This window comes from Armigeres subalbatus, chromosome 2 (assembly GCF_024139115.2).
Source record: "Armigeres subalbatus isolate Guangzhou_Male chromosome 2, GZ_Asu_2, whole genome shotgun sequence".
In the NCBI taxonomy this organism is placed as follows: Eukaryota; Metazoa; Arthropoda; class Insecta; order Diptera; family Culicidae; genus Armigeres; species Armigeres subalbatus.
The window spans coordinates 374,588,343-374,660,431 of NC_085140.1; the positions used below are offsets into that span (position 1 = coordinate 374,588,343).

Here is a 72,089-nt window from a genome sequence, read left to right on the forward strand (position 1 = left end):
GCTAAGACTTGGGTGAGAAAGTGGTGTGAACTAGGCGTACCCAGCAGGGGGCGTTGCTGTTCGAGCTAAAGAGAGATCCCGTAACGTAAGAGTTCTAACGCAGGAAGCAGTGGTCGAGTGCAGAGACCTGGACGACATCACGACGGAAGACGAACTGAGGGATGCATTGGTCTCACAATGCAAGCTGGGGGAAGTGCAAATGACGATTCGACTGAGGAGAGCGTACGGTGGTACACAAGTAGCAGCGATACGACTACCGGTAGACGCTGCCAACAAAATGGTGGAGGTGGGCAAGGTGAAAGTCGGATGGTCTATGTGTCCGTTGAGATTTGCCCCACGAGTCACCAAACAGATGGAATGCATGGCGTTTGGCCACCAGGCGCAAAACTGTAAAGGCCCGGACAGATCCGGTCTATGTAGGAAATGTGTCGAAGAACGACACGTTGCTAGGCACTGCACGAAGCAACCAAGATGCCTGCTCTGCAAACCGGAGGATGGAAACGACCATATGACGTGTGGCTTCCAATGCCGTGCCTACAAGAAGACGATGGCGGGTTTAGATTAATGGAGATCATCCAGTTAAATCTCAATCATTGCGACACCGCACAGCAGCTGTTGTGGCAGTCGACAACAGAAGCAATGTGCGACGTGGCAATTATTGCTGAGCCGTTCCGGATTCCTTCTGATGCTACGGGGATGGCGGCTATTCAAGTGATGGGTAGATTCCCTATCCAAGAGGTGGTAGACAGTTCAAGCGAGGGTTTCGTAATCGCCAAAATTAATGGGATCTTTGTGTGTAGCTGTTACGCACCCCCAAGGTGGACTTTGGAGCAGTATAACCGGGTGCTGGACTCACTCACGGAGAAGCTGATCGATGATCATCGGAGGCGATTTCAATGCTTGGGCAGTGGATTGGGGAAGCAGAAATTGGAGCCAACGAATAGCCGGCGGCCAAGTTACTGGTGGAACGAAAATCTTGCCAACCTTCGCGCTGCCTGCCTCAGAGCTAGGAGACACTTTCAGAGGGCACGGTATGAAATGGTCAGAGAGGAGCGAAAGATAGTTTTCCGTGAAGCTAGAGCGGCTTTCAAACGGGCGATCCAAATCAGCAAGTCCAACTGCTTCAAGGAGTTGTGCCGGGAAGCTGACGCTTATCGAGTCGTGACAAAAAAGATCAGGGGTCCTGCGACGCCAGCCGAAATGTGTCCGGCCAAGCTGAAGATCATCGTGGACGGCCTTTTCCCGCAGCATGGTTCTACGACGTGGCCGCGTACGCCGTACGAAGATGAAGACCGAGTAACCGCTGCAGGTATGCAAGTTTCCAATGACGAGCTATTATCAGTGGCGAAAGGTTTGAAGATGAAGAAAGCTCCGGGTCCGGATGGAATTCCAAATGTGGCTCTAAAATCCGCGATTTTGGCGTTCCCGGACCTGTTCAGGATGGTGCTGCAGAAGTGTTTAGTAGATGGTAATTTTCCGGATACGTGGAAGATCCAGAAACTGGTGCTGCTGCCGAAACCAGGAAAACCGCCGGGGAATCCAGCATCGTATAGGCCCATATGTCTGCTGGATACACTGGGGAAGCTTCTGGAAAGGATTATCCTTAATAGGCTTACACAGTTCACGGAGGGGGAGACTGGCTTATCGAAAAAAAAACAGTTCGGATTCCATAAAGGCAGATCGACTGTGGATGCAATCAGGACAGTCATTGAAGATGCAGAGAAGGCGAGGAAGAAGAAGATGAGCGGCAATAGGTTCTGCGCGGTTGTGAAGATTGACGTCAAAAACGCGTTCAATAGTGCCAGCTGGGAGGCCATCGCCTCAACGCTGCAAGGAATGCGGATCTCCGACTTCCTGTGTAAGATCCTTAAGAGCAGCTACTTCCAGAACCGAATTCTGGTTTACGGCACGAATTCGGGGCAGAAGTCAGATCAAGGTTACGGCGGGCGTTCCACAAGGGTCCATACTAGACCCAACGTTATGGAATGTGATGTACAACGAGGTGCTGACGCTGGAGTTGCCCAAAGGTGTAAAGATTTACGGATTCGCGAATGATATTGTCCTAACGATAACTGGTGAGTCGCTGGAGGCGACCGACGCAGTAGAAACCTGGATGAGAGAAGTCAAGCTGTAGCTGGCTCACTACAAAACGGAAGTGATGCTAAGTAATTCAGCGGATGGAGATAACCAGGCCGGAATTTTAGCATGAGCACGGCCTTCCGTATCGGTACACCTGGAGATCACCACTGCAGACAGAATCACAAATCGACCACGTTCTGATTGATGGACGGCACTTCTCTGACATTATCGACGTCAGGACATATCGTGGCGCTAATATCGACTCCGACCACTATCTGGTGATGGTTAATTTGCGCCCAAACTATCCGGCATCAACAATATTCGACCGCCGCGGTACGACCTAGAGCAACTGAAGCAACCTGATGTCGCCACTTCGCCACTGCATACGCGCAGCATCTCGAGGCAACGTTGCCGGAAGAGAGTGAGCTACTCTTGGGGCTCCTCTTGAGGACTGCTGGAATACAATTAAAGCAGCCATTAACGACGCAGCGGAGAACACCTTCTGAAGACTTTTGGGGCGTTTCAAAACACGTGTTTTGCTATAAGAATATCGTCTGTAACTTCTTCCATTGTCGAGTTATATCAATTTACTTGAAAAAAACATGATTTTTTTAGTAAAATTGGTAAAACTTGAGATAAAAAAATAACATATCTCCAATTTTTTGACGTAATAAAGATTATGAATTGCTCTTTCAAATGCCGTGGATAAATGTCCGGGAATTCTTTTGAAGATTCAAGGGATATTTGAAAGGAATTTGGATGAGTGAACATATCTTCTCAACCAAATAAAAAAAAATTGTGAATATTACCATCTGGCATTACGATGTCGTGGAACGTGCATATTTTTTACCGTATCGAGGTAGAATGAGAGATTAAGATGTTGAGAAATTGAGTGAAAATCGCTTATGCCGGGAATTGAATTGGAGTATGCCGGAAAAGCAATCGCTGTGACTGAAATAAGTGCATCAAATAAAAGCTTTTTCAAACGATGTATTGCAAGAATTGCTATTTTTAAGCAGCAGTGAACCCAATTGCAGTATTACACGGCCCACAAAATTCAGGAAAAGTTGCTTCCTGTCATAAATATCAACGCATGTTAGGTCGGAAATGGGGTAAGAAACCATACCTCCAGAAAAAGATGCTTTGATATTTTTGAAAATTTGATCGCCACGTGGTTGATTCTGGAGGTCAATACTTTGATAACACGTGCTATTTGTATTGCGGATAAATTTTACACATCTATGAAAGCCTTGGAAAATGATCATGTGAGTTGTCATTTTGTTGGAAGGCACAATACAGTGAGTCCAAAAAGTATTCGTCTAGATGCGTGTTTTCTAGAAAATGTCAAAGATAGAAGCTAGTAAGCTCAAAAAAATAAAACTATCGATTACATTTTGAAGCAAATTAATCAATTCATCTTTAATATTAAAAATCAAACAGAAAAACAAAATAGTAAGAAAAATAAAGGTAAAAAACATAAGAATTCATTAAATATTGGCTCAAAAAGTATTCGTCTATTCAGGTTTGGCGCACTTTTGAAACGAAAACTGGAGTTGTAGAATGGAATTCAATATTTCGTTGGATTTCCCTGTGTGTCTATGACGGCTTGTAGTTCTTGTGGAAAGGAACTGACCAAATTAGCCGTGACGGAGGACGGAATTTGCTCCCATCCTTCTTTCAACACTAATTTCAATTCATTGTTGTTGGAATTTTGACTTTTGCGAATTTTGTCGTCCAGCACCTTCCAATGGTGTTAAATTGGATTCATATATGGGCTCTGAGGAGGCGTTTTGAGTTGATTGGGGTATTATAGAGTAGCTACAGCTTAGTATTTTGGGCTGTGTGCTTGAGGTAATTACCATACTTAAAAATGTATGTTCCCTGTAAGCCTAGTTTCTCAGCACTGGCGTTCAAATTTTCTTTTGAAATGCGGATGAACATTTTGTGATACATAATTTCTTCGATAATGTGAAATTTTCCCACACCGGTTGCGCTCATGCACCTCAGAGATCATGACGGAGCCCCTGCCATGCTTTACTGCCAAAAATAGGTTCTGCGGGTGTATCTCAATATTCCTTTTCCGCCATACTATACATCGGCCATTTGATCCGAATATGCTGTACTTGCTTTCGTCAGATAACATGACTTGAATCCGGAAATCATCCTTCTTATAGCGATAGTTTTTGGTGAATTGGGCCGTTTTTGATAATTTGATGGCTCACTTGAAATTTCTTCCGCGATACTCGCCTGTTATACCCATACTTTTCACAGGAATTGCTGTTCGTATTAGTTCATATCTTAGCACTTCCTGTCTCCAAATCACTTGCCTATATGGGTGCACTCGTTTTAAGGATCTCTTTTTGACTTTTCTTAATAGGTTTCTGGGGCGCTGATCCGATCAATCACCGATTGAATGGATGAATTCTTGCTACCCTTGGTCTTGGTAAACTCATAAGTCAACTTGCTCTTATTATGTAGGCGTAGTATAAGTTTTTCTTTCATTGGAACTCATATTTTTACATATCCCACCAATGCACTACTAACAATCCACACATATTTATTGGCAAAAATCCATAGATTTAACTTATGATGTATATCAGCGTACACATAACCATTCTCAACGCGAACTACATATGAAATATATCTCCAAAAAAACTTTATGTGTGGTCTCGAATTAGCAATTATTTAATTTATGTGTGGTTCTATATCGATTATATTAGGGTGGAGCCACAGACAGTCTGTGGTGGAGCTATTGCAAAAATCTATAACGGCGACACATATATCAAGACAAAATTTTCAAAACGACTTATCTGCTTTTGTAAACAAAGATTCAAACGACGATTCGACGAATCTGATAGCTCTCCCACGCAAACCAACACCATCAACAGGTAGCGGAATCCTTCACCTACCTATTGATGGTGTTGGTTTGCGTGGGAGAGCTATCAGATTCGTCAAATCGTCGTTTGAATCTTTGTTTACAAAAGCAGATAAGTCGTTTTGAAAATTTTGTCTTGATATCTTATATAGATATTTTTGGCAGTGTGGTGCCTCTATTTTTCGCGCCAAGTTCAAACAAAACAAAAACATTATTTGATCTGTCATTGAGTGTTGACAAAAATGATGCTAGATACATCTAGAGTGTGCTAGTGTAACCACATGCGAATAAAACTATTATATTCGTGTTTTACTCGAATATTTTTGAATAGACGAATACTTTTTGAGCGAGCTAAATTCACGAAATTTAGATATTTTCCACATGCCAACAAAAATAATTGAAATTTCTATGTGTTTTTGAATAATAATCATGTACTGATAAATTTTCTACCTAATTTAGAAGAATGTTTTTTGATTTCACTTCTACCACGCTTAAGTTTTATACTTTACTAAAAAATATGAAGCTAGACGAATACTTTTTGGACCCACTGTATCTAAAAATCGAAAAAAAAAACAATTTTATGATGCGCGATATTAGGGCACATCACGGTACACGAAATTGCCAGATGTTGTAGCCTTTTCCGGCAAATTGTTGATTTTCGTGCACCGCAGCTTCTTTACAGGGCAGTAGGGTAGGATTTAACAGGAACAATAACGTTCAATGCGAACAGGTTTTTACTGATTAGGAATGAGAAAACAACTCTAGTATATAGCTATGGTCCAAGTTACTCTATACGTAAACGTTGCCTGGGTCGTAGAAAAAGTACTGGATAGGGATCACGATTGCTTAGTTTTTCAACACTTTAGCAAGAAGCTTGAAATACTCGCGATAATTTAATTACTCCACAAGAGCTAACGCTTAGGGTGATTATGTTGCATTGAAGGGGAAACTAGAAATACTACAATAAGAGATCGGCGAAGACGCTATCTTGTTTCCAATCGAACCGTCAAAAGCGGTTCCAATTCGACTTGTTTACATTTTGCATCCATAAGAAGCAAGCAAAAAGTTCAAGTGCTGCCAGTCATATTTTCACGAATTTATGCATTTTCATACGTTGCCATTTCAACAGTTTTTCACTCCGCCGGTCTCTGGAAAAGATATTTTAGTTACCGGATAAAGATTGTCGCTGTCGTCGCTGTCCGGAACATCTTTTGCTGGCAAGGATAGGGGAGCTAAATGTCAAAGAAGGAAAATCCATACGATTTGACAGCTTGGTACCCAACATGTTCCGGACAGCAGAACAAAGGGAACCGAAGCGACAATCTTTATCTAGTAACTAAAATATATTTTGTCTCTGGTTATAGGGTTGCTAGGGGAAACTAGCAATAAAATTTCTTTCCATCAACCTTACCACGAGTGTAATCATTTTTAAATGAGCTTTATTCTAAGAGTAGCAAAACGTGAGATTGCGCGAATGAAGTGAAAATAGTTGAATGCTTCCATTTGAATTCCATGGTCGATTCACGGAGAATAGCCAAAATCGATCAACCTCACGGAATTCTATTCGTAATATACGCCCAACAGTGTATTTAACCGAATTAAAATGTCTACTCTAGTTTAAATTACACAAAGCAGAACTCTTCTGCAAACAATGGCACCCGCACCCCGTGGCACATTCGTCGTACTTATCAAACCAAATTCGCATGTGCTCGGTATGTCCTCCATGGCCGCAGTGAAGGCATGCGTTGGCAGCCCCGCGCACCGGAAGTCTGCAGAGCGTACAGTAAAGCACCGGCTTCTTGCACGTGGAGCATGCTGGTTGACCGATTCGGCAGCACAGAGGACATTCCGTCACAAACCCCACGCACCGGGGCGGTTCCGCGTAGCTGGACAGATACTTCAGTATCTTCGTTCTAGTCACCAGTAAACCCCAGCGGTACAACATTTCCGCATAGGCACGTTTGAAGTTATCGTACAGATAGCGATTGCTGTCGCCCAGAAGGCTCCGGTTGATATCCCCGAGCCCGGCTATGCGACAGTCGTCCAGCGAATCCGACCATGAGTTGCTCCGCAAGTGCTTCAACTGCTGGGCCAGGTTCCAAACGTTGTTGGAGTTTGCACTATCCACTGGAAGAATTGTATGATAGGGGGATCCGCTTGGCTAATTCGGGCGAGACAACACAATACATTGCTAATTATTGCTGATAAGTGCGCTTTGGACCTGTTCACTCGTTTCCAAAAATTCTCAAATTCATAGCGGAATAATTGATTGATTGATCAAAAGTAAATAGAAACAAGTGAAGAGGTTTCTTTTTCATGCATAGTCGTCTTAAGCTTATCTTCTCATTAAGCTATCCTTGTTGTCGCATGCAAATATCCGAAAAACGTGCAACTAGTGTTTCTAGTAGCTGGTACTCAAAATGTGTAAAATGCTTTCGTTTTTAGTTCGAGGTCACCGCGCATCTAAGTCGTGTTATTTTGCCATATTGCAACCGATTTTACTTATGTGATAATGAGTGATCCGATCCGTAAAGAAATGAAATTGGGCTGTGAAATTTTCCTATACTAAAAATAAACCAATTACCTTGATTTTGCGCAGACCACTAAGAATGTGCTATAAAAATGGATGAAAAAATAAATCCAAATGTAAAAGGGAGGGAATTTCAAATTATACCAACACAACACAGACAATTTTAGTACCACGTAGAAATGTTAGCGAATGTAACATAAATATGTATCCCATGAAAACAAATAGATAGTGAAAGAAAATATTCGCCCTAATTTGTACAGCGCCATTTATGTACTAAAACATATCTATTTGCAACATTTTAAAGCAATATTTTTGTAAGGCAGCGATTGGCATGATATGCGATCACCTAATTGGACGAACCCTCAACATATTCAAACAAAATATTCTAACTTCAATATTTGGAATGATTTTACTGCTACCGTGATGTGTTCTAATTTCAATCAGGAAAAATTCAGAGGTCTGCTCATTCTCTCCATTCGTTTCAGGAGGCGTGAATATGAGATGTCGCAAATTAATCGATTACTTCGATTAATTGATTCATCGTTGTGATAATCGATTAATTTTGAAACGATTACTACCCAATACGATTAATCGATTCAATAATCGACAGGAACCGATAGTAATCGATTAGTTACAAATCGATCAATCGACATTTTGCGACATCTCTAGGAATGGAATAATGGACAGTTTCTTGGTAATTGGATTAGTGTATCGCTTTTTTTTGAAAACTACTCAAACGTATTTAAATAGCGTTACTAATTATTATTATTTATTCAGTCTAAGGCCGAAGTGGCATGTGCGGTATATAAGAGTATTCTCCATTCGGCTCGGTCCTTGGCTGCATGTCGCCAACCACGCAGTCTATGAAGGGTCCGCAAGACATCTTCCACCTGATCGATCCACCTTGCCCGCTGCGCACCTCGCCTTCTTGTGCCCGTCGGATCGTTGTTGAGAACCATTTTCACCGGGTTACTATCCGACATTCTGGCTACGTGTCCGGCTCACCGCAGTTGACCGATTTTCGTATTAATTGAATAGCAGACATGAAAGACAATCACCTTGCCGTAACCCTCTGTGCATTGCAAAGACCCTGAAACTCGAACTACGCACATCACCCGATCCATCGTCGCCTTGATCAACCGTGTCAGTTTATCCGGAAATCCGTGTTCGTCCATTAGCTGCCATAGCTGGTCCCGATCGATTGTATCATATGCGGCTTTGAAGTCGATGAATAGATGATGTGTGGGCACGTTATATTAGCGGCATTTCTGTAGTACTTGGCGAATGGCGAACACCTGGTCCGTGGTGGAGCGTTCGCCCATAAAACCCGCCTGGTACTGGCCCACAAACTCTCTTGCAATTGGTGCTAGTCGATGGCATAAAATATGGGAGAGTACCTTGTAGACGGCGTTCAGCAATGTGATGTGGTTGTGGTAGTGTGTAGTTGTGGTAGTTGCTACAATCCAGCTTATCGCCCTTTTTGTAGATGGAACACACGACACCTTCCACCCACTCCTGCGACAAAACTTCCTCCTCCCAAATCTTGGTAATGACTCTAGCCAGTCCCTCACCACCGTGATTAAATAGCTCTCCTGGTAGTTGGTCAATCCAAGGGGCTTTGTTCAGCCGGTCAATCCTCTCTTGGATTGCCTGGAGATCCGGAGCCGGTAAAATTATGTCCTGCGCGCGTTCTCCCAGGTTCATCACCATACTGCCTTCTTCGTCTGCCACATCGCCATTCAGGTGTTCTTCGTAGTTCTGCCGCCACCTTTGGATCACCTCACGCTCGTTCGTAAGGATACCTAATTGGCTACACGTCCTATGCCTGGCGTATTGTAGAGCTCCATAATCGTCGGTCTTGGGCGATGTTCCTCCAGTTTCTCCGAACGATCAGGGTCTCCAGGTCCGATTCCACCGTGTGCAGCCAGCGTGTTCGTGGCTTTCCACGAAATCGCCGGCTCCTATCTGGTTCTATATTGAATATTCTTTCACTATGTTTTCTTCCGACATTCGCACCAACTGACCACCCACGGAAGTCTACCGTAATTTATACGATTCACAATATTTTCTTCTATAATGTCAACGAGGTTGACACTTCACCTGCAATCCGAATACTTGATTTCAAGCCATCCAGCGTTGCATGTATTAGTCTAATCAGTTTCGCCGGAAAACCATATTCGGACTTTATCTGCCACAGCTTATTTCTTTTCATTTTCACTGAATCGTACGCTTTGGAATCGATGAACAGATGGTGAGTCCGCAAGTTGTACTCCCGGAATTTATCAAGGATCATCCGGAGGCTAAACATCTGATCCGTCGTTGATCGGCCCTCATGAAAACCTGCCTGGTATTCGCCGAAGAAGGACTATTCAAGTGGTCTCAGTCTGTTAAACAGGATACGCGCCAGGATTTTGTACGCCGAGTTAAATGCCCTTTCTTATAGATTGGGCATATGAGGCCATCCAACCAGCCGGCAGGCAGGATGAAATTTGTATACGTGTGGTATATACGGCGAAGGGTCTCCCGGCTGCTTGCCGGGCTTCAGTAGTGGCATCAATATCTGCCGTTTCCAACGATCTGGGAAGTTTCCTTCATCCATGCATCTTTGGAGGCAGCTCCTGAACATCTGGATTAGCAAGAATATCATGTGCAAGGACCAGGTTTGGAATATTATCCCGTTGTTCGTCTCTCCCATCGTAGTGATTCGTGCAAGAGTTCTGGGTTGAACTGAGAAGTGCGCAGTAGGGTTTTCCGATCCGCCTTGTGGTTGTGACGGGGGTATACCGGACCATAAAACGAATTTCCTGATGATCGCTGGAGGTATGCCCCTCATGAACCTTCCATTCTGGCTCCACCGTCCATTCCACGCTGCAGAACGTCACATCGATGCATGAATCACCGTTCGATCCCCTGAACGTTGGCACCTGGCCTTCATTCAGCAGGGCTACGTTAAATACCACTAGCGACTGTAGCAGGGTATGACCTCTAGCGTTGGTGAACCGGGATCTCCTGTCCACTGCCCACGCATTGAAGTCGCCTGCTACAATTAATGGTTGTAAGCCAGTTATTTTTAAGGTGTCTGTTGTCTGTACCCGGGGGACAGATCAGCCTGACAGGTGCGAGCTTGGTGGCCTTTAGCTCCACACCTACGGCATAGCTTACTGCGATCAGGTCCTTTACAGTCATAGGACTTATGACCGTTGCCAAGACACCTGCAACCTGCAATCCCGCATAGCTTTTGCGTAACCGAACCGCAGATTCCTGGATCTCGACATTGCACTGATCTCTCAGTGCGTCGACCAGGTCTCTGGCCTCGGTTACTTCATTCAGGCCTTTGCACTGGATGTTCGAGACTGGGCACAAGGCTCTTACTTGAACCCGATCACCCAGGACCTCCTCCGTCATTTTTTTGTACTCAGTCAGAACACTTCTGAGCAGCATCCTGCTTCAAGACGATAATCATCTCGCTTTTCCGCGTCCTTCGGATGCAGTTGAAATCCCCTCCTAGGCCAGAGAGTTTATCGTCAACTATCATGGTCTTTAAGTCTTCAGCGCTTTCCTTGGTCTGGCTCTCCGCCAATCGTTTTCCTTCGGCCAGGAGGCGAATCCTGGATTCAGCCTCCTCTTTGTCCTTCTCCGGCTTCCGCTCCTCCGTAAGTTTGCGGATTTCTCTCTCCGCACTCTTACTGGCCTCTAGTAGGGTCCTCCACTCGGACTTTGCCTCCACTACTAGGGCGCAGAGCGCCTGTTTGAGATCCTTGCCGTAGTTAACGCGGTTGTCCAGGAACGACATGATCACGTCAGAAACGTCCGTGATCACCTTCATCGTCTGGCCACCGCGTTCTTCGTGATTCGTCATCACAGAATTGATGACTCTGGTCAGGGTGGGACCGTCCATCTTCACTTCGACTGGCACCTCCTCAGACCCTCCACGGACTTTTCCTTCGCCTTCCCCCGATGACATTTGGGGCGACCTCTCGAAGCAACTGCGTCTGGCGAAAGGATTCTCCTTGCCGCCAGTCGCCACTCCTCCAGCGTTGATTTGGTATTTTCAGATAATTTACTTATTTACTCATTATATTGTGCCGCAAGCTACAAGGCCCGCCACGGTCTTTTGGGACGGAAGACAGCCTAACCACAGAAAAACAGACGTCTCATTTAGAACAAAATGCAATCAATATCATCGTCACGAAAACATTACCGCTCAATGCTGAATGCACTGTAGGTGGACAAGCGGCAACTAGGTGGCGGTAGTGAGCAAACGTCAAACACAAGCAAAACCGATGAAAGCGCCATCGGTGGCCGATCGACCACCTACAAAAAATTGAATCCACCGGTAAAAAGATGAACGATGGAACATTTGTAGAGTGAGACGTCTGTTTCTCTGTGGCCTGACCATTAGCCCATTCGCCGTTTCAGGTCGGTGCCAACCGGCCTTATTAAGAGAATAGAATAACCAGAATAACTACCAGCCCTCGCTGCACAATATTTCAATATTCAAAGACAAAGTCCAATAACATGCAAGCCATATACCATAATCAGTGCCGATGGCACTGTTAGGTATGCAACCGTTCAACACGTTACCATTAGTAACTATATCCAAACTAGATATGTATTACATTCTAAGTAGACTGCGTTGCTGTCATAATGAATTTTCCTCATTCGTATTCAAGTCATCTCCCAATAAAGCCGAACTTCTTTGTAGCTCTGCCTGTTTCATTAGGTTATGGGCCCAGAACGCTGACGAAGAAAAAACTTCGAGGCGCTATTTTCCTCGAAACCTTTTGCTTGTTGAAATGGGCGAAGAAAAGTTGTGGTTATTCGATGGGACCAATTTCGGCAACTGGAGGTTCCGAGTTGAGGTCTTGATGGAAGATAAAAATTTGCTGGACTGTCTGGAGAATGCCATCGAGAACGAGGAGTACGCAAGGGAACTTCCGGAAGACACAGCGGCGGTCATAGCGGAGAAGAAGAAGAAACTCGAAGAGCGCATTGCAAGAGACCGGAAATGCAGGAATTTACTCATCCATCGAATCGCAGAAGATCAACTGGACTACGTGAAGGACAAGCGGACAGCAAAAGAAGCATGGGATGCTTTGAAAAATGCCTTTGAGCGTGTTGGCATCGCTGGAAAGTTGTTTCTTAAGAAGCAGTTTCAAGAACTGCGTTTGAAAGAAGGCGAAAATGTGAAAGAGTACCTGCTCAAGTTTGAAAAACTGTTGCGAGAAATGAAGGCTGCTGGGGTAAAAATCGAAGAAGAGGATGTTGTTTGCCAGCTTTTATTGTCGCTACCGAAGTCCTACGACGCGTTAATCACAGCTTTAGAAACGATCCAGCCCGGTCAGCTAACTCTGGAGTACGTCAAGAAAAGGCTGATGGACGAGTCTGCAAAACGGGTGAATCGATCAAGCCATGAGGAAGATCACAACGGTGAGTCGGCTTTCGCGGGGAAGAAGGTCAGTTTCAAGTGCTTTCAATGCGGCCGGTACTGGCATAAACGTCTGGATTGTCCTTAGTATCGACCTACAAGCGGAAGAAATCGAGAGAAAAATGGCAATCCAAATGGAAAATCAATCAGGAAATCAAAAGAAAACGCGCACGTCACATGTGAAACGAAGATTTCGTTTAATGCTACCACGGGCAACGGTGCATTTTTAACGTCTACTGCGGTATCTAACAGAAAAATTGAATGGTTCCTGGATTCAGGTGCTACAGAACACATGATCCGAGATAAGCATTTGTTTGAAGAGTTACATCCACTAGAACGAAAAGTGTTCATTTCGGTAGCCAAGTCCGGACATGCAATTGTGGCAGAATCTGTTGGCACTATCCGTGTCGATATGATGGTAGATGGCAAGAAGTAACCCGCTGTAGTGAAGGATGTCTTGTACGTACCTGAGTTGCAATGTAACTTATTTTCTGTTCGCCGACTCGAAGACAACGGAATGACTGTTAAAATTGCTGGAGGAAAAGTGACCATCAACAAAGACAACCGTGTTGTGGGCGTAGGACGTAGAACTGGTCAACTGTATGCCCTGGACATCTACTTCCGTGGCGTTATTGGATCTGCAAGCGTAGGTGTGGCAAGAATGAAGGACGACAGTTTCGAATTGTGGCATCGTAGATACGGTCATCTAGGAGAAGCGAATCTGAAGAACCTCTGGAAACATCAGATGATCGAGACAACAGTAAATATTGAAAAGTTCCCTGATCGATGTTTGTGTGAAGTGTGCATGACAGGTAAGCAGACACGACAGCCTTTCGACGACGTTGTGGACGTTGTGGAGCGACGTTCATCTCGTCTGTTGGAACTCATACACTCCGACGTAAGTGGACCGTTCACTCCAACCACGTGGAATGGAAAGCGCTATTATGTATCGTTTATGGATGATTATAGCCACTTCACGGTGGTCTACCTACTGGCATCAAAAGACGAGGTTCAAGAAAAGTTCATGCAGTATTGTGCGCTGGTGACGTCATTCTTTGGCACAAGAGTGTCGAGGCTGCGGTGTGACAACGGTGGAGAGTTTACAAGCAAATCATTCAAGAAATATTGCAGCACGGAGGGGATTCAAATGGAGACAATCATTCCGTACAGTCCGCAGCAGAATGGGGTGTCGGAACGCTTAAACCGTACCTTGTTGGATAAGTCACGTTCTATGCTACACGTTGCTAGTCTGCCGAAATCGATGTGTGCAAGATTTTTTTATGTACAGGTTATCCGACTTGTCAATATCCCCAACTCAGCCATCTTGGATTTTTGTATGGAATTTATGCTCGTTTGTTTACGTTTTGCACTGAAAATTTATGTTTCCCCCCCGCGCTGGTTATTCCCATCTACTGACGAAGTCGGATAACCTGTAGGGTATCCAATCATGGTTTGAACCAAATGGCGAGTTTCAGATGAGCCGTCAAAACAAAGTTGATTTATTTCAATAAAGGGACATGTTAGAACTGAGATTTCTAGTTTATATGGAAGCTTAGTTCATTATCTTTCTAAAAACATCCTGGGTGCACATATTTATGCTTAGTTTCATTGAAAAAACTTAATAATTACATAACTTTGATTCGTACCATGGTTTGAACTACACTGTTTATGGTTTGAACTAAAATCGTACCATGGTTTGAACTACTGCAGCAGCCAGCAGCTCCTAAATATAATACTAATCACAAGCATGAAACGCTGAGGAAATCTATAGAAAAGCAAATTTGTTTTACTATTCATCTTCTCGCATTAGATTAGTAACTCGAAACGTGTGAAAATTGTCTACATTATCGATATGAAAATTGCGATTTTTTCATATTGGAAATGTAAACAAAACGCTCCAGCTAGGCGCATGCAGCGCTCCTAGCGGACAGCAGCAGAACATGACTGCATTTGCAAGTTCAAACCATGATACGAATTTAGTTCAAACCATGATCAGTTTTTACCTTGTGTAAATGTTACTATTTTAACTATTTAAAACTGTTTCTCAATTGTATGATGGTGTAAATCGATTACAGATAAAAATAGCGTTCTTTTGATATATTGATCTCACTCCTGTGTCATAAAATGCGTCCTTTACGAGCTTTTTGAAATTATGCCACTGGTGGGGGGGATTTAGCGCAAATTCAGGACGTTTTTAAATCGCTTTATTTTATTACTTAAACAATATGTACGAATGTTTAAATAAACTCTATCACTTTCAGTATACCTAAATATGCCATTCATACTGTTTTAGGTTCTTTTCCTGCCAATAAGATGGTAATTTCTACTGATTTCAAAATGGTTCAAACCATGATACGCTTTTCACTAGTTCAAACCATGATTGGATACCCTACATAAAAAAATCTTGTGGGACCTCGTAGCCAAACCAGCTGGAAAGCACCTTGTGGACTGCAAGTGGGTCTTCAAAGTCAAGCGCGACGAGAACGGTAATGTGGACCGCTACAAGGCGCGTCTGGTTGCGAAAGGGTATTCGCAACGGAAGGGATTCGACGAAACGTACGCGCCCGTAGCCAAAATCACCACTGTTAGAACGCTTCTATCGGTGGCTAATAAGAAGGGGTACCATGTCCATCAGATGGACGTTCGTACGGCTTTCCTCAACGGCATATTAAAGGAGGAAATATATATGCGTCAACCAGAGGGTCTGGCGAGTTCGGATTCAAATCTTGTTTGCCGGCTGAAGAAATCATTGTACGGTTTGAAACAAGCACCGAGGAGTTGGAACGAGCGATTCCATTCATTTGTGACGGAGCTCGGATTCAAGCGATCCAGTGTGGATACGTGTCTGTGTCACTTGAGATACAAGGGATCTGTCATCTATTTGTTGCTGTATGTCGACGACATTATCCTTGTCTCTGACCAAATACATCTGGTGACCAGGTTCAAAAGACGACTGTCGGAACAGTTCGAGATGTCCGATATGGGAGAGTTAAAACTCTTTCTCGGCTTGAAAGTGGATCGTAAACCAAGCGAAGGTACGATGAGGATCAGTCAACCTAAGTACATAAGCGATCTGCTCCAACGGTATGGCATGGGCGATTGCAAGCCGGTGGTGACTCCGCTGGAACCAAACTTGAAATTGGAAAACGGGAAGGAGCATGATGTGACAAAGAAACCATATAGGGAGCTTATCGGCTGTTTAACGTATCTCGCTCTTTCGTCACGACCCGACATCAGTGCGGCTGTAAACTTCTTCAGTAAATTCCAGTCCGCGCCAACCGATGTTCACTGGTGTCATCTAAAGCGGATTCTTCGATATCTGAAAGGGACCATCAATTTGGGTTTGGTCTATCATCGGGACAGAGAAGAACAACCGCTGGTAGGCTATGCGGATGCCGATTGGGGCAACGACCAAGACGATCGTAAATCTATATCTGGCAACGTGTTTCAAATTTATGGAGCTACTGTTTCGTGGATGACAACAAAGCAAGCAATGGTATCACTTTCATCAACAGAGGCGGAGTATATTTCTCTAAGTCAAGCTGCACGCGAAGGGATTTGGCTCAAAACTTTGCTCGAAGAATTAGGTGTCGTATTTCGCCATCCGATACCATTGTTTGAAGACAACCAATCCTGCATTCGAATTGCCGAGCCCAGGGAGCACAAAAGGATGAAACACATTGATATCCGGTATAATTTCATCCGAGAAAAGATTCAGGACGGTGTATTTCAAATCATCTTCAAACCGACATCAGAACAAGTTGCAGACATCTTTACGAAGGGATTGGCGCGAGGCTCGTTCGAAAAATTACGTAATAAGCTAGGTTTATTCGGTTGAGCGGAGGTGTTAGGTATGCAACCGTTCAACACGTTACCATTAGTAACTATATCCAAACTAAATATGTATTACAATCTAAGTAGACTGCGTTGCTGTCATAATGAATTTTCCTCATTCGTATGCATCTCCCAATAAAGCCGAACTTCTTTGCAGCTCTCCCTGTTCCATTAGGCACTCCCTGGGCTCGTGCTTTTTAAGCGACTAAACCCCACCACGTCCTAGGCAATTCTCCCTAACTCGCAGACCCCAGGGGAGGGGTCTTTAAGCCCTTGAGCATAGTCCCCGCTGCCCCTGATCAGCACGTGGTCTATCTGTTAGCAAGTGTCTCCACTCGGATGTTTCCAGGTGCGTTTGCGGATATTCTTACGTGCGAAGTAGGTACTGCTGATTGCCATCCCTCTAGAAGCAGTAAAGGTTACAAATCGCAGACCATGACCGTTGGTAGCGGAATGGAGGTTTTCCGAAGGCGAAAGAAACTTTCTCTTCCGATCTGCGCATTTGCATGACAATCTTTACATCGTGTGTTGGGCACTCTCCGTAGGCCTTATCAAGGCTCTCATAGAACTCATCCTTCACGGCTTATCGTTCGTTGGGGCATATATGCTGGTCAGGCTATAGTTGAAGAATTTGCCCTTCATTCTCAACACGCAAATGCGCTCGCTTATCGGCTTTCACCGGATAATCTTCCACATAATGTACATAGGTATTCACATCTGAGTTTTCAAAGCATTGATAATTAATATCCAAGTCGGATGGTTTAATACCCGGAACATAGGCAATTAAATAACTTTGATTGAACTGAAAGGATTTTTGTTTTCTGGGGAACGGTACTCTGGCAATTAATGCTTTTTGGCGTTTGATTTTCTTATGATCTTCAAAACACATCCAATAATCTCAATGATGTGCAACGGCTTTATGACCTTTTGTCTCATAAGAATGTCGTCAGTCCCTTATCAGTTCTCGATGAACCGATGAAGTAACAATTTGCATTAGAAAGAAATGAAAAATCACGCACACATCCATGCAAATTTGTCCCAAAACATTCGATAACATTTTTTGAAGAATAAAATCACGAAAATAAATGTCTATTTGTTACAGTTGTGAGATAATGTTCAGAAGATAGGCTACTACATAAAAGTGTTAATGAAAAAAGGAAGTACATATATAATAAAATCAATGTTATAAATATGGTCAGCCAGAACTAAGCTGGAATCTCATTATAAGAGTTTTAAGAAATATTAATAGGTTTGACTAAAAAAATAATAGATATGTACTGCTGTGAATCGCATACTTGTCCCATATGAATAGGAAACCCAGCAAAGATGGGACAGATATGCGATTCACGGCAGTGTAATTAGTGTAAATCGACTAAATAGAGATAGTGGAAATCCTCAAATTACATAAGCTGTGTCTAAGAATTATCTAACGAATTTAATAAACGTATAGACCATCGGATAATATGTCTGATCTATCTATCGTCTTACGTAAATTTGTGAAGGATTCCACTAGAATACATATCCAAATCCATAGGCTAACCAACCTGAAATAAACCCAAAGCAGATTCTACCGAAAGCCACTAATGTAACAACACTCTTATTATCAAAATACATTTACTACGGCACTACCACATTAAACATATAAATGCATACATACGCTTTGGTTTACGGATTTGCTGCTCGAGCTGGAACTGTGCGATAACTCGAACAGTGAAGGGCAGTGCCGCCCAAAAGCGCAGCACAGCATCGCCGCCGTCTGAATGTCGTAGATTTTGGCAAAATGACTGATCCTGTGAGGGAAAAGCAGAAACACACGGATGTGATTCCGAGCGCTAAACATGACTGCACCCTGGATACTCACAATGACTCCAGGAGACTTTTTGCGAAAGGATTCTGCGAGCACAACATGTCGTCGTCCGCGTCGAAATCGGCATTAGGCTGGGCGATCATTCCAGCCAGCGACCAACACTGGACCAGATCTGGGCGGCCGTATTTTTGAGCTACTTCTTTGTTGTGGCGACACATCTCTGGAAATTGTTTTAGATTGTGTTGGAATGTAAAGTTTTAAATTCAAATACACTAGCTAGCCATTTACCTGCCACGTTAGTTGTACTGATGATATAGTTTTCAGCAAGTTCTTTGCTGACGTACAGGATCTTAGAGATATCATAGACGTTCACGGTTGCTACGCAAACTTTCGGCTGTGCTCCACGGTTTCGAGAAGTTTTTTGCTGTATGAAAAGTTTATTTGAAAAGTGCTCATTAAATAATATGAAAATCTTTAATGCTATTGTTATAGGTACCTACTATTGCAACGGGTATTTGGCTATATTCATAAGACTACTGGTAAAATTAAATTATTTTGCAATACCCCGATTTATTTTTTTTTAATCAATGTTTTCAAACTTATGCAGTTACGTCAATTGTTCAAAAATAAAATCATTGGTCAACTAACTACTTTTAACGATTTCGTAAGGAAAGGTTGGATTTTTTCCACAACATATAATTAACATGGAAAGCTAGTAACTTACCCTGTCAGGAACATAGAACGAAGAAGCGCTGGGATCTCTATGTGCGTAAAGAATCGGTTGAGATCCCATTACGTTCCCAAGATACCCGCCACTCAAAGCGGAAAGCGCTCGCGGAGTAGTATTCTGGTGCTTCAAACTGATTCGTTTGGTATTCAGCGGTCTCGAAAAGGTCACAAGTATTCCCACCTGGCTAAATCGAGCACCGGAAGTTTTCGGGAAAGGAATACAGGCATCGTGCAAGGCACTACTAAGTGCACCTTCCAACCGAGGTGATTGCAACCGCAGGTGCTTATCTCCGTTACTGGAAGACTTTTTCAGCTGAGTTACCATCGCTCGAAGACATTGCTCCAGGCAGGTTCGACCCTTTTTCACCCGCTGGCTTGCCGTTGCACGGAGGACTCTCATAAGCGTCACCGACAAACTATCGTCAATTGATGTTCCTTGACAGTATGTGAACTCGGGACCAATTCCGTTGTTTGGATATTGAAGAGGGAAGTTCACCTGAAGCATAATCACATACCCGTTGACAGAGATCCGCACGGTGGCAGTCCTCTTTACAGGATCCAGCACTTCGATGTCTATGTGCGGAATATTGGGATTCAACAGAGAGAACTCATGCTGCAACGATACGGATGGTTGTTTCTCTCGTGTGGGACTCTTCAAATTATTTCCCGAATTGACTCTCGATAGACTGACACCCTCTTCAATTATCAATCCGTCATCTTCTTCCATCGGATAGCGTTCACAAAGCTTCCGAATTTCCTCGTCTATACGCCAAATTCGCATCGTTTGATCGCGGGACCACGTAATCAACTCCGGATCCGAACCTGTTAAACTGGTTCTTCTCCACGCGAAATCCAGAACCACATCAGTGTGACCAGTTAGTGAACAGATTGGGGCATCTTGTTTGGAATTGTTCCACATTAACAAACTGTGCTCTCCTCGTCCTTGGTGTGGAACGCTTATCGTCACCAACCCATCCGCAAACGGAGTGTAACGAGCCCTCCAAACCGGATTTGACGTCGTAATTATCTTCTCCGCTCTTCTCGGATTGTTTATATCGAAATATTTTACCGTACCGTCTTGACTGGCGGTCGACAGACTTGTTTCGTGATCATGACTCCAATTAATTCCATGGATTCTTGACAAATGTGCCGTAATGTACTGAATAGGACAGGAACCTTTACGTTGATCCCAAATCCTCAAGTCACCATCGTGAGCGGTGGCCACCAAGTTCCCCGATACTCTATTGAACCCCACCTGACTGGCACCGGACATGCATACCGCATTTAACGACAGGACAGGTTTTCTCGGATCACGCAAGTCCCACAAATGCGTAAAGGTGTCAATCGAGCAACTCGCCAGCAGGTGCGGAATTTTCGAGTGCCAATCAATATCCGTAATCATACGCGTATGTGCCCTGAGTGAGTGCTTGGTCGTAGGTCTTCCTGATTCCCAGGTCAGCACCTCAATCGTTTGACTTGTCGCAATGGCACAATATTCCTGACTGTCCTTACAGATGGCCCACTCGGCTGCCGAAACTTCGTACTTCCAAGGTCGGGGGAACTTGGTTAACCCACTCGGGCTCCCACCGTTGCTATCGTCTCTGCTCATCATTACCGGAGAATCGTGATTCTCGTAGTCCTACAAAACAGAATTTTTGAAAAGAAATGTTTGGACCATAATGGGAATGTATCTTTACTCATTCCATAACAAACTGATAATAACTTTATTTTGTACCAGATATATACCTTAATTGATTGCAATGCAAGCTGGCGTCTTCCGGCCAGCAGAATCCAGGAACCACTCCAGTCGACGGACATAACATTCGCCTGAAGATCACGGTACTCGCGGACCCAAGCACTGCGGCGAGAGAGGCTGCCAACAGAATCAAGTCCTCCGATACTCGATGCCCCCATGCTGGATGCAAAGCTTGTACCCGGGGCTCCGAAGCGGGGCCCCTCCGTAAAAGAGGATAACATATTTTTGTTTGCAATATTGTAATCACACAAAAGCAGGAGCTGTTTCACGCATTACAATTGGAATAATTTTTGTTTTTGATTTTCGATGTTGTTGACACTGATAACGTCAATCACAATACTGATAAGAGCTGATAAGGAGCGACTGATGGAGGGTGTTTACACCGTATTTACACTGAAAAAAATTCGCTAGTGGGAAAATTAATTTAAAAATATAGGCCTTTTCATGTGACACTGCCGAGACTGCACTTCTCGCTTAACTTTTCAAAAGGACCTAAGTAACATTTTTTTCATGAATTAATTTGAATACTGCACTGAGGAAAATGGACGTATGATTTTCAATCAAACGCCTTATGAAAATTTGCCACAAGGAATCGGTATGAATTTCAATATGTTGCCTTATGAATGATGATTTTCATTTAAAAAAAAGCAAAGTGCGGCAGACTGGGTTCGAACCATGGACGTCGGGGTCGGGAGGCCGGTATAAAGACCACACGTCCATCGACGCTTGAATACTCGGGAAGGTAACTGCGTATAAGAAGCACTGTTAGTGGAATAATCAGTCGAACATTCATAAGGCGCCAGTTATGAATTTCGATAGTCCAGTTCGCTGAGTGTGCAATCAATAGCTTTCATGTTGTTCTGTTGATTGTGCTATTCAAATTAAATCATGAAAAAAATGTTACTTAAGTCCTTTTGAAAAGTTAAGCGAGACTTCTTTACAACCGCTGAACAGGCCTGCAAGCCCGAAGCTGTCACCTTCATAGAAGAACTGTCAATTGACGATAAAATCAGCTGTTTTTAAACGTCTCGTGAAAAGGCCTATACGGCCGCGCCAAACGATACACCGCAATGCTATTCACCCATAATGCCACGTTATATGGGGTACACACTTGTGGTATTCATACCATGGTACAAGGCGACAAGAAAATAATTTCAAGGCTATCTTTAATGAAGACAATAATTGTTATGGCACTCATTTCAAGATTTTTGTACCATGGTACGAATACCACAAGTGTGTCCCCCATATTAGACAAGGCAAGTGAATTGAGCCGCTTGAATCGAACGCGAACTGAACGTGTAAACACCTTAATTCAATTCACTTGAACGCGTTTGAACGAAAAGAAAGTTGAACATGTTCAACTTTTGGCAAGTCAATTGAATTCAACTGAGTTGTTCAATTCACTTGCCCTGTCATTTGTCTGTCTGTCTCATTTGGAGAACTGCACGCCCGTTTCAAATCACTCAGACACTGAGTGAAATTGTATTGCCGTCTCTTTTTTTCTCATGTAAAAAGGGGAACTACTCAAAATTTAAGAAAACGAAAAATGAGTAAGATTTTCGTGAGAAAAAAAGAGACAGCAATACAGTTTCACTCAGTCTCTGATGCTGTGAACCATTCCAGTGATTCGTTTAACATTTCTCGCTTAACTTTTCAAAAGGACCTAAGTAACATTTTTTTCATGAATTAATTTGAGTACTGCAATCAAAAGCTTACACGTAAAAAAATTTAATGTTGCTTATTATTAATATTTCTAATACTTTTTTGCCAAAGCAGGCGTTTAATGACATGTATAAGAAAAAACTTATACATCGCATTAGTCACATACATTCGGAAACTTATACTTTTCATTAACTTATGAATGTTATTAGCTTTTTGATATGGGATCACTCATTAGGTGGCATAATGAAGAGTATAAGTATTTTCGAATGGTTTTTTGCCATAACATATAAGGTTATTTTTTTACGTGTACATGTTTTTCTGTTGATTGCGCTATTCAAATTAATTCATGAAAAAATGTTACTTAGGTCCTTTTGAAAAGTTAAGCGAGATTTAGTTAAAATTTGACAGTTCGTTGGTTATTTTCCCATTGTGGTTAAAATTTCACCACGAAGCCGACCCATTTGAGTTTTGACAGTTTAACTATCGAACTGTCAAATGTAACCATGTTCCGGAGCAGGGTTATTTTTAACCACAGAGAAATAACCATCGAACTGTCAAATTTTAACTAAAAGTTAGACGAATCGCTGGAATGGTTCACAGCCTGAGTTATTTGAGACGGACGGGGTCCTTAAATAAAGAATCGATATTTGATTTTCTTTCAGGGAACGATGAATTTATTGTCGGCGTAGCGCCAACTTAGAATTCGGAAGTTGGAACTTCCGAACCGAACCTTCTTCCGAAGTTTTATCTGTCAAACTAATTGATGCGATGTTAAGCATATCTTTAGGCGAATTAATCCAGTGCACTACACACTTCCGAAGTTAGGAAAGTTGCCTGCATCTGGAGAAAAATTCAACTTCGGGATAAAAAGCGTTCTAACTTTGTTCCAGATAGACAATAATGATCCTGGAACGCGTCAGTTTTTCTTCCGACTCAAAATTTGAAAAGAACATTGTTAACTGAAATTTAAAAATAGATGGAAAATGATTCCTCGACATTTTTCGGTCTTGTTTAACGTACGGAATAAGGGTCTGTTCAAATATTACGTAACGCAATAGGGGGTGGGGGGTTGTTTGATTTTTGTTACGCTTCGTTACACAAAATATAGGGGGTGGGGGTCCTTCGAAATATTGTTACGCGTAACAAGTTATTTCCAAAGGAAAAAATATTTTTAAAAATTCAAAAAATATTCATTATCTTTGAAAAAGCATGAAATATACAAAAGATAATAATTTATTGCACCGTCCTTCAAATTGTACTAAAATTAAGATCTATTTCAAAAAATCGCATTTGTTACGTGTTACGGGTGGGGGTGGTTTTGAAAATTGTTACGGATTGTTACGAGGGGGTGGGAGGTTCTTAAAAACAACATTTTTCGCGTTACGTAATATTTGAACAGGCCCTAATATTGCACATAAATCCCAAAATATAATCCAAAATATAATCATTGTTGTGTGCGTCTTGAAATTGAAGACATGTTTTCAAATTTGGCATCGCTGCTCCGAGTGCGCACTGCTTAAAAATTACACCGCAAGCAATTTTTATCGCTGGTGCTATCGGTCAAAGTGTCAGATGACAATTTTAAGGCCGAACGGGAAAGAATCTTCAAAATGGGCGCTATTGTGGCTGTTCAATATATACCGGTGGTGGCACCTGATATTATAATCAAAATAAAAGAGATGATGCTTCACAGGTTGGAAAATAGGGTATCTGATTTTGCCTGATTGTGTTGAGATTTGGAAATCGTTATAAAATTATATCAAATAATGTTCATAAACTTGAATTATTGCTTTAATCAGTCAATTATACGGTTTTGTTTTGTACCTATTTTGTTTCGTCGGTTTCACCTTAAATTAATCCCATAAAGCAAGCCGGGAATCAAAACAAAAACAAACAGTAACCGTTTTTGATTAATTTCAACGGTGTTTTTTGTTATTTTGCTTACGCTAGATCGATCATTTTAGCTTTCAGCTGATAAAAGTGATAAAACAAAATGTGAATGATGTAAAATTCAACTAGTATCAGCAAGAGTGCGATCTTCCCCCGGAGAACGATAACAATTTTTCTATCGCAAATAGTATAATAGGAAGGGGCTTCAGCAGCAGCAATGGCCCTGTCGGAGATTGCGGACTTTGTCGTGAATGTGTTCCATCTAATCAACTATCTGCTGAAAGTTAGCATCTTTATCGGTAAGGTGCTGGTGGAGATAATTCAACATGCTGCCGTCATCATCTGGACGGTGTTGCAAGCGATCGGACGATTCATGGTCGTATTCTACGAGGACTATTCTTACTTCGTGGAGGACTTCCGGATCGCACTCAGCTCTATTGCCCGGTTTGTTATCGATTGCCTGGGGGCCATTTGTGAAGGCATTATCAATGGGGTGATATCAGTACAAAAAGCAGTCGCCGCAGGATACCATGGCGTCGGGGAATTGTTATCCGGGAGATTGCTAACAGTTCCTATCTTTACGTTTGAGTTTGTGAAACAGGTGAGTATGTTTGAGCAAAGTTTTCAGGAAAAACTTTGGGCACTTCTAAACAATCAATTGCTTCATAATTGTAACTTATATATAAATATTATTTACAGGTATTAGTGCTCGTCGGAAATGGAGTATGGTTTTTGATCACCCTGCCAGCACATTTTGTAAAAAACTTCTGGGAATGTATTGATACCAGCATAGCAGTTATTGGTCAGTTTTCGAGAAACGTTGGTTCGAAGAGTTTGGAGGTTCTGTCTCGTATGGGGAACTACCTGATAAAAGATGTTCCCCTGCAGTCAGCCGTTGGAATAGCTATTCTCTTTGTGGCATATATGAACCCCAAATGTAGCAAAAGGATAGCCTTATTTTGCTTCCGTATCATTCGCTACTTCTACCGAAAATTGCTGCCGTACGGGCGTGGGATTCGTCGAAAATATGTACAGTTCAAGCAAAAGATCGTACGATCGATCGTGTACTTCCTTATGATAATTTTATCTGCATTTGAATACCTCCATGCTCGTACCGCTTACATTTATGATACGGAAGTTCGTCGCACAGCATTATTCATTCGCAACTTTTTCACCTTTTCGAATCGGCGCCGAGTGCCGATAAATCGCCACACGAGGCAGAACTTTAATCGCATCGAAAATCGACAGAACTATTCGAGCTCAGAACAATCATCGCGTTCTTCATCAGCCTCGTCGTCGGAAAGCAGATCTCAACGTCAACGTGGCGGATCACCATTTGCTCAAACTAACGAAAACAGTACAAGTCCCAGCAAAAAGAAGGACTCGAACGGATCCACGGCCGCCATCGGACTTTGCATCATTTGTGAGGACAACGAGAAGTCAGTGGTGTTGGTACCGTGTGGACATTTGTGTCTGTGCAAGCGATGCGCCGATCAGTTAGGAAACTACGACAGATACTGCCCCATCTGCCGGACCTTGATTTACCGCAAGGTGGACGTTTTTATTTAGGATAAACATATTTCAATAGCTTAAGAGCACGTGTTTGATTTTCGGAAGCAATAGAGTAATAAACGTTCATTGAGATGATATTCGCGAGAATTAGCTTTGTTCTAGGATGCAAATTACTTTTTATCCAAGTAGAGAATAAGACTTGATTTTATCATTTAATGCTGTTTGAAGCAAATTTTATAGAAGAATAAGCAGAGATTAACCCTTAAAGGCGCAAGGCGATTTTTTTGGAAATCGTTGGAAATATTTTTAACATAAATAACCATTGAAATCATTAACATTAAACGTATTTTCGGTTTGTTGTTTTAAAACAACATTGCGCATTTAAGGGTTAAGCAAATAAAGACACTGATGGTAAATCATATACACACGGTGAATTATTATTAGAATAGGTACATGATCCTCCTGGGGCCCTCCTTAGCCGTGCGGTAATGCGCGTCTTACAAAGCTACAAAGAAAGACCATGCTGAGGGTGGCTGGGTTCGATTCCCGGTGCCGGTCTAGGTAATTTTCGGATTGGAAATTTTCTCGACTACTCTGGGCATTAGGTATCATCGTGTTAGCCTCATGATATACGAATGCAAAAATGGTAACTTGGCTTAGAATCCTCGCAGTTAATAACTGTGGAAGTGCTTAATGAACACTAAGCTGCGATGCTCAGTCCCAGTGTAGGGATGTAATGCCAATAAGAAGAAGAACATGAGAATTCTTTGTGGGGAAAATCAACTAGACACATAGACAGCGCTGTTAGTGATCAATGCTGCTCAAAATAGTGACTTCGTTTCCAGTTCAAGACAGCAGTACGATCGGTTGTGCTTTTCGGTCGCGCATTTTTTCCAAGTGTTGTTTTGCTCGTTCGTTTCTCGTTTCCGGACCCATAATGGGAGGTGGCCGACTCGATCGCTGGCAAGGTGTCAAAGCGCACCACAAATAGAGGCGAGGGAAACCCCTCCAAGAATATTCTGTCGAGCAACGTATTTCCTCGTTGCCACTTGATGACGCCGGCAATCCGCCGAAGAAGTCCAAAAAGCAACAAACTCAGCTGCCGCATGTGCAAACTGAGCGGATAGAGAAGAGCCCGCCTGTTTTCGTCAAGGGCGATCCACCGGATTTGTATGTATGTATGTATCTTCAATCTAACTCCCACTGTCTGGCAGTGGTATTATGGAAGAAAGCTGTCTTTAATAAAGTCAGCTTTAGCCCGGGAGTTAGAAGGTGCTAGCTCTACTGCAGCTCCAGTGACCCATTTCAGACTGCCTGGTAACTCACGTCCAGTCCGAGGTCACTTTCACTAGCAATAAGCCCCGCCTGTTTATGCTACCATTATCAATTGGATAAATGGATCCATAAACAAACTTCCGGATTTTTTAATCCAGCGCGCATTTAATTTTGGAATCATATAAAAACATATTGAAACAATCTCACCAAATTGATCCAATCACTTCCACGAACAATTTACTTCACACATCCCCGTATACACAAACGACTTCGCGCACTCAATTAAGAAATACACTTTATTAAAGTTAAATTCTAAACTTCAAAACACTTTTCTAGTACATGCAAAATATAAACATCAGCCGAATCTGTTTCTTGCGCGAACGAACAAAAACGTGACAGCAAATTCAAAACCAACCATCCGCGCGCATGGCTTGCTGCGATCCCAAAATCAGGGCGATCCACCGGATTTGTGGCCGAAAATTCGCCAGCTTATTGCAAAGGACCTCAAATGCACGTTCCGGCTTTGCAGCGAGGGAGTCAAGGCGATGCCTGCTAATCAAGATCACAACAAATCTATCGTGGAGTTCCACAAGTATGAGTTTCACACTCATGACCTCCCCGGCACGAAGCCGCTCAAGGCTTTGCTGCGAGGGCTCCGCGATATGAAGGAGGAACTGTGTGGTGAAACAAGTGTGATGAAGTGCATCCGACAGATGAGTGCGACAAGATGGAGGTGGCCGATCCAAAGTGCGCCAACTGTGGCGAAAAACATCGGGCCACTACGAAAGGCTGCCCGAAACGCAAGGAGCTCCTGGAAATACAAAGGAAAGCATCAACCAAGGCCCATCCGAAGAGGAACCATGTACTTAAGACACGTTACAATCGTTTGTCAAAAATCATCCAGGCCAGAATGGTGGACCTCATATAGTGATTTCTCCAATAAGATCCGCGTTCTCCCAGACCGTTCTGGAAATTGACCAAAATTCTAAAATTCAAGCGTCGGCCCATTCCACCTTTGATCCCATTAGACAACAATGGCTCTAACTTACTTATTTACTTACTTATGGATCCTGTAGAATCTGTCCCTGGTTCTCGAATCCCGGAATCCGTATCTAACTTCTAATGTGCTCCGCTGGTCACATTCGCTTCCCTCCAACGCGCGTGTCTCTCCGTTGTTTTTCAGCAGTCCAACTGTCAGAACAAGAACAAGGTTTTTCCATCCCAGGTAAGGTTTTTCCATCCCAGGTAAGGATCTTCCGATAGCAATCTCATATTATCTCCCAGGTATGCTCAATACACTACAACCCCCCTTAAGAATAAAATGCAAATTGTGGTTTCTTTACTAATTCAAAGGCTTTATTCAACGTTTTTCAAACTGTTCAATATGTTACATAATCGCGATATTTTTTTTGGTTGAAGAAGAAGACTGAGGTACGGGATTACTGTTATCGTCTCCAACGCTCGCTATACCATCATCCATCTGTTCTGTGTCGTCGTTATACGAATCAGATTCATCAGCCAAACCACTAACCTTCTTAAGATGTGCACCGCTGCGCCTATACTGCTTTCCTGTCCGTTTGGATTTGATAACAGTATCGGTTCCTGACTTATGCTGAACAACATGCTCTTCATTACTGAAATCAGTATCCAGCTTGTTAGATTTACACCGATAGTTTGCTTCTGATTCGCCGGCCGAACATGATTTCTCCAGGAGATTTTCCGGTTGACGGGTGATTGGTGGAGTGGTACGTGAGCAGGTACAGTCTCAACTCTCTCCGCCAGTCCTGGCCCAACTCTTGCGCAATACGAAGCCGTTTCAGGATAGAGCGGTTTTGCCGCTCCACTTCTCCGTTACTTTGTGGCCAGTACGGAATTGTATTCATAAGGTTGATACCATTAGCATCACAGAATTCCCGAAACTCGACACAATCTGAGCTGAACTGTGGAGCATTGTCAGCCTTCAGCGAAGTTGGTATGCCATATCTGCTGTTCTTTGATGACATGAGTGGGCCGAGGAAATCGAGAGCTATGGTCTCCCACGGAGCAGAAGGCGGCTTACTTCGAACCATTGGTTCTAGTCGATCTGGTGCCGATACAACAGTGCAACCCCTGCAATTCTTCACGAATTTCTCAACCATGAAGTCCATTTTGGGCCACCACACGTTTGACCGTAGATGATTTTTCATCATAACGATCCCCGGATGACCCTCATGAGCCGTTTCTAATACCTTCGATCTCAAACAAAGCGGGATAACAATGCGGTCGCCACGTAATAGTACACCGTTAAGCTCGCATAGCTCGTTTGAAATCACTCGAAACTCTACTGGCAACTCCTGTAGAGCATCCCGTCTGACAATGTCCAATATCAGCTGAGTTTCAATGTCATTGTTCGATGCGTCTTCAATTTGCTTCCAAGATAGTGCCGTTGTGTTGGCGGCATACAAAACAACTTCGTTGACCAAAATTTCTTCTGAGGGATCGAACGGAACAGCATCTTGCATAGGTAGTCGCGACAAAGTATCCGCTATGTTGTCTTTCCCAGCCACATGAATCACTTCGTAGTCGAAAGTCTGCAGCCTCAGCACCCAACGCTCAATGCGCGCACATGGTTTTGAGCGAATGCTGAACAAGAACTTCAATGCCTTGCAGTCGCAGAATATCTGGAACTTCTTACCCAAGAGATAGTATCGAAACCGCTCGACGCTACACACAATAGCTAAAGCCTCCTTTTCGTCGTTCTGTCTCCGTTAGAGATTTAGAGGCGTAACTGATTATGCGATGGACGTTGTCCGCATCAAACTGGACGAGTATTGCCCCTAGTCCCGTAGGACTAGCATCTGCTATCACGGCAGTCCGATCGTCGACGTTGTAGAAACCCAAATAACCGATATCGCTCATTGCCGCTTTTATCTTTTTGAATGCGACCGATTGTTCATCTTTCCATTCAAATACGCTGTCCTTCAAAAGTAGTCGTCGTAGAGGTTCGTCGATCGTTGCAAGATTGGGTATAAACTTGTTTAGGTAGTTCGCCAACCCCAAAAAACTGCGAACTACCGTCTCGTTTTGTGGATTCAGAGGGTTTGATTCCTTGATTGCAAATTTGGTGCCCCAGAAAGTCTAACTCAGTTACCCTGAACTTGCATTTGTCCCAGTTCAGCTCGACGGATCTGTTTTTGAGTAGCGACAAGACCTGAAATTAATGAATCAAACACAATAGTACTCGAATCAACAAATCTTTGCTTTATTTAAAAAGAACGAATTCAAGTTAAATCCAATTGCCAAAAAAAATCAGAAATCAAAATCACGCTACCTTCTCCAGACGCTCATCGTGCTCCTTCACGTCTTTTCCCTCCACGATGACATCGTCCAAATACCAGTGGGTCCCAGGGCATCCCGCCAGGATCTCATCCATGGCCTTCTGGAATAGCTCCGGTGCCGTCACCAAGCCGAATGGAAGACGTTTAAAGCGGAAGAAACCTCAACTTGTAATGAATGTTGTGGCATCCCGCAAGCTCAACCTGCAGGAATGCTTCCCGGATGTCTAACTTGCTCCAAACTCGACCTTTTCCTAAGCGCATGATGTAATCGTCAACGACAGGCATTGGATGGTGCTCCCTTAACACGGTCTCGTTGACACGACGTAGGTCGAGGCACAAACGCGGTTCGCCATCTGCTTTGCCGACGATAACCAGCGGGGATACCCAACTAGTCGGTCCCAATTTCAGTTCAATAATGTCTCGTCGGAGTAGCTGGTCAATTTTTCGATTAACCGCTTCTTCTAGCGGCGCCGGAATCCTACGCACCGGCTGGAATACAGGAACGGCGTCCGGATCCATGTGGATATGCGCTTTTATTCCTCGTATCTTAGTGAAAGGTTCAACTGTTTCTTCCAAGCGATTTACCTGCAGCCCAACACGCAAAACGCCCACTTCCTTTGCGGTGGCATCGCCGAGCAAGCATCGCTGTCCTCCCTCAACGACTAGAAACTCGGCACGCACCTCACGATCTTCGACAGCGACGATAGCTTCAAATGATCCCAGTATCTTCAGAGGTCTGTCGCTTCCGTAAGCCTTCAAGATGCGAGACGATCCCTTCGTCGATGATAACACGGCGACGTTTTGTGCTTTCAACTCGGTCCAAGCGGCATCACTGATTAGATTTGCGTCGGACCCTGAATCGACCAGCATGTCCAATTTTACGCCGCCTACGACACACTGGATGATGTTTGCCTCATTTCCAGTGTAAAATGCGTAATACACCTTTTCATGTGCATTCGTCATATCACGTTCGTTTCTATCCTCGAACTTATCCTCGTTGTTATCGCTCGAACTTTTGTCTCGATCGGTTTCTGCACGGCATCGCTTTTTCGCTTTCGGCACATTTTCTCGAAATGGCCATAGCTTCTGCAATTTCGACATTGTTTACCACGCGCAGGACACGATGTGGCCGCTGCAATGTGCCCTTTACGTCCGCAATTGTAACAGCCTGACGCTGATCTGACCTCGGATCTGACTTCGGACTTCTTTACGTTTTTCGTATTTGACGAGAATCGCTCAACCTTGTAGATCTTCTCCGATGGCTTGGACGAAACAATTTCTTCTACCTGTTGATCAACTCCCTCTTGTGATATGCCAAGCGCCTCAATTTCTTCGAATGGAAGATCCTTCAGCAGGATTCTCCTACGAACTTCATTGGAGGTACAACCTTCGACCACGGCGTCCGTCAGGTAGATTTCGGTGAGCACCTTCGATATTTCTGGGCCGTATTTCTCGAAACCGCATTCTGCCGCCTGTTGCTTTAAACGAATGACGTAATCCGCAAACCGCTCGTTTGCCTTTTGCTTCATTTGTCGCAACTTCCTTCGCTCTGACGTGCTCATATGCCTCGGTTCGAAAAACTCATCTAACTTCTCGATGGCTGCATCAAAACCCCAATTCAGTGCTACCACCGGTACGGTGTTGTGGTCTTTGAGGTTTCTGAATACAGTTTGCAGGGCTGGCCCGCCGAAATGCAACAACTTCGCTCGCATGACTTTTTGGTCGGATATTCCGTAAGCGGCGAAGTAGCACTCAAGGGATTCCTTCCATGCTCGCCATTCCTTCGCTAATTTGCTTGTTTCGATCTGATTGCATCGAAACGGCGGTACTGGGCGCATTTCTTCCATCTGAAATGAAACAATTTGTCTCATTACTAGATTGCAATCTTCATGCTTCAGTGCATAAGCTACTTCTGCCCGAATATCAATCAACCAAATCAGAGAGTAATGCTTAGCTCAAACTGTACGACTTTTTCAGTACTGGAGAATTCTCTAATTTTCCACAACTCGCAAGATTTTTCTCGTTCGGAACAATTTATCCATTTCAAATTAACATGAGAAATCTCACATCTCAAAAGTATCATCTACCGTAACGTCTGCCCAGGGAGTCGCAATTACTTGAAATACAAGGAGAACTCAAAAATCTCGCTTTCCTGGAAAGACTCCATACAATCTTCGCCATCGCATATTAACACGGAGAAATCCAAAGAATTCTCGCGTTACCGGGTAAATACCTAATATTTACGCCAACTTCAGAGAAATCTGCACTACTCTTTGCAACACAAGGAGAACTCAGAAAATTCTCGCTTTTCTGGAAATCTTCGCCATTAACACGGATAAATCCAAAGATGTCTCGCTCTCCGGGAAAATTCTAACAATTTTCGCCAACCAGAGAAGCCTTCACCCCTCTTTGCTACTCCAAAAAAAAAATCTTGTTTATTTTCCTTCAGCTCAAAACACAACAAAAAACTGATCTGTCAGTGTTTTTGTTTACCCACTGTAAAGTTCCACTTGTCAACAAAGCTTGTAGCATAACCTCTACCGCAGTCAAAAGCATCCAAAACATCACACTTTCCTACAAGAGAAAACTGGCGCTCCGCACTTTTGCGGTACCCCACACCGAAACATTCCAATGAAAACACACTCGAAGCTTTCCCACAGAAACTTTTGCAGCTTATTACCTTCCGCGTGTGGTTCTGTCCACCTCGTCGCCAATTGTAGAATCTCTGTCTGGTTCTCGAATCCCGGAATCCGTATTTCAAACTTCTAATGTGCTCCGCTGGTCACGTTCGCTTCCCTCCAACGCGCGTGTCTCTCCGTTGTTTTTCAGCAGTCCAACTGTCAAAACAAGAACAAGGTTTTTCCATCCCAGGTAAGGATCTTCCAATAGCAATCTCATATTATCTCCCAGGTATGCTCAATACACTACAGATCCTGTACACCTCCGGTGGTGCAAAGGGCCGACTTGAAAGATCTCCATCCTGAGCGTTGCCCGGCTATCGCTTTAACCTGATGCCAGGTTAGATTTCGGTCGACTTCTTTTATTTCTTTATTGAGGCTTCGCCGCCATGACCCTCTGGCTCTGCCTCAGCTGCAATGTCCCGCTGGGTTGCAATCTAATGCTTGTTTACAGATTTCGTTTCCGCTCCTACGTAGAGTGTGGCCGACCCAGCCCCACTTCCAATCCCGAATTCCGAATGGCTCTAAGGATCGCTTGATAACTCCTGCAGGTAAGATAGGAACACCGTCAGTCCGCATGAAGCAGTCGTTAGCGATTACGCAAACATCTGACTCCCAACGACTTCTCGGAGGAGTTGGAGATCTCAGCTGGCGAATTGACGGCCTATATGAAATCGTCGAAAAACATGAAGGCCCCAGGCTTCGATGACATTCTGAATCTCGAGTTCCAACACATGAGTGCTCCGCTTTCCGAGCATATTTCGCTGATCTTTAATCAGTGTCGCCGGCTCAGCTACTTCCCATCGTCCTGGAAGTCAGCGAAAGTCATCCCCATCCGGAAGCCTGAGAAGGATCCTTCTTCCCTCAAAAGTTATCATCCCATCAACCTTCTCTCAGGGTTATCCAAGCTATTCGAAAAAGCGATTCACCACCGGTTACTTGAGTCTGCCGAACAACATAACATCTTACGCGAGGAGCAGTTTCCGACGTGGTCGATCAATCGTACACCAACTGACTCGAGTAACAAAGGCCTCAGACGGAACACACCCGAAATTTCCGCCAGCTACCTGATGAAAATGGGATTTTGAGTAAATTTCAGGGTATCAAGATTTCATTCAGATTGCCAGGAAGGGTGACTGCCGCGTTTTGCCGGGATGCTTTGACAAGACTGTAGGAAATGAAACGTCTCCCCATAAGTGATGATAAATCACTGGATGAGATCAAGATGGAAATTTCACAATTGCTTGGATTTACGCTAGTCCAAGTAGTTAAAATGAAGAAGAAATCCCACTCTGGTTCTTTTCAGAGAGGGATTTCCCAAGAATTTTATTTAGTTCACTCCAACAAAAGTGAACTAAATAATATGAATAGTTTGGAAAAGGAATGCATTATGACCCATGTCCGTGTTACATGGGAACATTTCCGCAGGCCTGGGGGAAATTTCCAAAACCCCACTCAGTGCCGTAAAGTGCCAAAAGTGGGGTCATGGAACTAAACACATTGACACATGGATGCTATTTTTGGCATTATTTGTGGTGGAATTTCTCACGCCAAGGACGACTGTCCTGTGAGAGAAGATTCTAATAAATTTAAATGTGCCAATCATGGGGGCAATCACAAGTTCAATTTCTGGGAATGCCGGATCGAAATGTGATAACCGCAGCTCTTGGTAGGTGCGTGTGCACACCATGGAGATCTGACAAGAAGAGGTCGAGTCATGGCTTGCTGCTCACTGATTGATGAGGTGTTAATATAATCACACGCTGATGGTAACTTACTCAAACCCCACAACTCCCGTTAGTTCCAAGGCCCTATGAGCTAAAGTTGACCCATTGCTCCCCCCATACAGCATTGGCCCCTTATTGCACTGTTTGATTCTTCTGAATGGCAGATGTTTGATCGTTTGATTTGAGCGACAAACACGAGCACTGGTCACTTGTAGTGATATCTGATATGTATCAGAAACGATAGAACAAGCCGTTGACAAACTCCAGTTGTCGATGGTTGCCATCCACACACGATAAAGCCCTCAGCAATGCCTTGAACTTAACCGTCAACGAACAGCTTGTCGGCTCGGCGAAAAATCACACGTTCAATGTTCATTAATTAATCAATGCCAGATGCGAAACTTAATGACATATGAATGAGATTAAGGTGCAATTGTACAAACGGTGCATCGCGCCGCGATCCTTCTTATTCTTTTTTTTTGCCTCGAACCATGCTGCTGCAACCGGGAGGTGTACTAACATGATACCTACATTAGAGCGAAGGAAAACTAAACGGAACGAGCGGCAAATATATCTACTGGGAAGACATAATCGGAACAGATCAGAGTGCGGGAAAACAGATCTCAGGTTCGAGAGAAATTAATCTTCGATAAACGCACGACATAAAGGCATTAAATCAGGATTGCAATCGTATTATGTAGAGTAGAGGTAGTTATCCCATCAAGTGAATCGGGCGGGAAAATGGTGATTGGGTTGATTCTCACACAAATTAGACCTCTAGAAATTGAGAAGCGATACAATTTAGCAGTCGTCTGTAGAAGCGATTTAGCGACATCCATGGCATGATGGGGAAGTGCTTTCTTCGTACGTTTGTAGCTTGCTGCATATATCGTCGTGTCAGGGTCCACTGAGCTATGAACAACTCATCATTTTAGCACTTGAAACTAAGAGGCTAATATTTTCATCATAAAATTTCTCTTAGTGGGTCATTGAAGAAAAGATACATTTTACTATTAAAATCGCAATATAAGAGGTGTAAAACGTTTGGATTTCTTCCTTTGTTTCTTCTTCTTCTTCTTTTTCTTCTTATTGGCATTACATCCCCACGCTGGGACAGAACCGCCTCGCAGCTTAGTGTTCATTCTTCCTTTGTTTATTGGTCTAATATTCATTTACTTTCCTGGCATACGGGTTACCGTGATCAAAATAATATTCATAAGCTAATTTTGCCGTATTAACAAAATACATATATGATGCGGCAATATAACAATACCCTTGTACAAACCCCACTTGAAATGTAACTTGAATTGAACAGGAAATACAGTTGAATGGAAGAAAGGAGCAAGTTTCTGGGGGAGAAGTCCTAAATGAGGACTTCAATACGCCAAAGGCGAAACACAGAGTTGACTGTAAAAACCGCGTATAATTTTTGTTCGTTACTAAGAAATCTAAGCCGTTTTCAAATAATAGAAACTCGGAAGTAGCGAGAGGGAGTTTGTTTGAATTTAAGATGAAATAAAACGGATAATAAAAAAAACGGACCAAAACGATCGCATTTGATGCAGTGAGATTTTCGATTCCTTTTAATCAGACACTTTTATGATGGTAAAAACCCAGATTAATCTACCTAGCGGTGATGGAGCCTTTCTCGTGTGTTATAAAGCTAGTGTTTTGGTCATAACTTTTGAGCCCATAGTCAGATATGGCCATTCAATAGGAAACAATGGGAAAGGATTCCGTGTCGAATGCAATCTGTTGCGAGCAAATCGGTTAAGAACAAATGGCGAAAAAATGAGTAAGAAATTTTTACGTGCTCATTTTTGGTATAACAAAATTTATTTTGGCCAATTTTCAATAGGAAACAATGGGACATGATTCTGCGTCGAATGCAACTTGTTGCGAGCAAATCGATTAAGGATAAGTGCCTAAAAAATGAGTGAGTTTTTTTACGTGTTTTGCGCACAGACATACACACACACAGACACACACACGTCGATTGGTATACAACACTATGGGTCTGCGGGCCTCCTATAAAAAGTTCGTTTTTGTAGCGTATACTTTGTATACGAGAAAGGCAAAAAACAAGCAAAGCCGTTAAATATTCGATGACATTTTGATATGGTGACTGGTAAAGCTTATCTAAAGACATGATGAATACGAGAACCTGCATCGAGGGATTTCAGTAATGATGGCAACTGATCTACTTCAAAGTTTCAATTTATTGGCCTAACCACGTCAACCAATGCCACCAAACTACCCACTTCAGGAATTGATATATCTTGATCCGAACCTAGAGTTGATTTTCTCTTCATTCATCTTGGTCAAATCGCTATTTCTGTCTTCTACCAATTTAAACCACCGACCAAGGTCCAATGGCAATTCCGAAGGTCATTCGATTTACTCGAAAGAGGGGTTTTTCTTGATGCGACTACGTCCGATCCACTAGTGCATGAATTCACAACAAAGAATTCTGGATTTTTTTGAAGGTTCACATGCACCATTGGATTTTTTTTATTATTTCAGAAAATTGTTAAAATTTCTAAAACAGGGATTTTTGAAACAGTGATGGTGGTGGTCTTTTTTCAATAATCCTTACTTCCTACTTATTGGAACATATGCAGATTTTAAAGGCTGAAAAAAAACTTTCGTTTATTTGGAAGGCTTATTTGCCGTTGAGCGTTAAGGTTACGGAGCCAAAAGCATGTTTTAATTACAATTTTTCGTTATTCTCATGCACTAATGTTAGTTCTGCGGAACCGAAAGACTCGCAATTTGGTTATGGAATACAATAATACAGTAAGAAAGGAAGGGAATTTAAGGTGCTTAAGTATTAACGATGCTGATGTTCACATAGTTGCCAACAGGACGAACAAACATTTTTTTGGGGGACAACATCGAGAGGATGACATATGAAAGGGAAACGACAGACATTAAAATGGAAAACAAGAGGAGATATACGTGATGGAGTATGCAGACAAGAGGATGGCCGGAGTTTGATTACATTTTTACATTGAGAGTTGCTCAAACATTTGTTAACAAGGGACATGAGATCAAGACCCGCCAACATTTCCCTAATAATAGGCTTTGGTTGTTTTCTTCGGACCCGGAGATGTTCTTTTAGCGCAGATCTGGGGCCACGATGCTCCTCGCATGCCCACTAGAGTGATTCAAATTTTGGCTTTTTTGCCCCCCGATGTTTGAACGATTGCATTTGCCATTTTAATAATCCTCCTAATTTTTTTTAGCAATTTTGGATGTAATTTGATTGTGCACACGTCATTTGAAGTTTGTATGGAAATTACTGTGAAAACTGACCCTTATGTGGAAGACCGTTCCATGAGGTTTCCCATGAACTATTTAAATATAATCAACACATTGCATACACAGAATACTTCTCAAGCTGAAAGGCAGTCGTTGTTACGAAGCGATTTCTCGTTTGGAAGCAAAGTTTTGAAGAAAACAAAATGCTCATTATTGATATTGATGTGATTCTTTTACGGGTTAAATTTAATTTGCCACGATTGGGGATTTCCCCAATAACATTTCGGGCGACCATCAAATCGTTTCTCAACAAAGACGGCCTGTTCCTTGTAAAATTTCTTATGTTGCCGATGTACTCATATATTTTTAGAGCTTAAAGGGAAGCGTTGGCGAACGGTTTTCCATGAAAGTTACTGTTTTCATAGCAATTTTCATACATACTTCAAACCGCGCGTGCTCACTCAATTTACTTCCAAATTAGCTAAAAATTTAGGTGGGTTAATAAAAAGGCAAATGCAATCGTTTAAGCATGGGGGAGCAAAAAAGTCAAAAATTGAATCACTCTAATGCCCACACGACGTGATCAATATCCTGGTAACCCTCGCCGCAAACATAGAGATTGACTTCCAAGAGCCTCACTCTGATAAGATGTGCATTTAGAGTGTAGTGATTGGACATTAGACGTCACTTGGTTCGAATGAAGTCTCGTCCTATATTAAATTTTTTGCAGGGGGAGAATGCGGAGCACTGAATCCCTACCCCGACATGTGCTGGTTCTAAAATGTAAACAACAGTGTTAATTCTCTACCACCTTTTTGTTATGGCGAGGTAATTTTTATGCACACTTTTGTTTTCGATATTTTATCAAAATTAAACACTCAATCATGCAGCAATATAACGATGTGGTATGCTTGAGATACCTGCTTGATTAAAGAGACTCGAAAAAGAATTTATTTGCAGTAACTAACCGAATATAAAAATGTTCGCATTAACGATTGCGCCCTAACAGTGGTTCTAAGCTTCGATGCAGAGTACACGAGCTTTGTTCGCTAGTGACAGGCGTATGGGGCCCTTGATTTTTGAACCATAGACGCTTCGACACCTGCGGGCGAATTGAATACAGCTACGGGCGAATTGAATAATCTACCCAACTCCCCATTTCTGATACCAGCTGATCCAGGTTTCCTGACGAACTATTAGGAATTTCCGATCATAAACATCACCTTCCATAGCGCCTACCTTATCCAAAGAGTCCGCTTCCCAGGATCGAGCTATGAGAATTAATTTCAAAAATATCTCAGTTCTTATCATGCTATTTGTTTTGAACATGCTTGAAAGTGAGGGGCGCCCAATAACGATTTCGCCAAGGGCGCTGGGAGTCCAAGCTACGGCTCTGTGTACATATATGTTTTGGAATGTATGTGGCAAATACCATGTATAAGTTTTTCTTTATCCCAAGCAACCAGAAGTTCAGATTTTACTTAAATTTACTCTTAACCGAACTAATTGGTTCACTATGGTTCACATCAAGTTCCAAGCATCCTTAACGAAACTTTAAAGTTCACTTTAAAGTTTACATAATTTTTTTACCGATCTCAACAAAATGTCAAACTTTTACCGAAAATCGCACAGCCGTGCCCCAGCAAACATGTTTTTTGCTGAGATTTCTGTCAAAATTGCTGATAATCAGCAAATAATTTGCCGAAAATCAGCTAACAAACGCTATTTTTCCCGAAATATCAGTTTTTATTTTGCTGGCGCACGGCTGTGCGGATTTTTGCCGAGCTGCAGAAATAAAAACTGAGTGTGTTCACTTAAAGTTCCGTTACATACAAAAATTACTTAAAATGAGAGCTGATTAAGCCAAAATAGCCCTTCTTATCCGAACTTCTGGTTGGTGGGATACATATCATTAAGCGCCTGCATTGACAAAAAAGTATTAGAAATCCTAATAATAAATAACATTAATTTTTAACGTGTAGTCAAAACGTGAACGGAACGAGTCGCAATGTTCACAAGACTTGCAGAGCATGCCAAAAGCTTCCGATTAGGGGATTTTTGACGTTTATATCTCTTGTTTATAAAAGGGCACAGACTGCAGTGCGCGAATGACTGAAGAATAACCCTCCTTAATTCGGCGTACAAAATTATGACCCGTATTCTGTTCAACAGATTGAGACCGCTTGAAGAGTCCTTCGTCGGCGAATACCTCCTTAGCCGTGCGGTAATAGTGCGCGGCTACAAAGCAAGACCATGCTGAGGGTGGCTGGGTTCGATTCCCGGTGCCGGTCTAGGCAATTTCCGGATTGGATATTGTCTCGACTTCCCTGGGCATAAAAGTATCATCGTGCTAGCCTCATGATATACGAATGCAAAAATGGTAAGCGAACTGTGGAAGTGCTTAATGGACACTAAGCTGCGAGGCGGCTCTGTCCCAGTGTGGGGATGTAATGCCAATAAGAAAAAGAAGTCGGCGAATACCAAGCAGGTTTTCGTGAGGGCCGATCAACGACGGATCAAATGTTTACCCTGAGACAAATCCTTGATAAATTCCGGGAGTACAACTTGCAGACACATCATCTGTTTATTGATTTCAAGGCGGCGTACGATTCAGTGAAACGGAATGAATTATGGCAAATTATGCTTGAACATGGTTTTCCGGCGAAACTGATACGGTTGATTCGTATAACGTTGGACGGAACGAAATCAAGTGTAAGGGTTGCGGATGAAATATCGACGTCATTTGTTACCTTAGATGGATTAAAGCAGGGTGATGCACTCTCGAATCTACTGTTCAATATAGCGCTCGAGGGAACGATTAGGAGAGCTGGTGTGCAAAGAAGCGACGCCATTATCACAAAATCGCATATGCTCCTGGGATTTGCGGATGATATCGATATTATCGGGATTGATCACCGTGCCGTGGAAGAGGCTTTTGTGCCTTTTAAGAAGGAGACAGCGAGGATTGGACTCACGATCAATACCAGCAAAACGAAGTATATGGTCGCTGGCAATCAACGTGGGTTCATTAGTGGTGGTGGTAGCGAAATGATGCTGGATGTTAAAAAGTTTGAAGTGGTAGAAGAGTTTGTGTATCTTGGAACATTAGTGACGTGTGATAATGATGTTACCCGTATTGCAGCTGCAAATCGGGCTTATTGCGGACTTCGTAACCAGCTTAAGTCCCGTAGTCTGCAAACGAAAACAAAACTCGCGCTGTATAGTACTCTGATTATTCCGGTGGCTTTATACGGCCATGAAACATGGACGTTAAAGGAGGCTGATCGGAGTGCTTCCGGAGTGTTTGAGCGTAAGGTGCTGAGGACAATACTCGGCGGCGTCGCATGAATCACGAACTGTACCAGGTGCATAAAGGGCTGGATATTATTAAGCTTATTCAACACGGCAGACTACGTTGGGCTGGTCACGTGGTTGTATGCCGGAAGAACGTCAAGCGAAGATAATATTTAGTAGAGAACCCGGAAGAGGCCGCAGGCTTCGTGGAAGGCCGCGTACACAATGGCTTTTTGCAGTTGAAGAGGACCTGAGGGCGCTCAATGTTCAGGGCGACTGGAAGCGATTGGCCCAGGATCGAGTCCAGTGGAGAGCCATCTCGAAGTGTTATCCTAATTAGCTGAATATTTGACTTGAGGCTTATTTTAGCATAAGCATTGTGATTCTGGGCTGACCGGTTGAATTTGTGATACTATTTGAAAACATGAAGAGGTCTAATAGATAGTGTAGCTATGTGGGACTGGTAAGGACACTGAGACCACGCGGTAATGTGTGAAGGAGAGCAAAAAGATGATCATGTCTGTTTGCTTATATGACAAAAGTAGTAAGAAAATGTTGGAATACAATATTTGCTACTTTGCGCGTCGGCCAACAGTCTGCCGGTTGCCTCACTGCGTATGCTCTCATTTACTGTTTTATTTTTCGATTCAGGGCGAAGTTATGCAGTTGATGTTCTTTTGGTTTTCGAGGACTCTAGCGAAGTGTTACGTGCGACTTGCTACCAACAAATGGGTCAGCTTTGTTTTCCTTTTGTGATGACCTTTATTTTTCTTTTATTTTCTGCTAATCCAGGGAAAGGTCAGAGCTATTATTATTAAAAATTCATTGGAAGATAAAGATATCAAGTTCGTGAAATCGTTAATTAATTGCTGATCGTATGAATAGCATATTCAAGGCAATGTGGAAGTGAAGTTACGTTCTATCTCTGTGACGAGGGTCTTTTATCTCGAAACGGAACTATTCATCAGTACTATTTAAACAAACAGATCTCTATTATTTTTATTTTTATTTATACACGTTGTGCTTTGTGTTGACATCGTGAAAGATATCTTGAAACGAGGCTTTAACTTATCGCTCATAAAATAAATTCGAATAGAACACTATACCTTTGTTAGTTTAATAAATGATGACGAATGTCGCAGTGTCATGTTTATGTATCTATTTTTGTTTTTATTGTTTATTGTCCTATACTGTTTCCGCAGAAAAAAAAAGTTGGCCCAAATTCTTTTTTTTATTTTTGTCAGTATTTTGTATTTTTAAGCAAACATTTTATATCAGAAACGGATGCGAAAATAATATAAAAATAACATTTGGTGCAGATCGCAATTTACTCACGTACTATGTTAACCGATAAAATGATCAAAAAACTAGGCTGAAGTTATAATAACGTAAGAAAATCGAAAACGTACCATTGCGTAAATGCAGTGAGAAATCAATCATATTTTTGTGCGGACTCAAAGTGAAAATCGTCCAATCTGTCACGGCCTAGATTTTTTCATCTCCAATGTACAGTCACTCTCAAAATTGAGCGTACAGCAAGGATTAGATGAATATATTCGAAAATTTCAAAGGAAATTCAATTGTTGGCTCGGTTGTTTTTAATGCATTTCAATATTCATCCCTTCCTTCAATGTATGCGCACATAAAATGGTTGAAATTTCTTCTCTAAAGTTCATTTATTTGAAAATAATCTCAAAATACGCCTATTAGATGTGACAAAATTGAGCGTACAGCGAATTTTTTTCTATAAAATTTCTTATTATAAACACGATTAATGTCATTTAATGTTATTTTTTCATGATTATATTTATAATAATGAATATCCGCTACTTAAACATTCAATGTTTTTGAATTAAACCATATTTTGGTCAAAATGGCGAACAATTAAGATGTATAAACAATGCTATTTAACAATTCAATGATAATGGGCAAAATAGATGCTTTAAGATATGGATTTCACCGGCATCGTGTCTTATATATGATAGCTAATCGAAATCGAGCGAGACATATGATAAATTTAAGCAAAATCAGTCGGTAAATGTTGAAAACAGATGTAAACATACAGAGAAAACGACAAATGTTGGGAATGGCATATTTCAAATTAAGTATAACTTTATTTAAAAGTCGATGTATAGGTAGCTTATAAGCTCAGGACACTCATTAATAATAATATTAATAAAAGAGCAGCACACGGATACATTATAAGATGTCATTTTATATTTGAAGACTCAGGAACCGTAGGGACAAATTTGGTTGAATCATTTAAATTCACCAAGATATCATTAAATAAGCTGCCGAACTCTTAAAAAAGTTTATTTTTACTCGCCACATGGAAATCATCCAATTGTATCCCTTATGGTAACAGATCGTGGAGTTTAAACCAAAATTAATTATGAAATTACAATTTTAAGCTATATTTTCAATATTCAATCAGATGCGCTCTACGGGGTTAAAAAGCTGATTTTATGTTCGGTACCTTAACAAGCACCTTGTACTTTTAGAATTCGACTGTGAATGATTGGATTCAATAATACTACTCTTAATGATAGACCTGAGACAATAATCGAGCTTTAAAACAAATTTAGGTTAAAGGCATACTAATTTTGAAATATGTCATTCCTAAAATTTGTCGTTTTCTCTGTATGTTTACATCTGTTTTCATCATTTACCGACTGAATTTTCCCAAAATAAACGTATGTCTTGCTCGATTTCGATTATCTATCATATATAAGATACGATGCCGGTGAAACATACAAATTTAAGCATCTATTTTGCCCACAGCATTGAATTGTTAAAAAGCAATGTTCTTACCTCTCACTTGTTCGCAATTTTGACCAAAACATGGTTTAATTTCAAAACATTGAATGTTTAAGTAGCGGATGTTTATTATTATAAGTATAATCATGAAAAAACAATATTAAAATGCATTAATCGTGTTTATAATAAGAAATTTTATAGAAAAAAAAACACTGTACGCTCAATTTTGTCACATCTAATAGGCGTATTTTGAAACTATTTTCAAATAAATGAACTTTAGAGAAAAAATTTCAACCATTTTATGTACGCATACATTAAAGGAAGGGATGAATATTGAAATGCATTAAAAACAACCGAGCCAACAATTAAATTTCCTTTGGAATTTTCGAATATATTCATCTAATCCTTGTGTACGCTCAATTTTGAGAGTGACTGTATCTCGCTGTGGAGGTTCGCAATTCTCTTTTGTCATCCAAAAGCACACGCGATTTTGCGATACGTATCACGATCTTGATTTGGATCGTCGTCGTCATCTTACAGAGACTCAGACCTGGGGCGTCGGTGGTCGGTTGATTGCGATTGGTTCTGCCGGCAGCGCGTTCCACGAACCATAACTTCCTTTTGGTTGTAGAGCTGCGCTTTTCATTCGCTCCGGTTTTCTTCGGAATCATCCATGGCTGCGCGCATCACACTCCAGTCATACATGGCAGGGTGCCATCCAGAAGTTACGCACACTCATTGGCGGAGCCTCAATTAGTAAATAAAAGTAGTTGAAATGAATTTAAGTTGGTATGCAGTTTTAAGAGGTCCCCATGACTCATTGTCAAGTGATTCTTCGTTTTCTAGGCTTCTCTCTAGGTCGCTGAAATTAGATCATAGCCGACATCAACTTAGTGCACTTATCTACAGATATTAATTAAAAGTGTTCGATACCAATCAAAGTCTTAAATATGTATAATTGTGTTGCAAGTACAATGTAACTCTATGCCCACAGAGAATTCTAGAAAATTTCAATCCTGTTTCAATATTCCAATGCTCTAAAAATGATCAAAATTCAGTCGAGTGGTTCCTGGACATCCCCTTCGGCATGCAGCAGGATGCTGTAGTCTGTACGCACATCACGACGAACCAGTTATCGTGCTTCATCGGTACCATACTGAACAGAAATGCAAGCCGAAAAATTGCTTCAAGGCAGCAAACGACACCGAGATCTTGGAAATGTGATCAAATTTGTACCTTATAAAGATTAATGTAGGAAAAAGTGAACCAAACGCCGGGGAAGAAATATTGAATGATATGTCAATAAATTTATGATAGTTTATCGGGTCGATTATTCTCCGGCAGGTTGTTGGCTGGATGCCGCTGTTGTGTATCGATTTTTTTTCGCTTGTACTACGCATCTTGCTTTGCTTTAGTTGTGTATTTATTATTGGTGTAGGGCCTATCCTGCATATTCGGATGGGTTTGCGATAAGAGCCACGACTTCGGAGATATCGACAAGGTTCGGTAATGGACTGCCACACCATCCTTGCGCATACCACCGTCGTGGTCGTTCGCTTATTACATCGATGTTGCTCTTCTTGCGATATGGAACCAAACAACATTATAAAGTGGAATTTTATAAAAATATCACGCCCCTAAGGGAAAATAAAATTTGTTTCGGTTTATTTTCCCCGTCCGACACGCATGTCGCAGGTTTGTGGACTGGGCGAGGCATAACGTAAGGACTTGCATCGTTGTGTCGATTGGTCGGTAGTAGTCATTCTCTACTACAGTTGCTGCAGGCAGCTCCGGTCGTTGTTGGAGGCATAGAGGCGTGAAATACTTATTCTTCCTTTTCTGTACGAAAAAAAAATGAATCATGTCAAAATATTTCAAAACGGTTGTAGCTTTAAATTTTTATTATTATGGATGAAAGAAACATACTTTTTCCCAAAGTGGAAAACAGAGTGAAAGCTCATAATGCAACTTAAATCGAATAAACAATATTCAAGCAGATCAAATATATAGATTGCTAAGAATATTACTTTTTGAGCTTGTTCGGTTGAATATCTTCAATTGACATATGTGCCTTCCATTAAATCGATCAAATATCCAAATCGAAAAAAGGAACCATATCCTATCTTCCTATATCCTATCAGCCAGGAAAACGCATCCTTTGAAAGAAGGGATCATATCGCCCCTTGTCTTAAACCAAGTAAATACTTGAATTGAAAGAAGGAGTCATATAATCTTACATCACCTATTCACATATCTTCCTTTGCCATAACTGGGAAAATGCATTCTCTGAAGAAGGAAGCGTTTTTATAAATTTTACATGACAAAGTTTGCCATCGAAAATGTGCTTACCGGGCTTTACCGGTTTCGAAATTTGAGCGTTTGAAAAATTTCTACCCGTCGAATCTGGGATTCGATTGGAATTTCCCGTCATCAATTTTGCACGGGAATTCAAAACTTTTTTGCGTGAAGAGCATTCCCAGGAATTGGATTTATGATTGCCCCCACAGTTTGCGCACTTAAATTTATTGGAATCTTCTCTCACAGGACATGCGTCCTTGGCGTGAGAGGTTCCACCACAAATCATGCATTTAGCATCCATGTGACAATGTTTGGTTCCATGACCCCACTTTTGGCACTTACGGCACTGGGTAGGGTTTTGAAATTTCCCCAGGCCTGCGGAAATGTTCCCATGTAACACGGACATGAGACATAATACAGGCCTTTTCCAAACTTTTCATATTATTTAGTTCACTTTTGTTAAAATGAACTAAATAAAATTCTTAATGAAATGCCCCTCTGGGAAGTACCAGAGTGGGATTTCTTTTCATCTTAATTACTTGGACTGGTGAAAATCCAAGTAATTGAGAAATTTCAATTTAATCTCATCCAGTGATTTGCCATCACTGGGAGACCTTTCAAGACGACTTTGAACAATCGCTCAGTTTTGTCGTCGTATGTGAAGAATTTATGGCGCTTCTCAGTTAAATAGTGAAGAAGACGTTTGCGATCGTCAAAGGATCCCGGCAAAACGCGGCAGTCACCCTTCTTAGCAATCTGAAATGAAACCTTGATCCCCTGAAGATTACTCAAAATCTCATTCCGGAAGCCAGAAAACTCGGCAACAGATACCACAATTGGCGGAATCCTTTGTTTCTTCGCATGAATCGAATCACCTGGGCTAAAGGTAGATTCGATTTGCTCAATTTCATCATTAATCAAATCGAACTGATTGCTCAGTTCGATAGGAGAAGAAACAATGTCAACATTAGATTTAGAAGGAATATCTGAAGTCTCCAGCTTCCTTCTATTTTTCCGCGCTTGGGCAGGACGGTCTTGAAACCTTGTTTCTTTGAAGGAAGTGGAGAATTCAGAGACTCCCCCTTCCTCTTGTTTTTATTAATGCTCATTGCTGAGCGTGGAGACGTGACCTTCTAAGAGGTTTTTTTTCCCCAGAACGGTGTCCCTGCAGGATTACCACCGCTTGTCGGAATTTTACTTCCGCAAACGGGTCCAACGTAAAACGAAGGCACGGGTCCTTGCAAAGATCGTAACGGGATCAGTGGGTACAAATAGCGCTAAGAAGCACCGTTGAAATTAAAATAGCTTCGGGTAGTATTAAAAACTTCCTTCCGCAAAGAGAGAAAGAACCGCACAGCACGAAAGCACGATGCGGTCTGTTCAAAAGAAATAATTAATCACTTATAAAGGCGATTTCCAATATATTTTTTTCCCAACTAACATACTATTCCTTTCCAGTGCGCTCATGGAGATGCAGAGGATTCCTCGGTCTCTTGTAGCAATGAGTATCGAACTTATTTTCCTCCCTTTATCCTAATTGACTGTGAGGACGTGGCCGGCATCGTTATTGGTCTTGAATTAAAGAAACTCCTTGGTTTAACAGCAACAGAAACAGGGCCTGTCGTCGTCGGCTAGGAATGGCTTGGATGCTGGCTCTATGGCGGCCGGATTTTAATCTGCCGAGGGACGGCGCTGGCCTGGAAGGCTTGGTTGGCAGGAGCGTAGAGGCGACGATAAGGAAAGTTCTGAACAAATTTTTGAAATGACGGTTGTATACTATTTCGCCGAAAAACATTTCGCAGAATTTTTTTACGCGGTACGACATTCCGCGGAATGTATCAACTCTCCGAAACACATTTCGCGGAATGCACCTTTTTTCCGAAAGACATTTCGCGGAATGTACCTTTTCACCGAAAATCATTCCGCGGAATGCCAATTGGCGGAATTCAGTAAGAATAATTATCATTTAAATATTTACCGATTTCTGCTTAATTACATGTAATCTGGGCTATTTTTTTGGATTTAATGTAGACCCGAACCGGACCGTTCCCGAGAATTTTTGCATTCGTAAACCCGTACTCGACCCGAACCCGACCCGACCCGTTAACACCTTCTTTAAATGGATGCATCTACCCGGTATAAGGCGAATGGAGGGGTAACGCCTTCTTTAAATGGATTAAATGGATGCATCTACCTGGTATAAGGCGAAAGAAGTTGATAATGCCTTCTTTAAAAAAGCGCGTCTGCCCGGTATAAGGCGAAGGGAGGGGTAACGCCTTCTTTAAATGGATGCATCTGCCCGGTATAAGGCAAAAGGAGTTGATTATGCCTTCTTTAACAGAATGCGTCTGTCCGGTATAAGGCGAAGACAGGAGTAACGCCTTATTTAAATGGATGCATCTGCTCGGTATAAGGCGAAATGAGTTGATCATGCCTTCTCGAAAAGAACGCGTCTGTCTGGTATAATGCGAAGGGAGGGGTAACGCCTTCTTTAAATGGATGCATCTGCCTTGTATAAGGCGAAAGGAGTTGATAATGCCTTCTTTAAAAGAACGCGTCTTCCCTGTATAAGGCGAAAGGAGGGGTAACGTCTTCTTTAAATAGCCCCTGCCCGGTATAAGGGGCAACTGAACCTACTTCTAAATATTCTGGAAGGCGTTCCTTAGCCGTGCGGGAAGATGCGTGACTTCTAAGCAAGACTATGCTGAAGGAGGCTGGGTTCAACTTCTGGTCGAGTCTTGGAAATTTATCGATTTTTTTTTAGGCTTTTATAAAAGTTTGAACGTGTTAATCTCGTGTTAAACGAATGCAAACAAAAAATGGTAACTTGGCTTAGAAACCTCGCAGGTAGGGGAAGGTGGGTAGACTTGATCCCCGGGGAGACTTGATCACTTCCTGTTTTATCAAAGACTAAAGTAGTTTTGTTCTAGCGTATTTTTAGTATAGATCTTCTAGACAAATGACCTTTATGTGATGAGTTATTTTTTGGATTGATATCCTTATTTATTCTTCCTAGAGGTTTTTTTATTGGCCACTCAAAATTTGAACAACTTTTCATAACAACGACCAAATGCTTTCCTTTTTTGACAGAACAAAGCCATAAATATGCTCCATGGTCTGTACTGATGAAAATGTCAGCATTCCATCAAAGTTTTAGGATATTTCGATTTGAAGTTATTGCCATACAAAAATTTGGCGAAAAAATTCAAAAAAATATAAATCTATTCTCAGGCTTCTATTTTTTTTTGTAAATTTGACAGTTTTGATGAAGGGTGGTCAGGAAAAAATATTTATTACGTAGATATCATAAAAAGGGGATCAAGTCTCCCCTAATTTTCAAATTGCATGTGCTGTCAAATTCAATAACAAAAATCGTTCACGTATACGCACAGCAATTCGAAAATTCCGCGTATTTTGAAAAAAAAAAAAAATTAAAAAACCTGAGGGCACCTTTCTATTTTTATCAAAGCAAGCTCTTGGGAGGGATCAATTTCCCCGAATATTTTAAAGTCGATTTTGACAGCACTCCAAAAATCGATTGTGTATTAATAACAACCTATAACAACAATAATTTAAGGACTGTCATACATCAGCAAACTTAAATACTATATTTCTTAGAGAATCTGTGTGGAAATTGCGTATGTTTATTCTTTTTTGGCTGTGATACATCAGAAATCAGAAAAGGGGATCAAGTCTACCCAGTCTCCCCTAATAATTGAGGGAATGCTGAATGAACAAAGTCTATTACTATTAATATTCCGCGAAATTGGCATTCCGCGAAATGGTACATTCCGCCAAAAGTCATTCGGCGAAAAGGTACAAACCGCCAAATGTCGTACCGCGAAAAGTTACAAACCGCCAAATGTCATTCCGCGAAATGTTCAACCGCGAAAATGAATTCCGCGAAATAGTTTTCGGTATAAATGTTATACAATCGAAATGACATGCAGATGACATTTTACAGTCTGTAGCACATGGAGTATACTGCCGCTCACCGCAAGTCGAGCACATCTGAATTTTGGCAATTTTGAGTAATTAGGGTAAAACGTCCTATTATGGAGGGGTTAAGCACCGTTTCAAAACAAAATTGATTTCAAAAATTCTTCAAAAATTACCTGATGGTCGATTTCCACATTGTAGTAGTTGAATAGGATGCTCGTTAACTATAGTTTCGTAAATATTACGTCAATTGTGCTGAACTTATGTTGTTTTGTTTTTATCACAATAAAAACAAACTACCGCAATAATAGGACGCAGTTGCCTATCGTTGCGATATTTTTTGAAGGTCAGTCCTATTGTTGCGGTATTGCATGTAATTCTTATGGAGAGCGATACCGCAACAATAGGACCTTAGCACTACCGCAATAATAGGCTCAAAGGATTCCAATTTTTAACGAAAAATGTTGATTTTTCATCATTTTGATCGAAATTTTGTCAAACAAAAGTTGTTTTAGTCGTTAACCCGAAGAGTTTTAGCGTACCCACAATTGTTTTTAATGCTATTATATCCAGAATGGACTACTTTAACACTACCGCAACATTAGGACATACCACAACAATAGGACGTTTTACCCTATCATATTTCACCTTATTTTCACATTAGGCTATTCTATTCGAGAGTTTGTTCTAGAAAAGTGGAAAAAATACCAAGTCAAATTGTCCCATATGGAAAAGTAATCGCAAGTCAGCCACATCGAGTCACTTCGAATGCCATACAAATTGATCATATTTGTTCAATACATGTGCTCAGACACCTCTCAAATACAAAAACAAATCATTTTGAAAGCAAAATACGGAAGAAAATTGTGTAAACATTTGTAATTTTAGTTTATTTTGTGGTTGGAAGGTAGGTTGAATTTAAGATTGATGCATAGAGGAATATTATACGTTGCATCAGTAAATTCCAATATAACATGTTGAATCTTGCACGCTACATATACACTGACCCCATAATCATGGGTCACATACTAATATGAGTCATTCCCATTTAATTAACGTGCAAATTTGAGTATATTATATTATTGTTACAAAGTGACCCATATATGTTGGGTCAGTGTAGCAAAAGTTCTTTGGAATATGTTTTAGTTTATGATAATAAAGATTTTTTAAGGTGATGTTTATTTCCCATTTTACTTAATAAACAACGAACTTACTATTGAGAAATCATTCTAATTTCTCACCTAGAGAATGAGTTGGATTTTAAACTGATGAGAATAAGGCGTAATCAACCTATTTCCGAATGTTATTCATATGAGTCGCGATGATATCCTTCAAAATCACAAGCGCATTTTTGAAATCTTAGAATGATTTTATCAACAGATTCATCAGCTAATATAATCATTAACAATAAAAATACTATTATTTGTATTCTCAGCAGGGTTCCCAATGAGTGCAAAAACCAATGATAGTCATGCTTACAGACACGTCCACATGCTAAAACATGGGTGGGCCTTGGGACAAAATGACGAGTAGCAGAAATGACGTAGCGGGATTCTTAAGAAGCATGAGATACATCCTGCAAGCTATGAACCAGAGAAATTCAAAGCCACTAATTTCAAGAAATGATCATTAACTTTCAGAAATCCTCAGAAATGTATATGGATCGCTACGAATTACTTAAAAATCTTATGACCGTTCATGAATGCTCTAAAGTTCCGGGTCTTATTTCGGACAAGATATGTGGAATTAGGGATGATTATGGTTTTACAATGGTGGAAGTCCATCTAATATTTTCTATAAATTCTACCAAGTTTATCTAAACTTCTTCTTCTTCTTCTTCTTCTTCTTCTTCAATGGCTCTACATTCCAACTGGAACTTGGCCTGCTTTTCAACTTAGTATTCTATTAGCATTTCTTCAGTTATTAATTGAAAGCTTTTCTATGCCCGCCATTGCATGAGTATGTATCTTGTGTGGCAAGTACAATGGATACACTATGCCCAGGGTGTCGAGAATGTTTCCAACCCGAAAACATCCTAGACCGGACCAAGAATCGAACTCGCCATCTCCGGATTGGCAATCCTACGCCTTTGCTCACAAGGCTACTGGAGACCCCCTTATCTAAACTTGGTAGAATTTATAACTAAGACTTTTTATAAACTTGTAATTAATCATATTAGCAGATTTCAACAATCTTTATTTCTACTGAAAGTCATATAGAATTTCAAACATTCTTTTGAGAATCCAGTAATATTTTTAAAAGAAACCATTGTGTACTTCCTGGAAATGTTTAATAACCTTAAGGAAAACCATAAAACCATCAAAGCATTTAATTTCTTGGAAAGTCTAAAAATTCTTGATTCCTGAGCCTCTAGACATTCTTGGATTAAAAAATGCTTAGAAAACTTCTTTGATTAAAAATCATTCCCGACTGTCAGGAGACTTTTTGGAAAAGAATACATTCTTTAAAATTCCGGATACCTTCACGATTATCAGTGGGAAATGAAATACTTTCATACTTGTTGAGTTTTGACATCGATACTACATTACCGACATTATATTATGCCTATAACGGACTACCATCACGATATCACGAAAATCTGCGATGTGGGCTTTCAAAGCATCCAAGAGTTTCAAAATGTTCAGATTGCATGCTTCACCATGTTTGTTATTATAGCTTTATTTTTGTTTTTAACAAATTTGAGTTTTGCTCGACGGAATGTGACTGACTTGCGGTTACTTTTCTCATTGAGATGAAAAGTAATCGCAAGTCAGTCACATTGCGATTTCCAACACGGCAAGTGAGTTTTTCACTTTGTTGCCACTATGGTTCATTAAATATTCAAACAATCTTTGGTGTGTGACGTTTAGAGCTGATCAAAATTACTTATACACAATTTTTGACGAGAAAAAATACAAAAACTATGCAAGCAGTTTTCTCATTTGCTCTTTTTTCCAGATGTGCTCGACTTGCGGTTAACGGCAGTATAATTCTCCAGAAAAAATCGCTTGGTTTAAAAATTAACCCGAATTCGGTAACCCAATTTTCCTCTGGTGGAAATACAACAGCACTATCGAAAGAGCTCACGAACAATCTCCATGTCTCCTATCTCGAAGACCATTCCCGCCAATGTCTCTTTCTGGTTCTCACTGTCGCTGCTTGCCTCGTATGCTACCGCTTGGATCTCCTTCATCACTCGTTACCAGCGCGTTTGGTAACCATAATCACCACAGCCAAACGAGCAAATTTTAAATTGCCCTTTGATCTATATCTAAGGTAACGGTACCAATAATGGAGGTATTAAAAGATCCATAAAAGAAAATATTTTTTTAAATTTGATAATTACGGGAAATTTACAACTTTCATATCTTAGCCAATAGATAAACTAATAAATTTGCTAATTTATCTAATGAAATGCGATTGATGTCATTGATGTCTACCAAATATAGCTTGCACCACTAATGGGTACATTGTTCCTTTAGTGGCGGTACAAAATAATATTGGTTCCCATAGTGGTGCTATCCATTGATTTCTTATGAGACACGACACTATTGGTACAGTTGCACCACTATAGGTGCAAGGGAGTCAATTTTATTGAGGAAAATCATTGATTTCAATTATGTTTTCCAGCGAAATCTCAGGATAAGTTGTATTTGACAAAATATTTAAAGCACGACACATCAACTGAAACTATTGTAAAGTGTATAATTATGATAAATCTCATTAAAACCCCACTACCTCCACTATTGGTGCTACCTCCACTAAGGGTACGGTTACCCTATACAAATTTAAGCCCTACGATTCCACACTAATTGCCAAAATAGTTACCGTTCGGTAACACTACGGTAAGTACTACGCAGCGGTTCGTACAAGCCATGGCTGGTTCTTACGGTAGGATTACTGAGAAAGAAGTGCCTGCGAAGATTGCGACAACAAGCGTTTCTGTTAAGATAATTATTTTGAGCTTTTTAGTGGAATGTCTTCACTTGTCATAAGGCGAGTTTGTACAATCCCATTTAATTCCACCACTTAATTTTACCTTGACAGATACGTATTTCGACCTCAACAGTAAGGTCGTCTGCTAAGTGATGAACTTTGTACCCACTTAAAAATCACTATAATAAAGTATAAAAAAAAGTAAGGTCTTCAGTGTCTCGTACTCGTCGAGACGTGGCGTCAATGGTATTGATCGCGACCCATGTTTTGCTCAACTTCTTGGCTAGATGGATGCAGCATAGTGATGTGAGTGAAGGAGATATTTTCAAGTCGGGCAGAGTTCTCATTTAAACCGCGCTTGCTAGATTCTTCAGGGTGGAAGCACCTACTGTGGGTTGTTTTTTCATTTGGAATCGAATCGGCCTAATCTGCTGGAGATTTCCGGAGGAATGTTACTGTTACTTAGGGTGACCATATGATTTTTTTTCCAAAGGAGGACAACTCACCCGAATCGTATTGAAAAAGGAGGACATTTGGTTGAAAAAGGAGGACATAAAGAACACCGATCAATTTTTAGTTTTCAATATGATTAAGAATATTATATTTGTTAGAATTTTGCAAACTAAAGTCTATTGGAAGAAATATTTGTATGTAGAGGCAAATACGACATCTTCTTCTACTTTGTTGACATAATAGATTACTTTATTAACTCCAGATTGAACATTTTCGAGTTTCATTAAAGTCTACAGTCTACATAAAGCAGTTTCTAATTATAAAATACCAGCAAGATCTTTATAATGAGAAAATTTTTACTTCAACTAATTTTAAAATCAGCAGTGCACAAATGATGGAAATTATTATGCTGGCATTTTCAGCGATATTCCACAGAATTATAACAAGAAAAATTCTACGTTAATGATTCTGAAATTTAGCAAAAGTTTACTAACCGAACATTAGGTTTTATTATGTAGGACCGAACACAAGCTGCTTAGTAGATCAGAGAGAATTACAACTTAAGGAATATGAATGAGAATGATACCGTTAACTATATGACCACAAAGTTCTCAGCTGAGTTAACTCAAAACTGTTCAGATTAGTTTTAAATATTTCTATTCTATTTTAGGCAGGGCACGGCCCCTGCTCTTTGTCTCACATATTCAAGAAACTTATTGTACGATGCATTCAAAAGCCAGTTCGATGGATGTTTACCTCGAGTTTACCTGTAGAACATTTTCAGAGGCATTTAATTTTTTTTCCTACTTATTACAATCCTGATTCTTCTGATATCTTCGACACCTGTACTACTGTACCTCACGCATTCCATTTTAGATATTATTATTTAAATTATTATTTTTCCAAAACATGAAGGAAAATTGTCGTAATTGCGGCTAAACGGTTAAAGGCTCAATCTTCGCGACGTTACGGCCATTGGATGTGGCCTTTTTCAAGGGAAAAAATGGCCATTCGGCCACAACCAATGACCGAAACGTCGATCAGAATAAAACGTAAATCGTTTAATGGTTTTTAAGACTGAGATAGCCGTAATTCCTACATGAATCCCTTCGTCTTCAATACCATGCTAAATTATGCAGGAAAATATTTCAGATGAGAAAGCCTCAGAAATGCAAACGTGTGCAACGTTTTGTTTGCGAAAGGATCTCTATTGTATTATTGTTTGTTAAACTAGAATTGTCTTAGAAATAGTTATTCATGCAACTGTTTTATCAAAATGTTCAAAAAGGAGGACATTTTAGTGAAAAAGGAGGACATATGATTTTTAATGAAAAAGGAGGACATGTCCTCCTTTAGGATACCATATGGTCACCCTACTGTTACTTGCCTGGGTGGTCAGTACGCAATCGATTCGAAAAACTAGGGTAGTGAGCTAATTCCCGTCGTAGTAGGTAGTGCTTGGTTTTCAAATCTAATTTATACGCTATCCCAACTACTTACTCTAACTAAGTTGTATGTAACACGTATTTTAGAGTTCCTAGTTTTCATTGTGTACTGAACATTGTGTATTGAACAAATCTCGCTTAACTTTTCAAAAGGACCTAAGTAACATTTTTTCCATGAATTAATTTGAGTACTGCAATCAAAAGCTTTCATATTGGTCTGTTGATTGCGCTATTCAAATTAATACATGAAAAAAATGTTACTTAGGACCTTTTGAAAAGTTAAGCGAGAAATCATAGTTTATTAGGAATCGGTAATCAAAACACTCTTCAAAATTTTTAAATTTGTATTATGAAATTACGTCCATGAGAATTTTCATTCGTCCAATCTAAAATTCGATGGATTGCTGTCAAATAAATCTGTTGGTATTGGTGTGCGATTTCTACAAGTACACCAAATTAGTTTTTTATGCGGTATCATACCGTGTTAAATAAAAATAACATAAATTCAATTAATATTGGCCTGTTCTGAATATGATATGTGTACATTGTGAAACATAGAATAGAATATGTGTACGGAGCATGTTCGCGGTTATCCAAGAAACACCTGAAGTGGAGGCATTCAGATCTTTACGCGTAACCAATGATCTACAGGCCTGTTTGTAAATGTAATGTACCCATTGTGGTACATATGATAAAATCTGCATATGGAAGATATTCACGGTTATCCAAGAAATTCCTGAAGTGAAGGCCATCAGGTCTACAGGCATAACCAATGATCTACAAGCCTGTTTTGTAAATGTAATGTACTCGTTGTGGTACATATGATGTAATGTGCGTATAGAAGATATTCACGGTTATCCAAGAAATACCTTTAGTGAAGTTCTTCAGGTCAACGGACATAACAAATGCTCTACAGGCCTGTTTTGTAAATGTAATGTACCCATTGCGGTACATGTGATAGAATCTGCATATGGAAGATCTTCACGGGTATCCAAGAAATTCCTGAAGTGAAGGCCATCAGGTCTACAGGCATAACCAATGATCTACAGGCCTGTTTTGTAAATGTAATGTACCCATTGTGGTACATATGATAAAATCTGCATATGGAAGATCTTCACGGTTATCCAAGAAATCCCTGAAGTAAAGGCCATCAGGTCTACAGGCATAACCAATGATCTACAGGCCTGTTTTGTAAATGTAATGTACCCATTGTGGTACATATAACAGAATCAGAATATGAAAGCCGTTCGCGGATATCCAAGAAATACCTGAAGTGGAAGCCTTCAGGTCGACACGCGTAACCAACGATCCAAAGGCCTGTTCTGAATATGTAATGTACCCATTATAAAGAGAGCATGTACCATATTTGAAACCGGAAAATTGATCTTTAGTTCCGCTCTCAGATCGAAAGGCCGTACTCTAGGAATTTCTTGGATGACCAAGAACATATGCTGTGAACACATTCTGTTCTTTGTACTACAGAAAGCATGTACCATATTTGAAACTGGAAAACTAATCTTTAGTTACGTGTGTAGATCGAAAGGCCTTACTCCAGGGATTTCTTGGATGACCATGCACATATGCTGTGAACGCATTCTGTTCTTTGAACTACAGAGAGCATGTATCATATTTGAAACCGAAAATTGATCTTTAGTTACGCGTGTAGATCAAAAGGCCTTACTCCAGGGATTTCTTGGGTGACCAAGAACATTTGTCTTAGAACACATTCTGTTCTTTGTACTACAGAAAGCATGTATCATATTTGAAACCGAAAATTGATCTTTAGTTACGCGTGTAGATCAAAAGGCCTTACTCCAGGGATTTCTTGGGTGACCAAGAACATATGCCTTAGAACACATTCTGTTCTTTGTACTACAGAGAGCATGTACCATATTTGAAACCGGAAAACTGATCTTCAGTTACGCGTGTAGATCAAAAGGCCTTACCCCAGGGATTTCTTGGATGACCATGAACATATGCTGCAGAGAGCATGTACCATATTTGAAACTGGGAAATTGATTAGTTACGCGTGTAGATCGAAACGCCTTACTCCAGGGATTTCTTGGGTGACCAAGAACATATGCTGCGAACGCATTCTGTTCTTTGTACTACAGAGAGCATGTACCATATTTGAAACCGGAAAACTGATCTTCAGTTACGCGTGTAGATCGAAAGGCCTTACTCCAGAGATTTATTGGATGACCAAGAACATATGCTGTGAACGCATTCTGTTTTTTTGTACTACAGAGAGCATGTACCATATTTGAAACTGGAAAATTGATTTTTAGTTACGCGTGTAGATCGAAAGGCCTTACTCCAGGGATTTCTTGGATGGCCAAGAACATATGCTGTGAACACATTCTGTTCTTTGTACTACAGAGAGCATGTTCCATATTTGAAATCGGAATATTGATCTTCTACGTATCCTTTCTCTGTACCACAAGGAGCATGTACCATACTTAAAACAGGACTGCAAATCTTTGTTCCTGAGCTCAAGCCATTTCTTGGATAACTGGATGACTTATCTGTGACTTCATGCAGAATAACTATCATTTCGGTCAATTTTGAAAGTCAAATTTGAAAGTTTAATTCGGTTCCAGTTAACAAAAATTTCCTAGTGCAATCCCATTTCGACCGCATAAAAATGGTTTTGATTGTGCTGCCATTCAGTTAAATGCCTCAGTCTGTCAAACAACTAACACACATGCTTAACATGTACGTGGGTAGTGCTGCCAACAAATTTCTATTATGAAATTATTTCTCCTGTTTCAAACTTTTGGAATAGTAGAAAATTTTAGTATGAATGACGAGTGTGTATGAAAAATATTTATTTGGAAGACTTTACTTTTATTACGCTAGCGGAAAATAATTGAAAAACCTACTTTTATTGACTACATGATGTATTATCAGATGTGTAACATAAGATTATTTTAGTTCAAACCGCCAGTTTGGCAACGCGTTTTTCGACTATAAACAAGGCGACGAAGAAAATAAATTTCAAACGCTCTAAAGTTTGAAAAAACAGATCATTTGAACGCCTTCCGGTAGTTATTTTACAATTATTTTTCACTTGAGCAATAAACATTGCTTTTATTTAGTGTGCAGTGGGAAATTTATGTGAAATGTGCGGTGAAAATCAGTGAATTATGTTGATTTTGGTGACGGTGTTGCGCGTCTTCTACAGCAGTGAACGAACTGGATTTTCCTTCGTCGCACGGATAACGTAGGAAATTGTGCAAAAAGTCACAGTCGCAAAGTTAAATTTAACTGTATTTCAAGTAAGTAACACCGGAATGTAATTTAAATGAATGTAGATCGTAGTGTACACTTTTTTCTATCTCGCCAGATGATTAGTTTATTATGTTAGTTTACAATTCGCGAGTATTTAGTGATTTAGAATTTGATATGACGGATACTAGCGCCATGGACGAATTAGCGCATAACCCTATCTGTCATATCACGTGATTTTTCCATGGCCTGCTTGAGCATGATCCGAATTTAGATGAGTCATCGCACTTGCGTATGTCGACGCACATGGTGCGTACCCAAGTAACATTTTAGGTTTTATAACGCTCTTGAAGACCATAATTGACTCTACAAGATTGTGATAAAACCAGAGTAAAACCAAAATGTTACTAGGGTATGATCGATTAAGTAGATAATTGTGATTATTCGGCGTCTCGTATGAGGTGAAGCGTTTCGAATGAAGTGACAATTGGCGGTACCTCAAATTTAAATTACACAGTCTTATCACGTGAGACGTGTCGAATTCGCCTATTCTCGAGTCATTTGAGACGTAGAAGCACAAATATATCATTAGACAGGACCGCAGGACCAGGACGACGTTGAATGCTGGCTGGTTGATGGGGTGGTACGGGACTTCTAAAGTACTTTATACTAAGTGTCCCGATTGTTGACGAAATATCTTAAAAGCGAGCAGTCTTCTCAATTGGGTCGTACTTGATACACAGTAAGGCCGTTGAATTTTTTTTCCTAAATTTATTTTTTGCATTAATTTCGTTTGCCTAGCATTGAAAACACGAGCTGTTCTTGGTTCAGTTCAGAGTAGTATTCTTCCAGCGATTGCTTTACCAAGGTAATCTCGGCTACTACATGAAGTAATAACCAGCCATCTTTCCTGTCAGAATCTTCATAAACTGTACACACATAATAAAAATTTATGAAAATGACTGTTTATGGTTAAACGTTTGCAATATTTAATCGTATTTGTACGTGTTGAACCAGCTCCCTCGAGTCATTAATCGCCTGCAATTGCACTCCACTGAAGATGCTGCTACATTATGCAACGACAGCGACAGCGACAGCGATGAGACACCGCCACCATCATCCGCTAAGTATCTCAACCGGGCGAATGATTGGCGCGCTTATAATCGTGATGCGACCACGCGATACAGGTCAGATAGCCCATTTCCATACCAGGCACAATCATATGAGCCGCTGCGAGATCCATTAGGTTACCCATTACTACGTTATTCGATCTACAGCCACACGAGTCGGTATATTTGCATTCTGTAAGGGATTTATTCTAACATGGAAATTGACTTTTCATGCGTTCACGACGGTGGAGAGCGGATGGCTTGGCTCCGATTAACAGGGAAAAGGTTAATGTGTTCCCAATTGGACATAAAAGACACGAAACTCGAACATTTCAAAAGGAAGTATAAAGGAGGAAGGAGAACTGTCGTGCGGTGCAGACTTAATCCGTTGATGCCCAAGGCTGATGACATCTAGATAAAGTGTTTCAACCCATCTATACAATAAGAGTAAACAAATCATTTTCCGGTTCATTGATTTTTATAACTCTATTTATGGATTGAATCCAAATTACTATAATCAACTTTACCAGAAGGTATTTTGAGATTTCCCGATAAAATCAACTTGCAATTGGACGGAAAAGTAAGCACGGAGCAACCGTGCTTGCTAATAAGTGGGTAGTACCTATCTTGGAAGGTTTTTCTTTCCATGACGGACGATTGGCATGACTGATATCTTTTCCACGATGGTGCCATGGATGGCTGCTGTGTTTCAGAAGTTTGGGCTAGTTTGTATAAACATTATCCGGTGGTTCTGCCAATGGTTAATTTTTTTTCCGTCTGTTTGGCACTTCAGTTCTATGTAAGTTGGTGATGGCGAGTAAGCACGCAAATTAGCATTTCCGAATTCGTGAAGCAAAAATACGCCGTAAGCTTAGGAACACGTAGCGCTGCCGCCATCTCAGGATCACATCACTTCGTGAGAAGATTCCTGTTTGTGCCTCTAAACATGGTAGTCTGTGGCATGTGTCCATAGCGAGAGCGGTCTAACAGTAGAAACGCAAGTACTAGAAAACTTTGAACTCAAATTTCAACCGAGTTTTCTTTTTTAATAAAAATCAAGTTCAAACCCTAGACCGCTAGTAGTGCTATTTTAAGTACCATTTTGTAATGATATTCTTCAGCGGGCACGGAAAATCAAAATCCCGGCCCCATTCAAAATGCACGGGGACCAAAATCCGGCGGAAAATTTTCCCGAGGTGTAAGGTAGCCTAAGGAATTTCCTTAGAAATTACTTTAGGGATTGCTTCGGAAATTCATCTACGGAGTCTTTTGGGAATTTCTTTAGAAATTCATTCGAAAACGTTTTTAGGAATTCCTTTAAGAATTCCTTAGAAAATTCCCATGAAAAATCTTTCAAGAACTTCTATAGGAATACCTACGGACACTGTTTTAGGAATACACTCGGAAATCTCTTTGGGAGAAAACCTTTGGAATTTGATTTAGGATTTTTTTTAGAAGTTCCTTCAGGACAGTGGCGTAGCCACGGGGGTGGTTTTGGGTATAAAACCCCCCCAGAGACAACATTTTTGGAAGAAATTTTTTTTTTCGAAAAAAAAATGTTCAGAAACCCCCCCCCAGACCAATTTTCTGGCTACGCCACTGCTTCAGGAATTTGTTGTTGGAATTTCTAATAAAAATTCTTCTAGTAATCCCTCAAAGAATTTCTTTTGAAAATCTAAGAAGATATTTTTTTCTGGTATTCTCTTAAAACTTCCCGCTGGAATTTATTTAGAACTTTTTCCAGGAATTCTATCCAAATTTCCTATAGGAATTTCTCCGGAAATTCTTTTAGCAACTCTTCCATAAATTCCGGTAGATCTCCGAAAATTTATTCTAAAATTCCTCTAAGAATTCTTTCGGGAATCTCTTATGAAATTCTTTTGGAAAATCTTCGGAAATTTTGTTTAAATTACTTATTTTTTTTTTCAAATCGTTGTTTACTTGTTTTTTTTAATTGAAAATTAGTTTAACACTCTAATTAAATAAACTGAAATAAACTAAGTTTTGACTCTAGAATCAAGACTACATGCCAAGAAAAACTCCTAAAATTTCGAGAAGGTGGGTATTCGGATATTCCCAAGAATTCCTTGGGAATTTACTGCAGGAGTTCCTTCGAAAATTTCTACAGAAACACCTTAAATAATTTCCTGGGAAATATATTCAAGAATTAATTCGGGAAGACATCAAGAAACTCATTCTAGCATATCTTCGAAAACTCTGTCAGGAATTCCTTCAAAAAACGTCCACAAATGAAACCAAGTTTTCTTTGAAATTACCCTCAGGAATTGCTTCGGAACTTCTTAGGATCTTAGGAAATTTCTTAATTCATCTGGATTTTTTTTTCAAAAATTCGTCTAAGATTGATTCTGACAATTCCTTCAGAAATTCTTTTTGGAATTGGAAATAAAAATTTCTACCCATGTAGAGGGTACACTTCCCCACAGTTGTAATGGATTTGACGCGCCCTTCCTCAAAGAAGCCACCCCTCGGAAAGCTCAAAAAGGATTGCGAATCTATTTATTAGTCTGTTGGATTACACTGTTGAAAGGAGATTCTCTCTATCCCGCGGGCTTCGCGTAAGTGTCTCTACTCTGCCTCGAATATTCATCTAGTATTTCCTTCGGAATTTTCTCCGCCATTTGCTTCCAAAATTCTAGGGCGAAATTTCGGAGATATCCCCGTATGAATTCCTAGAGCAATTTCCAAGAGAACTCCTTAAGGAATTGCCGACATTCTTAAATTTCTTAAAGAATTTTTGGACATTCCTCCAGAAATTCCTTCATAATTTTCTCCAGGGATTCCGTCAGAAAATCATCCAGAAATTACTACGGGGATAAATCCAAAAATTCCTCAAAACTCTAAGAATTTTCTTCGGGTATTCCTTCAGAACTTCCTCCAGGATTTCCTTCGGACCTTTATTAAGAAATCGAGTTTATGGGTGCCTCAACACATCTTTAGTCGTGATATTTATTTTATGAGCAGTTGTAACTCATGCCGCGTACTTCTAAGTGAGTTTGATCACAATGAGGTGGTGAACGTGATTGAAGTAGTCGAACGGCACCAGTATGTTCAATTATATCATCAGTGGGTTCCCACCGGAACCGACTCCAGGTTGGCCACCTGATGGTAATCAAACACACTTAAAAATATACGGCATGAGCTCTCTGCAGGACTCTTCAGGCTCAGGACCAATAAAGTCTTGTGATGCTCCAGTGCTGGATAACTCATTAGCCAGTTCGTTTCCAGGTATGGAAGAATGGCCAGGTACCCATATAAGGTGTAACGTGTTCACTGATAGACTGAAATCAATTTGAGTTCGACATGCGATTACTAACTTCGATATTGAGTTGGCCGAAGCGAGAGCTTTAATACAGCTGCTTACCTTGCCCATAATGTGTTTCTGCAGTGCGGATTGTACTCAACACATAATGGCAAATATTTCCGCTTGCAAGACAGTGCAGCCTCTGGGGTTGACCAACTACCAGGAGAGCTATTTAAACACGGTGGTGAGGCACTGGCTAGAGCGCTGCACTGGGTCATTACCAAGATTTGGGAGGAAGAAGTTTTGCCACAGGAGTGGATGGAAGGTGTCGTGTGTCCCATCTACAAAAAGGGCGATAAGCTGGATTGTAGCAACTACTGCGCAATCACATTGCTGAACGCCGCCTACAAGGTACTCTCCCAAATTTTATGCCGTCGACGAGCACCAACTGCAATGGAGTTCGTGGGGCAGTACCAGGCGGGTTCTATGGGCGAACGATCCACCACGGACCAGGTGTTCGCCATTCGCCAAGTACTGCAGAAATGCCGCGAATACAACGTTCCCCTACAGCAGCGGTTCTCAACCTGGGGTACATGTACCCCTGGGGGTACCTTCGCCGGGTCCAGGGGGTACCTCGGACAAAAATGCATAATGGCGGATTTTAATCATTTTGAAATAAAAATTGGTTAATAGTTGTTTGATTTACCGTCATCGGGGCTGACAATGGGTCATCGCTCTCACCGCCAATCTGGAGATCGGGTATAAAAATCAATCAAAAAGATCTTTTATAATTTAGGTTTCTTGCTCTTAGATACATTCAATCTATTCTGCAAGCATTCTAAGTTGTTGAAACAGTGACCCATTCACACTCCCATTTGACCCACTGTCATCCCCGTATATTTTGTGTATATTTTTTTTACTTTAAAATTTTGTCTTGTACATAATATGCACGGCTATTAATAACTCAAAGACTATTGAATCCTTCCTCCACAACCAGCACAGTGGATGGAGGGCTGAGGGACAGAAAATCAAAAGGACAGAACGACGAATGAACAAATTTAAAAAATCTTTTATGCAATATACCTGATTGAAACAAAATGTTGAATGATATGTTGAGAATATGCTTCTGAACTAAAAGTTAGAGTCTACACGTTATGAAGTCACCATTTTGAGAGACATGAAGGACGAAAAGCTCAGTTGCTTCGTTGCAAGAAGATTGGAAGCATCCTTCAACGCTTCTCGAAAGCCTCCTTATAAGCAGCTCGATAGACTCCCTCTAAGAGGATCGGAGGACTCTTTTCAAGAGACTACTAGAAGAAGGCTACTTTCAAAACGTTCGGAAACCTACTTTTAAGAGGTTCGAAAACCTTTTTTCAGGAGGTTAGAAAGCCTACTTTCAATATGCTCGGAAACCTTTTTTCAAGTGGTTCAGGAGCCTTCTTTCAAGAGGTGCAAAAGCCATCTTTTAAGTAGTCCGGAGGCCTCCTTTCAAGAGGCCCGGAAGCCTCCTTTCAAGAGGCCCGGAAGCCTCCTTTCAAGAGGCCCGGAAGCCTCCTTTCAAGAGGCCCGGAAGCCTCCTTTCAAGAGGCCCGGAAGCCTCCTTTCAAGAGGCCCGGAAGCCTCCTTTCAAGAGGCCCGGAAGCCTCCTTTCAAGAGGCCGGAAGCCTCCTTTCAAGAGGCCCGGAAGCCTCCTTTCAAGAGGCCGGAAGCCTCCTTTCAAGAGACCGGAAGCCTCCTTTCAAGAGGCCGGAAGCCTCCTTTCAAGAGGCCCAGAGCCTCCTTTCAAGAGGCCCAGAAGCCTCCTTTCAAGAGGCCCGGAAGCCTCCTTTCAAGAGGCCAGGAAGCCTCCTTTCAAGAGGCCCGGAAGCCTCCTTTCAAGAGGCCCGGAAGCCTCCTTTCAAGAAGCCAGGAAAGCCTCCTTTCAAGAGGCCCGGAAGCCTCCTTTCAAGAGGCCCGGAAGCCTCCTTTCAAGAGGCCCAGAAGCCTCCTTTCAAGAGGCCTGAAGCCTCCTTTCAAGAGGCCCGGAAGCCTCATTTCAAGAGGCCCGGAAGCCTCCTTTCAAGAGGCCCGGAAGCCTCCTTTCAAGAGGCCCGGAAGCCTCCTTTCAAGAGGCCAGGCCTCCTTTCAAGAGGCCCAGGCCTCCTTTCAAGAGGCCCGAAGCCTCCTTTCAAGAGGCCAGGAAGCCTCCTTTCAAGAGGCCAGGAAGCCTCCTTTCAAGAGGCCCGGAAGCCTCCTTTCAAGAGGCCAGAAGCCTCCTTTCAAGAGGCCAGAAGCCTCCTTTCAAGAGGCCCGAAGCCTCCTTTCAAGAGGCCCGGAAGCCTCCTTTCAAGAGGCCCAGAGCCTCCTTTCAAGAGGCCAGGAAGCCTCCTTTCAAGAGGCCAGAAGCCTCTTTTCAAGAGGCCAGGAAGCCTCCTTTCAATAGGCCAGGAAGCCTCCTTTCAATAGGCCAGGAAGCCTCCTTTCAAGAGGCCCGGAAGCCTCCTTTCAAGAGGCCAGGAAGCCTCCTTTCAAGAGACCAGGAAGCCTCCTTTCAAGAGGCCAGGAAGCCTCCTTTCAAGAGGCCAGGAAGCCTCCTTTCAAGAGGCCAGGAAGCCTCCTTTCAAGAAGCCAGAAAGTCTCCTTTCAAGAGGCCAGGCCTCCTTTCAAGAGGCCCGAAGCCTCCTTTCAAGAGGCCCAGAAGCCTCCTTTCAAGAGGCCCGAAGCCTCCTTTCAAGAGGCCCGGAAGCCTCCTTTCAAGAGGCCCGGAAGCCTCCTTTCAAGAGGCCCGGAAGCCTCCTTTCAAGAGGCCAGAAGCCTCCTTTCAAGAGGCTCAGAAGCCTCCTTTCAAGAGGCTCAGAAGCCTCCTTTCAAGAGGCTCAGAAGCCTCCTTTCAAGAGGCTCAGAAGCCTCCTTTCAAGAGGCTCAGAAGCCTCCTTTCAAGAGGCTCGGAAGCCTTCTTTCAAGAGGCTCGGAAGCCTCCTTTCAAGAGGCTCGGAAGCCTCCTTTCGAGAGGCTCGGAAGCCTCCTTTCAAGAGCCTCGGAAGCCTCCTTTCAAGTGGTTCGGAAGCCTCCTCTCAAGAGGCCTGGAAGCCTGCTTTCAAGCCTCTCTCCAAGAGTTCGGAATAATGAAAATTTTGGACAACTTTATGGAGAGTCATATCCCGTTAATTTTCAGTTCCATTTTTCATGTATCTTATGAGTTACACTTATTTTCATTTACAGCAAAAATAGGGGGTACCTCAATGAATGCAAAAGTGCGAAGGGGTACCTCTCAAGAAAAAGGTTGAGAACCGCTGCTATACATCATCTATTCATCGACTTCAAAGCTGCGTATGATACAATCCATCGGGACCAGCTATGGCAGCTGATGCACGAACACGGATTTCCGGATAAACTGACACGGATCAAGGCGACGATGGATCGGGTGATGTGCGTAGTTCGAATTTCAGGGGCATTCTCGAGTCCCTTTGAAACGCGCAGATCGTTACGGCAAGGTGATGGTCTTTCGTGTCTGCTATTCAACACCGCTTTGGAAGGGGTAATACGAAGGGCAGGGATTAACACGAGTGGTACAATTTTCAATAAGTCCGTCCAGCTATTTGGCTTCGCCGACGACATAGATATTATGTCACGTAACTTTGAGAAGATGGAGGAAGCCTACATCAGACTGAAGAGGGAAGCTAAGCGGATCGGACTAGTCGTCAACACTTCGAAGACGAAGTACATGATAGGAAGGGGTTCAAGAGAAGACATTGTGAGGCACCCACTTCGAGTTTCTATCGGTAATGACGAAATCGAGGTGGTAGAAGAATTTGTGTACTTGGGCTCACTGGTGACTGCCGAAAATGATACCAGCAGAGAAATTCGGAGACGCATAGTGGCTGGAAATCGTACGTACTTTGGACTCCGCAAGATGCTCCGATCGAATAGAGTTCACTGTCGTACCAAACTGGCAATCTACAAAACGCTCATTAGACCGGTAGTCCTCTACGGACAAAAGACCTGGACGATGCTCGTGGAGAACCAACGCGCACTTGGAGTTTTCGAAAGGAAAGTACTGCGTACCATCTATTGGGGGGTACAGATGGCGGACGGTACGTGGAGGAGGCGAATGAACCACAAGTTGCATCAGCTGTTGGGAGAACCATCCATCGTTCACACCGCGAAAATCGGAAGACTGCGGTGGGCCGGGCACGTAGCCAGAATGTCGGGCAATAACCCGGTTAAAATGGTTCTCGACAACGATCCAGCAGGCACAAGAAGGCGAGGTGCGCAGCGGGCAAGGTGGATCGATCAGGTGGAAGATGGCTTGCGGACCCTCCGTATGCTGCGTGGTTGGCGACGTGTAGCCATGAACTGAGCCGAATGGAGAAGACTCTTATATACCGCACAGGCCATTTCGGCCTTAGTCTGAATAAATAATAATAGTCGTCGGCAAATCCATAGGTAGGAAAACCGCCATTATTAAGTTATCTCAATAGCGTATCTGCAACGAGGTTCCACAAAAGTGGAGATAATACTCCCCCTTGGGGGTAGCCACAAGCACTTAATTTCCATCCTAATCGCTGCTTGACGTAGTGTCGAGTAGAGATTTCGGTTTTAAAGCATTTGGTGAATCCATTTGATTATTATATTAGGTAGTCCATGACAACGTGCGGCTTCCAACATTGGATCGAAAGACACGTGGTCAAAAGCACCCTCAATATCTAAGAACGCACCCAAGCATGATTGCTTTTGAGTAAATGCTTTCTCGATGTCGTAGACAACCTTGTGTAGAAGAGTCACGGTGGACTTTCCAGATTGGTATGCATGTTGATTAACATGAAGAGGCATGTTTGCCAAACAGTTATCACGAATGTGATGATCGATAATACGTTCTAAGCATTTCAGAAGAAATGAGATCAGACATCAGGAACATCCGAAGATGCTATATCGACACATCCAGTGTGTATCAAATATTTAGCTTGCGAATTTTGCCAACTTGGAAATCCTTGGATCACGCAAGAATTTTATTTACTCTACTGGTTTCACCCACATTGGAAACATTTGAACAAAGGTTTTTCTAGCAGATCGAAGAGCCTTCTTGTATGCTGGAAGACTCCGTCCCTGCTGAATGGCGTCTGTTCCAACTCCTTCTGCACTGTTTCCAGAGTTTAGGAATTCCACCATGGGGTTCCCCTTTAGGTTTTTACAGAACGCAAAGGGCAAGCTTCTTCAAAAGCTTTTACGGTTTGCAACGTTGTAGTATCAATCATCCCAGTCGGTAGGAGTTTCAACGGATGGTAGATAGCCATAAAATTTTGTCGAGAGCTCTGTTGGTCAAATATGGTACGTATGTCCAGCATACGTATAATACTAGACGGTAAACAGGAGAATGACATCTGGAGTCACTTTATTCTTGAGTTCTACCAGGTTTATAAAGGGATGGATATTGCTTAGCTTATTCAAACGCCAGCCTACGGTGGGCTGGACACGTCATTCGTAAGTTGGAAGAGCGTCAAGTGTAGATAATATTCAGTAGAGAACCCGGAAGATGCTTTAGGCCTACCACAAAGACAGCGTACACGATGGTTTTTTGCAGTTGAAGAGAATCTGAGGACGGTAAACGTTCAGGGCGACTGGAAGCGATTGGCCCAGGATCGAGTCCAAAGGAGCTGTAGCCCTTCAAGTATCAAGTAAGTATTGTTGTTAGATTAGGTAGTGCATACACTCTTGGAATTTGCAATGACTTGATCCGCTTTTATGATATCTATTCAATAAATATTTTTTCGAGCAACCCCTTCATCAAATCGGTTAAATTTTCAAAAGCTAGACGCTCAAACAAAATTTTACTAAAACTAGTTTGCTAAATTTGTATATGGGCAACTAATGTGGTATAAAGTCATTGGCGTAAATAAGAGGGGGCGGGGGGGGGGGGGCTGGCCCCCTCCAGACCTACTTGTGCCCCCCCCAGAAAATTTTGAAAAGTAATTCCAACTTAGTCAGTTTTTATTTCATTTAGGGGAAGGTGGGTAGACTTGATCCTCGGGGAGACTTGATCACCCCCTGTTTTATCAAGAACTAAAGTAGTTTTGTTCTAGCGTATTTTTTAGTACAGATCCTCTAGGCAAATGACCTTCATGTGGCGAGTTATTTTTTGGATTGACAAACTTATTTATTCTGCAGGGCGGTTTGTATGTTAAAACCTTCCAAAAGATTTTTTATTGGCCACGCAAAATTTGAACAACTTTTATAACAATGACCAAATGCTTTCATTTTTCACAGCACAAAGTGATGCTTAATGATCTGTACTGATGAAAATGTCAACATTCCATCAAAGTTTTGGGATATTTGGATTTGAAGTTATTGCCTCAATATAGGGACACTCCCCATTAGTTACCCATACAAAAATTTGGCGAAAAAATTCAAAACAATAAAAATCTGTTCTAAGACTTTTATTTTTGTACATTTAACAGATTTTATGAAGGATTGGCGGGAAAAATATTTATTGCGTAGATATCGTAGAAAGGGGATCAAGTCTCCCCAAATTTTGAAATTGCATGTGCTGTCGAATTCAATAACAAAAATCGTTCATGTATACGCACAGCAATTCGAAAATCACGCGTATTTTGAAGGAAAAATATTTTAAAAATCTGAGGGCACCTTTCTAATTTTATCAAAGCAAGTTATTGGAGAGGGATCAATTTCCCCCGAATATTTTGAAAGTCGATTTCTGACAGCACTCCAAAAAATCGATTGTGTATCAAAAACAACAATAATTTAAGGACTGTCATACATCAGTAATGTTAAATACTGTATTTCTTAGAGAGTCTGTATGGAAATCGCGTATGTTTATTTATTTTTGGCTGTGCTACATCGAAGATCAGAAAATGGGATCAAGTCTACCCAGTCTTTCCTACATATTTCCTACACATTTCTTAATTTTGATTATGAATTCTATAAACATATTTTTGTTACGTTATCACATCTATGACCATTTGTTCAGCAAAGCATCAAAATATTTAAGTTGGACCCCCGAGAACATGTTCTCGATTTTTAAGCTAAAATCAATGCCGTTTCTAATTCAGTTGCTAGCTTAAAATAATAAATTTGTTTGACTAGTATCCTGGTCGCAGAAACATAAAAACATCATTCCACGTCGAGCATCCGTGCGAGACGGTTGTAAGTCCGCGTACGGTCTGCTTCTCATTCGGGTTTTTCCTGAAGTACAGGTAGTGGTTTTTTTCCGAAAGTGTTTTGAAGCATAGTGCTTGAGTGGAAGTGGTGCTTAGCTGTAGCAGTTAAGTAGCCATTTCGTTGGTTTTGCAACTACGCAAAACTTTGCAGTTTATTCGGCGTCCATCGCAGGCGCAGGCATCATCGTCCCACGCCGACAGTCATCATCCATCGTGCGTCTCCACCAACACAGACGCTGCCGTCCTGCCACCATCCATCCACCCAGTTGCAGTGTTGGGTGCGGCGAGAACACCAACAATAGCGTGGTTCGCTTCGACCGCACCACCGGCGAGTGTCCATCGAGCTAGTGTGTGCTGCCAGAACTGTTAGCCGGCAACACAGCAGTGTGAACGCAAGTATTTAATTGAGATCCCTCTCATTGTTCCCCTCTCTTCTCCATCTTTTGGAATAGTTTTTTTCTTTCTTTTTTACTCGTCTTCCCTCTGTCCCAAATCATTATTTTGTTTGTGTGTGTTTTTTTCTGCCCTTGTGATAATTGTTTAGTTTTAAAAGAGATTGTGCCTCGCTGCAGCGGCGCATTTCGTGTCCGCAATGCGCGAAGGCGAAGTTGGCGGGGTACTTCGTATTACATGTCAGATGTTTCGTTGCATTCAGGTGTTCCAAACCAAAACGAAATGGACACCAGCAACGCTAAAATTTCCTCTACGAGCCCCCGTCCCAAGGTCTACCCTCACGACTCTAGTGGGCCGTATGTTGTTTTCTTTCGACCCAAAGGCAAACGTTTGAATATCAGCCAGATTAGCAAAGATCTGGAAAAGCGATTTTCGTCTGTCACGACCATTGACATGGTTGG

General features: G+C 41.6%; 3 protein-coding genes across 4 annotated transcripts; 1 reads left to right on the forward strand and 2 right to left on the reverse strand.

Annotated features, from left to right (window-relative positions):
• Positions 1 to 6,376: 6,376 nt before the first annotated feature.
• On the reverse strand, positions 6,377 to 21,410 carry LOC134213105 (GATOR2 complex protein Wdr59). 2 transcript variants are annotated; one of them, XM_062691718.1, is made up of 7 exons: positions 21,029 to 21,410; positions 19,278 to 20,921; positions 18,842 to 18,977; positions 18,608 to 18,773; positions 18,404 to 18,536; positions 7,539 to 7,568; positions 6,377 to 7,115 (listed from the first exon to the last, which is right to left on the reverse strand). In XM_062691718.1, exons 1-7 carry the CDS (start codon positions 21,257 to 21,259, stop codon positions 6,567 to 6,569), a joined length of 2,889 nt encoding a protein of 962 aa, XP_062547702.1. In that variant the 5' UTR covers positions 21,260 to 21,410; the 3' UTR covers positions 6,377 to 6,566. The 2 variants fall into 2 exon arrangements, with proteins under 2 accessions (XP_062547702.1, XP_062547703.1); XM_062691719.1 differs by lacking the exon at positions 7,539 to 7,568.
• Positions 21,411 to 24,430: 3,020 nt separating this feature from the next.
• Positions 24,431 to 26,523, forward strand: LOC134217254 (uncharacterized). The gene is made up of 2 exons (XM_062696023.1): positions 24,431 to 25,191; positions 25,290 to 26,523. The coding sequence occupies exons 1-2, from the start codon at positions 24,808 to 24,810 to the stop codon at positions 26,157 to 26,159; spliced, it is 1,254 nt and encodes a 417-aa protein (XP_062552007.1). The 5' UTR covers positions 24,431 to 24,807; the 3' UTR covers positions 26,160 to 26,523.
• A 4,315-nt stretch (positions 26,524 to 30,838) lies between these two features.
• On the reverse strand, positions 30,839 to 53,841 carry LOC134210124 (uncharacterized). The gene is made up of 3 exons (XM_062686150.1): positions 53,740 to 53,841; positions 31,906 to 32,541; positions 30,839 to 31,780 (listed from the first exon to the last, which is right to left on the reverse strand). Exons 1-3 carry the CDS (start codon positions 53,839 to 53,841, stop codon positions 30,839 to 30,841), a joined length of 1,680 nt encoding a protein of 559 aa, XP_062542134.1.
• Between the last annotated feature and the right edge of the window lie 18,248 nt (positions 53,842 to 72,089).

Bases quoted from the DNA above. Each gene is read 5' to 3' on its own strand.
- LOC134210124 (XM_062686150.1), bottom strand. From the start codon at position 53,841: ATGAAGGAGATCCAAGCGGTAGCATACGAGGCAAGCAGCGACAGTGAG. The intron at 32,542-53,739 runs GTTCGTGAGCTC...GTTTCATTTCAG, and splicing joins AGATAGGAGACATGGAGATT to ATGGAAGAAATGCGCCCAGT. The intron at 31,781-31,905 runs GTAAAGAAGTCC...TCGAAATTGCAG, and splicing joins TCTCGTCAAATACGAAAAAC to AAGCTATGGCCATTTCGAGA.
- LOC134217254 (XM_062696023.1), top strand. From the start codon at position 24,808: ATGGCCCTGTCGGAGATTGCGGACTTTGTCGTGAATGTGTTCCATCTA. The intron at 25,192-25,289 runs GTGAGTATGTTT...TATTATTTACAG, and splicing joins CGTTTGAGTTTGTGAAACAG to GTATTAGTGCTCGTCGGAAA.
- LOC134213105 (XM_062691718.1), bottom strand. From the start codon at position 21,259: ATGTTATCCTCTTTTACGGAGGGGCCCCGCTTCGGAGCCCCGGGTACA. The intron at 18,978-19,277 runs GTAAGTTACTAG...CTTTTCATACAG, and splicing joins CGTTCTATGTTCCTGACAGG to CAAAAAACTTCTCGAAACCG. The intron at 18,774-18,841 runs GTAAATGGCTAG...AACAATTTCCAG, and splicing joins CAGTACAACTAACGTGGCAG to AGATGTGTCGCCACAACAAA.